The sequence below is a fragment of the Dipodomys spectabilis genome, unplaced genomic scaffold, assembly GCF_019054845.1.
Source record: "Dipodomys spectabilis isolate Male_0828 unplaced genomic scaffold, ASM1905484v1 ptg000002l, whole genome shotgun sequence".
Taxonomy (NCBI): domain Eukaryota; kingdom Metazoa; phylum Chordata; class Mammalia; order Rodentia; family Heteromyidae; genus Dipodomys; species Dipodomys spectabilis.
Genome location: NW_024870679.1, coordinates 52,903,700 through 52,973,985, shown reverse-complemented (window position 1 = coordinate 52,973,985; position 70,286 = coordinate 52,903,700). Strand labels below are relative to the sequence as shown.

Below are 70,286 nucleotides of genomic sequence, written 5' to 3'. Positions count from 1 at the left end.
AGAACTAGGAGAGCCACACTCATGGTCCTGGGGAGAAGGGGGCATGGTGAGGGACACAGTGGCATTTAGGCCCAAGCTGAAGTCACTTCTAGAGCCCTGCCTAGGCTCCAGTCCTACATGCTGGGATATATATGGGGCGAGGCAGAGACATTCCACATTCCCAGCTTCAACCTGTGACCCCCAGGGAGTCCCTGCATCGCTCCTCAGTTCCACTTAAAAGCCTGGAATTTGCTCCGGCTTTGGACTTGCGCTTTCAAGGCTTTACACCCAAGTCTCCTCATGGAGGGGTTCTGTGTCCCTGTTACATGCTCTGGATTGAGACTCTAGAGTTCCTCTGAACGCCAGAGTCTATCCTGGGTCTTTGATTCCTCCAGAGGAAGGCGCAGCACTGCTACCATAAGGGAGGGGATGGAGAAATGGGAGACTTAGAAGACGCTCATCCTCTTCCTGATGAGTACCCAATGTCTTTGGGGCACAGACCCCAAGCAAGAGAACAGGTTTTTCAGAGCTTCAGGACTTTGAGTTCCTGGGCTATCAGGACTTCTGGCAGTCTGGGACCCTATGAAAGGTACTGAGGCTAGAGCTAGCAGAGGGAGGGTGTGGACCTGGAGGGGCTCTGGGAGAAGCTCTGCTTCATCATGTTGTTCCTCAGAGAGGAAAATGGGGTAAAGTATTTATTTAGAGCCTGGCTTAGGGTAGGTGCTGAGCTCCTCCTGCCTGTTAGGAAACTATGAGGGGAGAGTAAACACCCTTTCCACCTAAGTCTGAAGTTTGTGTCATTTTCATGACCATGCTCCTAGCACCAGCATATTGCTAATAGTCCTCAGGAAGTCATTTCAAAGGGTGGAAGTAGTGGGTGTAAGTGACAGCAATAGTAGTTGCCACTTGTTGGATACCTATGATATGCTGTGGACACAATAGTGTCCACAGTATGTATGGGCTCGTTTTATTTAATCCTCACCCACCACCCATGAGGTCGGCATTGTTTCTATTTAACAAAGGAGGAAAGTGAAGCTCTGAGAGGTTAAGCAGCTCACTTAAAAACCACACAGCTGAGTCCTAACCAGCCTCACAGCAGTGGAATAGCTTTGGAATAGGTCCTGAATCATCACTGTGTCCTCAAATGACACATAACCCAGACAAGGAACCAAGCACAGAAGCAGTCAGAATGGAGAATCATAGAGAGGATGAGGGGGGACTGCCTAAGGGGTTGTCAGGAAGGTCTCAGAGATGAGGTACACAGATTGGGTTGAGAGGAAGAAGAAGTGGGTGTTTCCCAGTAGGTGGAATCTTTGAGAGATCTCCACCTGTTCTCCTAACATCTGTCCTCTTGATTCAGGTCCCCATACCAAAGTCACTCGTCGGATCTTCACCAACAGCCGGGAGCGATGGCGGCAGCAGAATGTCAATGGGGCATTTGCAGAGCTTAGAAAACTGATTCCTACACACCCCCCAGACAAGAAGCTCAGCAAGAATGAGATCCTCCGCCTGGCCATGAAGTATATCAACTTCCTGGCCAAGCTGCTCAATGACCAGGAGGAGGAGGGCATCCAGCGGGCCAAGCCTGGCAAGGACCCCGTGGTAGGGGCTGCTGGTGGTGGGGCAGGGGGTGGTGCACCTCCAGATGACCTTCTGCAGGACGTGCTTTCTCCCAATTCCAGCTGTGGCAGTTCCCTGGATGGGGCAGCTAGTCCGGACAGCTACACAGAGGAGCCAGCACCCAAACACACTGCCCGCAGCCTCCACCCCTCACTGCTGCCTGCCACTGATGGGGCCGGTCCACGGTGATGGGTCTAGGACTGCCCAGGACCAGCCAACAGGAGCCTTTAGGCCACAGGAATGGTGGACCATTGAGTACCATGGGCTGACAAGCAGGGCAGTAGACTTGATGAACTTCCCTCCAGTCTGAACTTTGGGAAGCCCTAACTGACTCTGGGCTGGCTTTTCTATTTCCTGCTTCAGAGGAAGAACAGGAAAATGGAGTGGAGTGGTAGGTACTTTTTCTGAAGATGGCACGGTCTTCTCCCTTCCCCAAAGTCACTAAGACTTCCCAAATAAGGGGCTTAAGTGTCACTGCTTTTGGCCTGGAGTTTTGGAGCTCTGCCTTTGCTAAAAGCTGGAGTTGTCAGCCATCACCTAAGGTATCCAGAAACCTTTGCCTTGTCTTTAGCCCCTCCCGAGCTGACTGAAGTAGCTTCTGTGGCTGCTTCTGTCCCATTGTATAGGTACCCAAGAGCTGTCCATTATTTTGAGCCCAGTCATTATCCAGTCTAGTGTTGCTCTATCCGGCTTGCCAGCGGCTGTGGATTCACAAGCCTCTAGGTGCCTTCTTCAGGGCCTGGTTGACAGCCTACTCTGGACTAGCTGGACCAGAGAGTCAGGAAATTCAGGAGCCCTGACTTCTTATCCTGGGGAAGCAGAAACCTGCTTTTTTCTCACTGACACTTGCCTTCCTATCCTGTGGCTGTGGAGATGAATATGCCCTGTTGGGCTTTGTGCGAAGGCAAGGAAAGGGAAAGGGAAATTGAACAACTTCAACTCCTGCACATCACTGTTGATGTTGGTGGGCAGATGCCAGTGTGCCGATGGCACGTGCATGCTGGGAGACTTGCAGCCCATGTGTGTTCTCGAGGCTCAGAGGGCATTCCTCCTGCAAGATGTCTGTCTGTTGGTTGGTGGTTTGTTCTTCCTTCTGAATTGAGTGCTAACTCTGTCCAATTCTTTGTATTTGGAAGTTTTGCTTGACTTTAGTTATCAGTAGACTCTTTAGGCCTTGATATGACCCAGGATTTACAGCCCTACTGTAGGGCCTGGGGAATCCAGTCAGAGACCAGGCCCTGATGAAGACCCAAATATATACATATTCATTAGCAGGACCTTAAATATCCCTTAATTGTGTAGTTTTCATTCATCAAAGGTGCAGATGGGAGGTTGATGTATTACAATAGGAATGTCCTTCCAAAAGTTGTACAGGAAGTTTTTTTTTTTAAATCATCCATTTAAAAAGAAATAACTACTACAAGCTCTTTTGTAAGATGGAGAATCCTTTTGTAGTGTGGACCACTGCCTCCTTGTTTATCTCCTGTGTTGATCTAGATGCTGGGTCATGGTTTACTGAAGTCCAGGCCTAGTTTATTCCAAGCCCATGGAATAAACTGCACTGAAGTCCTGTGGATCTCCCATTGTGCTCTTAAGTCATGTAACCCTCCTCCACTAGGCTCTGGCTAGTGAAAATATCCAATGGCCAATTTTTGTCATGCAGGGACCATCACTGAGGCTGTGGGAAACCGTTCCTGCTCTGAGCCTTAACCCAGTAGCTTATTCCCACCATGCTGGGGCCTTGAAAACAACCTTACGCAAACAAGGAATGATCCCTGCCCTCTCCCCTTTTAGTTAGGTTGTGAGGTCCAGTTCTCTGGCAGTATGACTGACTGTTGAAGCATTCTGGGAGATGCTATGCAGTATCTCACCCCTGTGAAGATGGAACCACTGTCCTAGGCTCCAAGGCTGTGTTTACCTCTAGTAGATTATCTTGGCTTGGGAATGAATGAAATCTGCTTTAATGCAATAGGACAGGTAGTTGGGTCTTATGAGATGGACTATGCATTCTGTCAAGATGTCAAGCTTTAGTTACCTCTACAGATTTGCAGTGTGACTAGGATAAGGCACCTAACTGTCAGTTTCTCATAAATACCTTGACTTAGACTGTCTCCTGGGGCAGTGGTATGGACTAAATAAATATGGTAATGAAAGTACAAGTGTTTTGAGACCATAAAGACCTTTGTTGTGGGCTAGGGTATATATAGCTCAGTGGTAGAGCCCTTGCCTAGCATGCATGAGATTCTAGGTTCATGAGATTCTAGATTCTTTTTGACCTAGCATCCAAAAAAAGAGAGGCTTTGTTGCCCTCTCCATACCAAACCTGCAGTGAGGTTAAAATCCAAACCGTGGGCAGTGGACATTGGGTAAATGAGATTATAAATTGCTTTTGCCTGAGTTTTCTAGATCCTCTTAATTTATCAAGATTGTTTTCATTTATTTGTGTCTCAGTCCAAAGCAAGAAACAAGTGAGAATGAAAAGAGAACATGGACAGACTGGAAAATGGAACACAGCTGCCCCATATGTGTCTGGCTAGTGGGAGGGGTGAGGTTTTATTTAGGTCTTTGTAAGAACTAAAGAAAAATGGTCACTTCTTTGATCTTCTACAACCCATACCCTTCCTTCTCTTCCTTTGCCTTCTCTTACCCATGAATAAACTGCAGCATTCCAGGAATAATAGATTCATAATATCTGTGCATAAAATGTTTTGAGGAAAACAAAACTGTAATGAGAAGAGGAATCACATCCTTTAGGAATTTGTGTTGTTTTTCATGCAGTGGCAAATAATAAGATGGTACAGCTTTTATTCTTTCTCCAGAAATACAATGAAATGGCACAGCATCCATAATGAGCCGACAGCTATTTCGGCCTTTTGGGCAGGTCTAGCCATACTTGTGATTTCAGTGGTACATGACCTTCTGCCGATGGCTCACCTGCCTGTGTACATAGCGCACTGTTCCTGTGGACGGGCCCAGCACTTTCCGTCATTGTTGTACTGTATGTGATGAATTGTGTTGGTCTCTGCATTTTTCTGCAGAAGAGGAGTAACTGCTCCGGGTACCTTGACCTTTGTACAGCTCAGAGGCCAACACGATGGGCTTGTGACTCTTTAGCAAAAAGGCCCATGTGATGATGATGATGATGATGATGATGATGATGTGTACATACATAAGGTTATATGGGGGAAGATTTCTAAATAAAAGTTTTACAAAAGGTCCAGGCATTGTGTTTGTTCTTTGTTCCCCTAGTCCTAAGAACCTGTCTCCTTTGAAATAGGGATACCTCCAAGACCTGGCTGTCTTCTTTAGGAAGTGGGAAGTCCCTACCCTGGCAGGCAGGCCTGATGCAAAGGAAGAAGGCTCCCTCTCATGGTTTGCATTTTTTTTCCTCCTTCCTGGCCTCCCAAAGGGGCCTTAGTTTAGTATTCTATGCCCATGTTTTCAGCCCAGGGCAACTCCAAAGCTTCCCTCTCTTTGTGTAGGATCAGCTTTCATGGCTGAGGGGTTGCTTCCAGCACAGGCTCAGAAAAGGTTACGCTGTCTTCATAGATGGCTCTGATTCTCTGATGAGACCATGGAAGGTGAAGCTCTTAGACCTGAGGCTCAGGCACAGAGGTCAGAGGCTTTGGAAGCCAACTGTGATGGCCTCTGTAATACCTGAGGATTTCTCTGGAGGCTCAGGAAGGTGATTTGATGCAGAACTGTGGGTCTGGGGAGACCACCGTATGGACTGTAATCCTCAGGAACTTCAGTAGGGTGGACTCCTCCAACTGAGTGTACATACTGCCCTCAGTTACTTTACAATCATTTATTTTACTTTACTTTGTCAGTTGTGGGGCTTGAACTCTGGGCCTGCGCACTGTCCCTGTGCTCTTCAGCTCAAGATGACCCCTCTACCACTTGAGCCATAGTGATAAGAGTCTCCGGTTTTCTAGTGATAAGAGTTTCACAGACTTTCCTGCCTGAGCTATCTTTGAACTGTGATCCTCAGATCTCAGCCTTCTGAGTAGCTAGGATTACAGGTGTGAGCCATTGGGATCTGGCTACAATCATCTATTAAGCACTTGCTATTGGCTAGACATCGATTTAGATCTAGAGGCTGGGGAATCTGGCATTGAACAAAGATCTCTGATTTTGCAGAGCTTAAACTCCATCACAGAAGATAGTAAACACACAAACACAACTACAATAACAATATAAATAGGGCTGTTTTAAAAAGTTAGAAAATGAAAGATATTAATGCAGAGAGCTGTGCTGAGAGGAACTTAAGGATCTTGAAGATAACTCACTCCTTCATAATGAGCAGGACCTGTTGGTATCTTCTATCAGAGAACTTCCATTAACAGGAGGACAAAGGCAGGATCCAGCTTGGAGATCAAGCTCAGGCTGGTAGGAAGCTCTTCAGTTTTTGGAAACCTCAAGCATGACTTTCCCTGACCCAGAACAAGGGGAGGAGGGACTGAGAGATTTTCCCCAGGATGAGCCAGTGAGAGCTGGTGACCGGGGAGGTGGAGGGAAGAAGAAGAAAAAAGGAAGGAAGGAAGAAGAAAGAGCAAGGAGGGAAGAAAGGAAGCAAGCAAGAGAAAGGAAAGAAAGGCAAAAGAAAAGGAAAAAAGGAAGAAAAGAGAGAACAGAGAGAAGGTAGTGTTAGAGACTAGAGCAGAAGGATATTTGGGAGGAGGAAGTGGTTAGCCAAGTCCAGTGCAGTTGAGCGGTCAAGAAAGAAAAGGCCTGAACATGTTGATTGGGTTTAGAGACATGGACACCACTGATGGCCAGATAAGAGCAGCACCAGGGAGGGGTGGTGGCAACAACCTAACTATTCTAGGGAAAGGCAGGACCCAGGTTTGGAGAAGAGAAGAGCACATAATCTTGCAAGGAATTGTTTTCCACGAGGAGAGGCAGTAAGAACTCATAAATCCTCTGGTCATTGAGAAAGATGATAGTAGGTTACAGAGTATCTAGGCTGCCTTAGGCCTTGGAGGTCATGTGAGCTAATGTCCTTGTCTCCAAATGGGGATACTGAGGCCAAGAAATGAAAAGGTTTTCCACAGTGACAGGTAGGCCAGGCCCAACACTATCCCTGAGGTGCTAGGGGCTTCTGAGCACAGGGAAAGGATTTCACCCTAGGCCCTGGCCTAAAGAGGCCCCTCGTGATCTTCCTAACATCACTTCACTTCTCACCACTCCTTCATTCTCTCAGCTCCCGTTGTACTTTCTGTCTGTTGTTCTATACCATATTGTTTTATGATTGATTGGCTTTTGTATCTTATGTACCCCCGAACGGTCTACCCATCTTCCCATCTTTCCTTCATTTGGTGGACTTGTCCTCAATACCCGGGAAGTTGTTCCATATTCCATAGAGCCAGTCACCTCCTTGTGTCCCCACAGGGCTTCCTTTAGGGTGGCTTTGTGCCACCTGTGTGTCTAATATTTGTCTGTACTGAAAGCAATCTCCTTGAGAGTGGGATCATTTGCTTGAGCCCCATGCCTCAACGTCTTGGGAGTTCCACTTGTACAAATGCCCTTTCCTATTTACAGTGAAGAGCTCCACTGGTGTGTGACCGCCTAGCTCAGTTCTGAGGCTAGCAAGGAGATAGGAGCTGGAGAGGTCTTCCTACACAGATGCTTGCTCCAGTGCCTCCTGCCAGGAAGCCATGCTCCTAAGGTGAGGAGAACATTACTACCATGGTGGAATTGGTGGAGGAGAGAAAGATAGAGAGGGCTGCTGGGGGCAGGTAGACATCTACCCTGGGCTAGTGAGAGACAGGAAGGAAGGGAAGAAGGGAAAGGAGGAGAGAAGGCAGGGAAGGAGGGAGAGAAACTCTTTTTATAAAGCCACAGTTGTATGCAATTAGGGACCCACTCTTAGGACCTGGGCTGCTTCTCTGGGCTAGTGAGGGGTAGGTGAACAGCTCTGACTTGGGCTAGTGAAGGGCAGATAGAAGCTCTTTTCTGGGCTGGCAGGAGTGCTTCTCCTTGGAGGGGTGAGAGGGAGGAGGAGGACATGAGCTTTCTGGGCCTGGGCTATGACTGCCTGGTTATCACTTTGGCCTGGTGGGGGAGGTGTGGAGTGATGGAAATCAGGAGTTATTTATCTCACAGTAGCTCAGCCTCTTCATGCCACTGACCTTCTTCCCTGTCTGAACAACAACTTCACCATTGCTCAGCAGCAGTCTCTGCCCCTTTCGGCCACTGCCCTTGTGAACAAGCAATCCTGGGGACCAGGACACAGGCCCTGGAGCAATAGATCTTGGCAATCACAAGTCTGAGTAAGGGAAGACACATGCCAGGGTCAACCAGGAGAGGACTTGAGGCCCAGAGAAGATAAAGGCTTTTCCAAGGTCTTTCACACGTATGATGTGAATTGGGGTCTACAACCAGAACTAGTACACCAGATCCTGCAGGAAGGAAGAAGAGACCTAATAAGTAGCAGGTGTTTTGGAGTAGGTGGGTCCTGGCTATGCTATTGGATAAGATAGCAGCTCAGCTTATCCCAGCCATCTGCTCTGTGGGCAGTGGAGAGCTTGCAAGCAGCAGTAGGTGGCAATGAGGGTAGTAGGTACATTTCATAAACAGAGGTACTAGAACCTAGGGGGAACAAGGCCTTTGAGGTCAGAATGACCTAGGTTGGAGCTTCAGCCTTGCTACTTAATGCACTGGCTGTGTGACTCTGGGTGAGTCAGTGTATCTCTCTGAGCTTTAATTGCTGCATGCAGGGTTGTCACAGAACTTCAAAGTAATATACAGAAAGAGCTTGTGTTTTTATAGAAAAGAGACATTGTTAATGAGATTGGGATGGGGCTGAAGAATCACCAGGGACCACCTCGTCCTGTCTGCAAGGGCTCAAAGACTGGATGGAGGCAGCCAGCATCACCTCCCTATAGCTGAGGCGGGCCTCTTCAGGCTGCTTCAGACCCCTCTCCTGGCTCCCCTATTCCTGCTGGGCTGCCTGGCATCAAGCATGGTGGGCCACTGTGACATTCCTTCCTCTCTCCATCTCTCCCCACTGAGTTGGTTTGAACCCTGCCTCCCTCCCTAGCTCCTGGCCTTCTCTGTCCGCAGCACACAATAACAGGATGTGATCCGTTCGAAGAGAGGAAGTGGGGAGAGCGGGCAGTGCTGATAGCCAGGTCTGACTCTCCACTCCTGCCCTCCCCTGTGGACCGGGCCCTGCAGCTTCTCCTCCCCCAGGCACTGTCTGGGCTTCTCTGTGTTTAGGAGGGATGGATGTGTGGTCTTTAGATCCACCCAGGCCTGGTGAAGCCTGTGGAGACACATATTTTTCTAGGAAGTCTGCTGGACAAACTGTGGACTCTGGGTTATTTCCTGGAGCTGTTGGAGCCTGACGAGAAGGCAGGTGAAAAGCTCAGCATCCATGTCAGAAGGGTCCTGGCTGTCCATTTACTTCTCCAGGTTCTCGTGGACCTGATCCATAGTAACAGGTGATAGAACCAATCAAAAAGTCCTTGTGGGCTGGGAATGTGGCTGCGTGGTAGAGTGATTGCCTAGCATGCATGAAGCTGTGGGTTCGATTCCTCAGTACCACATAAATAGAAAAAGCCAGAAGTGGTGCTGTGGCTCAAGTGGTAGACTGCTAGCTTTGAGCAAAAATGAAGCTCAGGGACAGTGCTCAGGCCCTGAGTTCAAGCCCCAGGACTGGCAAAACAAAAACAAAAAGTCCTTGTAGAGGGCTAGTCTTCCAAGGATAGGCTACACAGATAGGGAAACCAATGCTCAGAGAGGCAAAAGATATGAACTTGGAGCTAGGCTACAGCTAGAACATGAGGCTTCATATGACTGTGGGCTCCTGGATTGAACAACATAGATTTAAACTCACATCCCTTAAGTTGCTGTTCACTTATATTGTCTGCTTTGCTAGACTGAGCAATGCTGGAGACACAAATCAGTCAGATAGTTGCAGCTGTGTGTTAAGTCTAAGAGAGGAGTCTGATTCAGCTAGGGGTCATGGAAGCGCCATGAAGCTGGCTCTTGAAGGATGAATAGGAATTTGTTAGGTGTGTAGAGAGGGAAGGTGTTTGGGTGGCAAGAGAGGCACGGACAGAGATGTAGCCTTGGGAAGGGCAGGATGGGCTGTGTGGCTGATGTGTCTGTGGTGGAAGTATAGGGCTGTAGTGGCCTGGGAGCCAGGTCACTAGAGGCTTTGAATACCATGAGGGCAGCAGAGAGCCATTGAAGATTGTGAACATGTTAGAGGATGGCCGGATCCTACATTTTAGGAACTCTGTGGATAGTTACAGTGAGAAGTGAGAGAATTGAAGTCTCTGGAGCAGAGCACAATGCCTGGCCGGAGGCCGGGAAGAGCTTGTTATTACTGCTGTAGAGACCTGTGTATCTTTGTGAGAAGTAAAAGCTAACTGCAGGACTCCAGGACTGGAAGGTAGGGGACTCAGCAGAGCCCAGAATCATATGCCAACTGGCTCTTCCTTTTTTTTCCTCAACACACTTTCCCATGCTAGCTAGCTATTGCACCATTTAACTCCATTCCTATGAAAATGCCAGTCTTCAAAGGACAGTGAATCTGGAGCATTGATTTGTCAGAGCAAAGAGATTGTGTGTAGATCCTCTCTGAAGAACAGGTTTGAATAGAGCAGGCTCCAGATCCCAGACCTAGGAAGCTCAGAAAGAGGACACGAGACCCCAAGAATGAGCTTGTTCTGTACTCTGTTCTGCAGCTGATGTCTGCCAAAGGCTGACTCCTCCCCAAAATCCAGTGCAGAGGACACTCCCATTTTACAGACAGGACCCCTGGGCTTAAAGTCCAGTGGCTCAGAAAGAAATCTGGCTAGAGGGCGCTGGTGGCTCACACTTGTAAGCATAGCTACTTAGGAAGCTGAGATCTGAGGAGTGCAGTTTGAAGCCAGCCCAGGGCAGAAAAGTCTGTGAGACTCTTATTGCCAATGGAACCAGCAGAAAGGTAGAAATGACGATGTAGTTCAAATGGTAGAGTGCCAGCTTTGAGTGAAAAACAGCTCGAGGCCCTGAGTTCAAACTCCAGCATCAGCACAAAACAAACAAACAGAAACCTGGCTAGAATCCTACTCCTGGCTGCTTGGGAGCCAGTCCCTCATCCCACCGCAAATGAACTGCAGATGGGCACCTCACATCCTGAACCATTAGGTTGGACTCCTTCAAGGGGGGAAATCAGAGGATGGTCCCCATCTACTGGGGGAAAGTTTATGTTATTCCCTTGGTTTCTGTGTTATTCTCTTGATTTAATCTCAGTCGTGCAGATGGTGATCTGACAGAAGATATCCCCTCCTCCTGCTCAGTCCCTACCCTCTTGCTATCCCAGGATGAAATCCCCCAAGACCCCTGCCTTTCTGAGATTCAGTAGAGCTACAGGACCGGGATGAAAACTCTTTCCCACCCCATGCCTGCTGACAGCCTGGCCAGCTGAGCCAGGTGGGGGAGGTGGGGGGTCCCAGGGTTCTCAGCTCTTCCCAGCTCACCCACTACAGCCTGGGATCTTCAGTGTCCCTGGGTCCCAGGCTTTGCAGGATCTCAGGGGGGCTGGGCCTTCTGCCCTCTGGCCCTTCCCACGCAGGCTGGCGAAGGCTTGTCTCTTAGCGCTCCGCCCCTTTCTCCAGCAATCCCCTGGGCGCTGCTGTTCAATGGGCTATCAAGCTTGCCCATCACTCTCACGCCCCCTTCCATTACCCCTGAATAGGTGGGATCCACACAGAAACAGGCACTCCCAGCCCCAAGCCCCTAGACAATCTCTCTCAGGACAGTGGGCCTGGGACCTTAGTGCTCTCATACCTACCTGTTTTTCCATGCTCAAGACTTCCAGGCCTGGGAGGCTGGCTGCCACACTAGAAGCCTGGCTCTTCCATTGTCTGCTAAAGGTTCCTTCTAAAGGAGTACGCTAAGGCAGGCACCTGCAGGCAGCTCAAGAAGGCAACCTAGCCTCTGCAGCTAAGATTCTGCTGTGCCATTCTAGTCACAGTAACAGTGAGAGCTCTGAGATCCTCCGTGTCTTGCTCCCAGAGAGGAAAGAAAAGCCTCGTTCTCTCAATGCGTCTCCCCACTCCCTTTGGCGTTGATGGCTGCTGCAGCTTCCCTGTGACAATACAACGGACAGACAGGGGCAGACAGGCAGGATAAGGCAGTGGTTGGCTGGCTTGCTTTTTTGGAGGGGAGTGCTGGCCCCAGGCTCCTTCAAGGTCCACATCTGCTGGGTTGGGGCTGCGCCAAAGGCTGCTGGTGGGTCCAGTTGCCTGGCTGCGCTGCTGTGGGAGGCTGAGAGCCGGCTGGCAGGCTCAGCGCCATGCTAATGAGAGCAGACACCAGCAAAGAGGGGCAGGGGGGAGGGGGGGGAGAGGGGGAATGCTTTTGTGCTGCACTTGTCCTTGCTGGAGAGTCCTCAGAGAGAGAAAATGGGCCCTCCTCAGACCCAAGTGGACATGATTACTCTGCCATCACTCACTTTGATGGCTCCCAGTGCTCTGGGCGTGAGGACAGAGATGGTCCTGCACTGTCCCTGTGCTTCCCACAGTCTCCTCCTACAGATCCACCTCCTTCAAGAGGGTGCCAGTGGCTCACATTTAACCACTCAAGAGGCTGAGATCTGAGGATTGCAGTCCAGAGCCAGCCAGGGCAGGAAAGTCCTTGAGACTCTTATCTCCAATAAACTACTCAGAAAAAGCTGGAAGTGGTGCTGTGGCTCAAGTGGTAGAGTGCTAGCCTTGAGCAAAAGAAGCTCAGTGAGAGCGTCCAGGCCCTGAGTTCAAGCCCCAGGACCAGAAAGGAAGAAAGAAAGAAAAGAAAGAAGGAAGGAAGGAAGGAAGGAAGGAAGGAAGGAAGGAAGGAAGGAAGGAAGGAAGGAAGGAAGGAAGGGAAAGAAGGAAGGAAGGAAGGAAGGAAGGAAGGAAGGGAAAGAAGGAAGGAAGGAAGGAAGGAAGGAAGGAAGGAAGGAAGGAAGGAAGGAAAGAGAATAGCTTCCTGAATGCTGGACCATCCTCTCCCCTCCATTTTCTGACTTATCCACTCTAAGGTTTTGTTGTACCTGATATATCCTTCATCATCAGGAACAGGTCTCTGTGTTAGGCTGTCTCTGAAACTATGTCTGCTAGTGTCGTTATGGATAGCCTCCTCCACTTTCTGAATGCAGAGCCTCTTGAGCCATGACTAGGGGCTGCTTGCCATGCACGGGTATGTGCATTCTGGCCTCCCCTGGTTAGTGTGTGAGCTGATTAGTGCTGTGTGTCTTAGGCAGTGTGTCTTAGTGCTGAGGCAGTGTGTCATTGGTTATTAGTGTGATGGGGTGCCCAGGAGGTGCTCAGGAAATATCAAACCATTTCCTCAGCCCTCAGGATGATTATATATCATAATATCATGCACAGACAGGGAAGAATGACTTGTGCAAAGTCATATTGAGTGAGTGATGGGGACAGGGCCTTCCAGCCTCACCCCCTGTAGCTCCTCCTTCAGAGAAGGGCCCATCCAGTTGTTATTTTTTATTTTTGTGTTGGTACCAAGACTTGAACTTAAGGGCCTAGGCTTAGCCTTTTTTTTCTTTTAACCAAAGCTGGCACTCTACCACTTGAAACACAGCTTCATGTCCAGCTTTTTGGTGGTTAATTGGAGATAGGAGCCATGAGCCACTGGTGTCCCATGTGGCTTCTCCAGTTTGGATTCAGGGACCCTCAAGAAGTCTGAAGAAAGAATTTGTGCAGAGTTCACATGGGACTAGGGAACAAAATTACATCTTTATTTATTATTACTATTATTATTATTTGTGTTTTGGAGAGGACATCATTCTGTGTAGCCAAGGGTGGATTTAAACTCACGGTCCTCCTGCATTAATCTCCTGAGTACTAGGATGACAGGGTTATACCATCACATATAGCTTATATCTTTTACTTTCACCAAGCTCTGGCTGAAGTGAAGATTTCCACCTTTATTGATCTAGGGAACAAATCTCCACAGTATCAGTAAGTAGCATCTGTGAATTTTGTCACCAGCAGAAATTACATTCTATTGTGGTAGATTACCTTGAAATATCATTTATGATTATTTCTATCTTGCAATTATGGTAGATGTTAGACTGATTGCTAGATATTGTTACTTAATGAATAAAGAGGAGCACATATATCATAAAATTTTAAGATACCTTGGCAATTATATTTCAATACTATTTGTTTTCATTATCTTTTTTTTTTTTGTCAGTCATGGGGCTTGAACTCTGGGCCTGGGCACTGTCCCTCAGCTCTTATCAAGGCAAGTGCTCTACTGCTTGAGCTACAGAGCCACTTCTGTTTTTCAGAGTGGTTTATTGGAGATAAGAGTCTCACGTCCTTGGAAGTGGCTCTGTGGCTCAAGTGGTAGAGCACTCGCCTTGAGCTGAAGAACTGAGGGACAGTGCCCAGGCCCAGAGTTCAAGCCCCACGACTGGCAAAAAAAAAAAAAAAAAGAGTCTCAAGGCCTTTCCTGCCCGAGCTGGCTTTGAACTGTGATCCTCAGATTTTAGCTTCTTGAGTAGTTAGGATTACAGGCATGAGCCACCACACCTGGCGCTTCATTGTCATTCTATATATTTTATTTTATGCATTTAAGCTATACATGTAAAAGCAGTTCTGCTGGGTATGGGTGGCTCATGACTATAATCCTAGCTACTGTGGAGGTTGAGATCTGTTTGAAATCATCCTGGGAAGGAAAGTCTGTGAGATTCTTACCTCCAATTAGCCATCAAAAAAGCTGGAAGTAGAGGTGTGGCTCCAGAGATAGTGTACTAGCCTTGAGCAAAAAAGGTCAGAGACAGTGCCCAGGCCCTGAGTCCCAGAATCTACCACATGTCCTAAGAGGCCCATGGTGCACAGAAGGTTGAAACCCCTGCAGAAAGGAGCTCCACTGATTGGTCCCTCAGCCTGGAGCTTCTGTGGCCCCATCTCTGGGATAGAAGGGTCTGATGTCTGTGTTCGCTCCCTGTATCTTCCCTCTTCCATCCCTCATATTCAGGGAAGGCAGAGGGAAAGGTAGGTACCTGCTGGTGTGATTAGAGGAGTTTTAGCATTGATCACTTCTCCATCAATCCTTGACCTGCACATTTTAAATGCAGCCAAGTATTTACTGAGCACCTCACAGTTGCCAGGAACTGTTTTGAGCACTGGGAACTGAGCAGCGAACAAGACTTTTTTTTTTTTTTTTTACATTATAGGGTTTATATTCTGGGTGGAGAGACAGAGAATAAACAAGGTAACTATTTTGATGGGGATAAATGCCAAGGAGAAAACTGACAATAAGCAAGGGAATAATAGAATGTATGTGGGGAGTTTGCAATTTTGGAAGGGATGAACATTGAAGGCCTCAGGAATGAGGTGGCATTAGAGTCAAGACCCAAAGGAGATGAGGCAGGAAACCATGAACATATCTGGAAAAGAGTATAATGGAGGAAAGAACAGCTAGTGCAAAGGTCCTGAGGCCCAAGTGTACCTGGCATGGACAGGGAACAGCAAGGAGACAGGTATGGCTGGAGTGAGAAAGAGAAGTGGAAGAGGGGGCAGGGACATACCCATTGTGACTCCAGGGCATTGTAAGGACTTGGGCTTTCGCTCTTAAGAAGTCAAGAATGCAGTCATACTTAAATTTCTAATATTTACTTATATTATTATTATTTTGTTGTTTATGTGGCACTGAGGAATAGAACCCAGGGCCTCATGCATGCTAGGCAAGCACTCTACCACTAAGCCATATTCCCAGTGCCAGACTTAAATTTCTAGCTGCCATGTGGAGAGCAGACTGAATGGGGACATAAGCAAATGTGGGAGACCAGCTGGAGGTAATTACAATAAACCTGGTGACAGGGGAGGGGGCTTGATTGGGACACAACCATGGAGGTGGCATGTAGTATTAGAAGACTGGCTAAATTTTAAAAGATCCAAGATGATCAATGAAGGGAGGGGGGGTCTAATACGAGGTGTATTGGAGAAAATCAAAGGCTACCAAGGGGAACGGTTTGAGGACAGTGTTTGAGGACATGAGTTCAGGAGCTCACTCTGATCGTTTTAGGATGTGATCTAATCTACAAGGAGGTAGATTTCAGGCAAAGGCATGATGAAGAGGCAGGAGTGGCCTTAGCAGCTATTCAGTGAGTACGTACTAGTGCCAGGCACAGAGCCAAAGGCTTTCCAGACGCTGTCTCTCCTGAAGCCCTGTCTGGACAGGATTGGTTCTCTGGCAAAGAGATGCTCTGGGTTTTACTTTCGTTTGTTTGTTCCTTTGAGAGACAGGGCCTTACTATGTCATCAAAGCTAGCCTGGTACTTATTATATGTAGCCCACTCTGGCCTTTGGACTTCTATTTTTTGTCAGTTGTGGGACTTGAATTCAGGGCCTGAGAGTTGTCTGTAAGCAATTTTGCCCAAGGCTAGCACTCTGTCACTTTGAGCCACAGCTCCACTTCCAGTTTTCTGGTGGTTAATTGGATATGAGTCTTACAGACTTTCCTCCTGGGCTGGCTTTGCATGATGATCCTCAGATCTCAGCCTCCTGAGTAGCTAGAACAGGTGTAAGCCACCAGTGCCTGGCTGGCCTTTGAACTTGTAATTCTCTTGCTTCAACCTCCCAAATGCTGGTATTACAAGTATGCCCCACCACACCTGGCTAGGTTTACTTGTTTATTTTTTAAATGACATTTTAAAATGGAAACCCCCCTCTCCCCATCCACACGAACATTCTTCATGGTAGAAACTCTTGGAAAAAATACAAGGGGGAAGAGAAAAAAAAAAGATAAAATCAGCCTAGGCCATTCATTAATGTTTTAGTGTATTTCCTTTTTTTAAAAACAAGCAAACAAACAAAAACTAAGCCCCCCCTCCCCAGGCAGTAAAATTGTGATTGTAGTTTGTTTAACTTTTGCATCTGGCTCTAGCTTTTAAAGTCATTTTTTATTCTAAAGATTGAAGTTTGACCTTTTAGACAAAGCTCCACGCATAAAGGGATCAGATGGTCTGAGTGTGGTATCCAGACAGAGCAAAGTGTATGAGGCTGGCACTGTGCCCCTCTGATCCCTCCCACTGCCCTGCAGGGGCTTCTATCCTGGAAAAAAAGGAGGGCTTAGGATAGGAAAGTAAGGCTTAACAACAACAACAAAACCCAATCTGGATGCTTCTAGCCTTTACCAAGTAACCCCTGCACGACACATTCAGCTGTGTCATCCTCAGGCCAACCTAGGGAAGTATTGCTGAGAAACAGGGCAGAGCTTTGCTCAGCTCACAGTGGTGGGTGAGGAGCTTGATACCCCCAGTGCCCTTCATGGGCCCGCAGAGACTCCAGCCTGGACTCCCTTTTGTGTCCTACTCTCCTTTATGAACGGAAAGCTCCTACTTGCATTCTGCTAGTGATCAGCAGTATTACCACTTGTCAGTCACTTAAAAGAAAATCTTTCACTGAACAAAATCCAGCTTCCTGCAACACTCGTACAGTTTCTAAGCACATTTTTCCCCCCCAAGCAAGGAAAGCTCTGCAGATATATCTGGAGACAGAGACCTGTAAAGGCTTCTCAACTCTCTCTCTCTCTCTCTCTCTCTCTCTCTGTTTCTCTCTCTCTCTGTTCTCTCTCTCTGTTTCTCTCTCTCTCTCTCTCTCTCTCTCTCTCTCTCTCTCTCTCTGTTTCCTCACTCTGTTCTTAGTTTTCTCCAGTTTTAAAACTGGCACAACATCCATGTCTGAGTCAGATCACTAGGTGGCACCTTGACTCTTCTCTGAAGTTCTTCTGCCTGTACCCAAGCATTTGGCCTGCCACTGTATCCTGTATGCCACTCTTCCATCCATCAGTTCTCTTGCAGATAGTTTTAAGTGTCACCCTTCCTTTCCTGATCCTTTCTGAGGCTGCTTCACTGCTCCCTGCCTCCCAAATTCTGTGGTTGGGGAGATCTGGCTGAAATTCAAGAGAGCCTGTTTCAAGTTCTTGCCTAAAGCCTAATGATGGTCCTGAATTAAGCACAAGGACCACATCACCCATCACTTGGATCCCTTCCACAGCCTTCTCACTGCAAGGCCCCTAAGAACTCCCTCCCAACTCACTCTGCTCTCAGCCACTCCATCCATAGTGTCCACAGACCTTCTCACTTCTCAACCCTGGCGCTCAGATCATAGCCTAGGTTCCTGGGGAGTGTCTCCCTGGCTGCACCAACATCTCCACGTACATAGCTCCAGACTGGGCCTCAACTCTGACTTCACACTCAATGTTGTCCAAGCCAACCTGGGAACCCTGTTCCTCCTACTCAAAAAGGCCTCCTGCAGTCATACGCAGCCTACTCAAGCTGAGCACCCACAGTTGGCCACTTTCCTCTCCTATTCCAGGTCATGGTAGCTTTATCCTCGAGGTACACCTAGCCTCAGTCCACATACCTGCAGTTCCCATTGCTTCTGTGAATGGAGCTGCTTCCCACTCTGGTCTCCAGCCAGGAATGAGCCTCTCAACCAACCTTCCTGGCCTTCTCCTGGTGTCTAGATTGTGTCTCTTCTGCTCAAAACTCTACAGTGTCTCTTCTTTTTCTCTTTGAAGTAAAAGAGTGGATATTCTGAAGCCTTCCCAACTCATGCCTCTCCCTGAAGTTACTCTCAGCCACCCTCACAGCCCTTCTGCACTCTTTTCTCAAGGCCTTTGACTTGACTTCCTTGCCTGGAATCCTTTCTCTTCTGACACTGAACATCTGTCTTCCTCACCTTCAGCTTGGCTCATTGTCATTGCTGACAGGAGCCTTCCTGGATGAGTGTCCACACCATAGCACATCCCTCTGTGAGGTGCCCCCAGCCCCAATCCTGTCTGGACTTTCCTACAGTCTCATCTGGGATTGTCAGTTTTTTTTTTAAATCACTGTGACAAATACCTGAAAGGAACAATTTAAAGGTAGGAAAGATTCATTTTGGTGCACGGTTCAATTTGTGAGTGAGTCAGAGTCACAGCATCATGGCCTAGAGCGGAGCAGAGCTGCTCACCTGATGGAAGCCAGGAAGCAGAGAGGGTAGGAAGGGGCCAGGACCAAGATACTTTTCAAGCACCTGTTCAGTGGCCTAATCCCTCCAATTAGGTTCCATCTCTTACTTCCCAATAATGTTGTCATATTATAAATCTGTCAAGAGAGTAATCCATTGATTAGAACAGAGCCCTCAGATTCTGATCACTTCTACAAACTGACTTCCAAGTTTTTTGGGAGATAGTCTGCATTCAAGCCTTAATATCATCTGACCTATTTTATCCACTGTTTATTTATTTGTTTCCTGGTTGATCTCTCTGGAACAGTAGCTCTATAAGGGCAAGGACTTTAGATACTCATTTCTGTGTCCCTAGCATACTGACCAGTGCTTGGCCCACAGAAGATTCTTGGTAAATATCTGTTGAATGAATAAATGGATTACTCTTAGACTTAATACTATCTTTTTTCTGATCTCCCACACTAAATGATATCCACATTCCATATTCTTAGGGTCCATGCACCTGCTTTGAAACATTCAATACAGCTGCAACTTCAAGGCTCTATCTTATTAACTTCTGTATTTCTAGTTCTCTAGGTGACCTTAAACATGTGCTTAATGAGTGGATAAAAGCAAGCTAAGGTGTTATTGGTTGTGCTCAGTAAGTGGGTAATGGACTGAGCCCTGTGGACATAGGTATGTCAGGCCTTAGCCTTCCCCCTCACCTCTCTCTCTGTGGTGTGTGCGTGCATGTGTATATGTGTGCTAGTACAGGGGACTAAACTCAGGGCTTGGTTGCTGTTCCTTGACTGTTTTGCTCAAGGTTGAAACACTCGAGCCATACCTCTACTTCTAGTTGTTTGCTAGCTAGTTGGATATAAGAGTGTTAGGGACTTTGCCTGCTCTGGCTTTGAACCATGATCCTCAGATCTCAGCCTCCTGAATACCTAGGATTACAGGACTGAGCCACCAGCACCCAACCTATCTGTTTTATTAATTGACCATGTGGTCATCACTTGGTCCTTTTTTGGGGACACAATTTTCCCAGCTGAAAAATGAAAAGCAAAATGGTATTATTCAAGTTAAGCCTGTAAGACAGGAGCTACTGTGATTCTAGAAGCCATCTCCCCAGTTGATTCCACTGCTGGCCTGGAGCCCTTGGTGGGGCATCAGGGCTGTGTTGGAACACAGGGAAGGATTTGGCCCTGGACCATCTGCTGGCGTGGGGCTCCTGGCCTTGGCTGGGTGAGGAGGCAGTAAAGGAATTGATGGATCTTCCCTACTGGGGGGTCCTAGCTATAAATCTCCCTGGCCCAGTGGAGTCACCTAGGACCCAGGAGCCACAGCCAGTGCATTCTTTAGTTCAGCTGGCACCAGTCTGGTGCTTCTGCCCCTTCTAGCTCCTGGCACTGGGGCCCTGAGGGGGGGCAAGTACCTATCTGATCTGATCATAGCCAAAGCTTTGAGGACTAGAAAGTCTTTGTCTAGAGAGCTGCCAGTCTTTCTTAGATCTGTCCTAGGCTCCAGAGTCAAGATTTCTTAACCCCTTTTGTGCCATTGAATCCTCTATACTCTTTCTCAGAGAAGTTTTTACTTATTTATTTAGTGCTAGGACTGAGGCTTAGGGGCTTAAATTCAGGGATTTGTGCTTATTTGATTTTCTTGCTCATGGTAGATGCTTTACCAGTTGAGCCACACCTCCAGAGAAATATTTCTTACAGATGTGAGATAAAATGCAGAGCATTACAAGCCATGTGCCAGTGGCTTATGCCTACAATCCTAGATGATACTTAGGAGGCTGAGATTTGAGGATCAAGCTTTGAAGCCAGCCCAAAGCCCATGAAACTCTTATCTCCAATTAACCACCTAAAAGCTGGAAATGGCACTGTGGCTCAAGCAGTAGAGCACCAGCCTTGAGCAAGAAATGATACCTAGGCTCTGAGTTCAATCCGAAGGACAAGTATTGAAAAGAAAAAAAAAGGAAAAGATGAAAATGCATAGCATGATAAGGGAAGACAATTGTATTGAAATGTAGTTATCGAAATCTTAAAAATACACGTGAGATAATAATTTAAGCATATCTCAATAATTATTCAATAGCATGACCTTATGGAAGGTCATGGCTAGTAGTAATGCTTTGCGTTACCCTAATGGTAAGCATAAGGACACATCCAGATATCTGCCAGGATTGTGTGCTGATAGGAAACCGTCCAAGGGCTGTGGGCTGTGGCCTTCATTCCTGATGAAAGCAAATGGCAGACTTAGAAGTTAAAGAAATACAAAAGTCAGATATTTCCTGACCAAGTTCAGGTATGATAAGCTCTGTCCACAGGCCTCTAGGAAGGGAATGCTAATTGTAGGGGAGTGGGTGAATGAAATCCCAAGTGGGAGAGGACAGGGACTCCCCAGAGCTTTAAACAGCTTCCTTCCTTAGAACCATATCAAAATACAAAATTTGATCAGAGCCTTTTGGTGGACTCACAAGCGTCCAGACTTGGAAGTGCTACATCCCCTCTGCAGATGCCCCTGTGTTTGTCTTGGTCCTTGGGCTACTCTGGCCCACCTCGAGGGATGGCTAAGCTTAAGTCCCAGCGTTACAGCTCTGAGGAGGAGCAGTGACAGTGTTCTTCCTTACACAGAGGCATGAATCAGACCCAGTGCCTGCCCCAGCCCCACAGCTACAAGGTAGAGAGGAACAAGGGCTATGGGGAGCTGAAATATTCACTCAACAATCATTCTCTAAGTTTCCACTATCCTCTGAAGCCAGAGGTAGGCAAGGGCTATACTGAAATTTAATTTCACAGAACATTTGTTCAGTGTGTGCCTTGGCACTGGGCCCAGTGCTAGGTGCCAGAGGGTTTCAAAAAAAAAGAAGACACATACCTTCCCTCCCAGGAGACGTATTAAATGAGCAAACACACAAATCAATAGGGAATTGCAATTTGTAACAACAGCTGAGAAGAGACAGCCAGAGGAGACTCAGATGGGTGTGAGTATGGGGGTGGGGGGGGAATGGAAGGCAAGTCTTCTGGAAGAAAGTGACCTTTAAAGGAAGACATGGAGGATCAGTTTGCCAGGTAAACATCAGGAAGCAGGAAGGAGAATTCTAGACACAAGGCAAGCATGTGGGGGAGGGGACTAGCCCTGCTGCAAGAGGCCTTGGGCCAGGTAAGGCTGGACAGGGTTAAAGGTCTGATTGTCCCATTCCTCAGACCTTTGAGAAGTGTGGACCTTATTTGAAGAGCCATGAAAACTCAGGAAAGGGGTTAAGCAGGATCATTTGGATCTCTAGAAATACTCAGGTTTGCAGCAGGTACGAGAACTTATAAGAATGAGTGAAGGAGCCAAGACACTGGTGGCTCATGCGTTTAATCCTAACTACTCAGGAGGCTGAGATCTAAGGATCATAGTTCAAAGCCAACCTGGGTAGGAAAGTCAGTGAGACTCTTATCTCCAGTAAACTACTCAGAAAAAACTGGAAATGGTAGAGGGCTTACATTGAGCACAAAGAGGCTCATGGGCAGCAGTGCCCAGGTCCTGAGTTCAAGCCCAGGACTGGCCAAAAAAAAAAAAAAGTGTAGGAAGCTTTCATGTCTGTGTTCTAAACATGTGTCTATGCTTTTCCCAAGTTGAATTCTTTGCCTACAAGGCCTTCCCCACCCTGTTTTTCTACCCAGTCAACAATACCCAGCATCATTAACAACAGAGGACACTTTTTTTTAAACTTATTTCTTCCTGTCTTACATCATAGCCCAGGACATACCCTGTGCTTTGTTCTCAACATCAGTGATTATTTACAAGCTAAAGTCAGCCTTCCTTCCCACACTCGGAAGGGATAGAAAGTGCCCAGGCCCCTGCACTCCCTACTAGACTAGGGTTGGAGCTATATAGTACCACCTGCTGGCAGAAAGCAGAATAGCAGGAAACAAGGGGCCCCTGGAAATGGTCCTCAAGGCCCACTGGAGCTTTTCTGGAAGTTAAGTATACAGCTCTAGCTAGATGGAGGGCTTGATGCTTCCTTGTAGGAGCTGAGCTGGGAACAGGAGGAAGGAGCTTAATGTTGCTGGAACAGATAGCTGTGTGAGGACCTCCTGGGACCAGGGATCATTCTCAAAGCCAGCTGTCCATTTACATCCTGTGTCCAGGATAACTTGTTTTGCTCCAATATCTGAGACTTTGGCCTGGAAGCTGTGTTTTCCTCTTGTTGATCGCCTGATGTCCTTCCAAATCATCCTCTTCCTACTCTGATCCCAAAGCAAAGTCCAGCGAGTCTTTGCCTTTCCCTGGATTATAGGGATGGAAGGGTTAAGGGCTGAGGACAGGAGAGACCAGGTTGTTCTCTAAGTTGGGGGTAGGGGAGATGTTTCTGGCTGGTGGGGTCCTTGTCACAGCAGGGACTTCCCTATGTGCCTCATCTTGGATTGTTCTTCCCTTGGTGCCTGGGACATCCACTTTGCTGGGGCTTTGTCTTTCTCTTCTATCCTGTCCCTTCTTCCATTCTGTTTCCTCTTCCTTTGAGACACTTATTTGTTGGGGCTGCATTCTGGTCCCTTGTTCTCTTTCTTTCTCTTATTTTGACACTCACATACACATGTCCTAGGGTGGCCATGAGGCAACACCATCTGAGTAGCTGCCCACGCCAGAAACAGCCTGGGAGTTATCTCCTTCATACCCTCCCCAGCTAGTTACCATTCTAGAAACCACACCCTGGCTTTTCTACCTCTTAAACAGGACTCAGATCCATCCCCCACCCCACCCCCAGGTCTCCTCACAGGCTGTGGCCCTGTGGCAGCCTCAGATCTCCTTTCTCCTTCCTGACACCCCTTCCATTTCCCCAAATGCAGACTTGACCATGTAGCTGCCCTGCTTAAAACTCCCTCACCCCTCAAAAAGGCACCATGGGTGTTTGTGAAACCCAGTTCCATTCCTTACATTCCAACAAGCAGTTCCTGGGCTGTTCATTAACACACAGTAAACCTTCTTCAGAGCATGCCCAGAGATTCTGACCTTTAGTTGGGGTGGGCAGGGGGGGGGGTGGGGGAACAGGATTCACATTTGTACAAGGCACCCCGGATCCCTTCAGAACAGCCTAGTTTTGGATGGTTCATGGGTCTACTGCTCATGCATACATGCAGGTGTGTGCATGTACACACGCACGTGCACACACACACACACACACACACACACACACACACACAATGCTGGTGCAGGGCTCCCATCGGCACACTAGCCCTAGTCCTACAATAAAGGGCTTCCAGCAGGCCCTACAAGCAATAGTTTGGTGACTGCAGGCTGGGACCAGGAGAAGCACCCTACTCAGGCTCTAGCTTCTCAGGACTGTTCATCTCTGAAATTGTTCCTAGTCTGCTAGCATTTCCTTCCTTCCTTCCTGCCTGCCTGCCTGCTTGGCTTCCTTCCTTCCTTCCTCTTGGTCTTCCTTTCCTTAATTATATTTTCCTCCCTCCCTCCCCACATTTCCTGCCTATCTTCCTTTTCTTTTTATCTCAACAGGAAGCAGTGTTTGTTGCTGAGGATGGTGAAGGTGGGACACACAGAGGGGCCCCTCAAAATCTAGGCCCTGCCACTTGGCTAAGGAACAATGGGATGTATTTGACCCCACACATGTCTTCAGATTCATTAGCATTAGCTAGCAGCTCACACCTGTAATCCTAGCTACTTGAGAGCTTGGGAATGGATAAGTTCTAAGCTAGCTCCGGTGGAAAAGTCCATGAGATTCCATCTCAGTGCAAGAAGCTGGGAATAGTGGTTGTGTGCTTGCCATCCCAGCTATGGTGAGAAGTGAAAAATAGGGAAGTTGTGGTCCAGGTGTATGCTTGGGTAGAAAGCAAGACCCTATCTCAAAAATAACCTATGTAAAACAGTATTAGAGGTGGCATGTAAAGTGTCCACCCAGAAAGCACAAAGTCCTGAGGTCCTGAGTTCATACTGTAGTGCTGGGGAAAAAAATCATCTTCATTTGGTGAAACCCAATGTCTTTGGGATGTGGATCTACTGGTAGTCAGCAAGGGAACTTGAACTTGGCCCTACAGAAGGCCTGAACCACATGCTCCCTGTGCTGCATCTTGATGGAGATCGCTATGATAAATTGTATCCATTTGTCAATGTTAAGGGCACCTATGGAGCCTTCCATAGGTGCCCTGGATTCATGTCCGGAGCCCAGACTGACAACAGCAGATCCACAGCATAAAAATCTGTTCGAAGAGCTGTCTCCAAAGTCCTTTAGAGACCTCTCCCTGTGCAAGAGGCTGCAGAGAAGGCTGTGTTTGCCATCCTTGTGCATCAAGCTCCCATAGGACAAGAGCCTAGCCTGGATCTCATATCTCTAAGCTTCCTGTACTCTGGGGTGGTTGAGGTGAGTAGGCCCAGTGTGTGATCCTTGGCCTTAAGCCTCAATAGATACTTGGGTCATCTTAAGATCCCAAGCTGCTGGGCTGCTGGGTGCCATCTGACCCAGATGGGAAATTTTTGCCTCTTCTGAAGTGTCTAGCTCCATGACCCCTGTGGGTAGGTGAGCTTTCTCAGTGCTGTGCTTGGTACAGATCGGGCCTTGACACCTGGGAGCAGTCTTCCTCTGCCCTCCACAGCAGGGCTCCCCACCGCCTCTTATGACAGACGATCTTAGGGCAGATGTGGAGGCCTTTGATCTGGTGCAAGGGAGGCCTCCTGCTTGTCTCTAGGAACCACAGGGGGCCAAGAGTCAGTTCAACGTGGCTGTGAGAGGGCATGGATTTCGGGAGCCACTGGGATACTCAGGAGTTGGGAGGGGGTCACTGAAGGCAAGCTGTGTCACCCGGGTCTGGTTTGGATGGAGGTATCAGGACAGGAGAGGGGGAGAACACGAAACAGAACTGGTTCTAGGGGAAGTGGGGGAGCTTCAAGACTTCCCTGGGCCTTGGGGATTTTCTCCAGGCTTCCTGAGACAGCCAGCAAAAATGCAGTTCCACTGCCAGCTTTCCCCCAAGCCCCACCCACTGGGCTTCCCCAAGGTAGGAGTGACAATGTATCACTCTTTTCCCCAGAGACTGGCCCCACGACAAGGAAAGGTGAGCTCAGATACAGACTCTGGGGCTTGCAGAAGGCTAGGACTCTCCCCATATCTACTTCCTTACCTGGCCTCTGAAGGGTAACCCTCGAATGCTGGCTCAGTGGGCTGGGCCCTGGCCAGAAAGGCCAGGCTCATTCTCAAGGGAGGGAGGGAAGGAGGGCAGTTTCTCTTTACTGCCCGCCCTCGCCTCTTCCCTCCCTTCCTCCCTCCCTCACCTTCTTCCTAACCAGGTCATCTCCAGAGCCAGATTACCAGGCTGAACTCAGGCAAACACTCCAGACTCTTCCAGGCAGCTCCAGAAGTGCAGACACCAGCGGACAGACGGAAGATCCCCGAGCTGCCTGCAGCCATGTTGGCTCTTAGTCTCGTGGTTCTGGGCCTGCTCACTGCAGTGCCACCTGTGAGCTGTCAGCAAGGTAGCCCTGGACAGGGAAATGCCCTGGTGGCTGCAGGGAGGAGTGGGGGGGGGGGTGGCTGGTCTGAGCCCTGTCGACCCAGAAAATGGTGTGGTGCCCTGATTTTCCTCACCCCCTGGACACCTGACTTTGGAGGAAGAAGAGCAGGGTCTGCATGAAGCAGAGAAGCCAAGCCCAGACCTCGGCACCAGGCTCGCCTCTCTGTGGTTTGTTTCCCATGGGGGGAGGGCAGCAGAAGCTGTGTTGGGTCAAGGATTTGAGGGAGGGAGAGGTGTTAGATGCAAGCCTCAAATGGCCCTAGAGATTCTGGGGTCCACGGGCTCCCCTTAGGGCAGGGGGGCCAGAGCTGCCAGAAGGGTGGAGATGAGGCTCAGGCTCACTCAGGGGCAAGCCCAGTGCTGTCAGGACTTTGTCCATGGCTTTGACTTAAATGCTTATTGTCTCCATTCCCCCCACCCCCACCCCACCAATCTGAGTTCTTGACCCAGCTCTATCTTGGTCTTGCTGTATGACCTGGAGGAAATCACGGTTCCTCTCAGAGTCTTACAAAATGAGGACCATAACCTCCCAGAGCTCCTGCCAGGTCAGGATGTGGAAGAGCTTGGTGCCCAGGGAAGCACCACATCACAAGCTCTGGCATCCACCCCACCCTGTCAGGCTGCATCTGTGGCTACAGCCTGGTGAGTGCGATGAGACATGGGTCCAGAGCCCGCTGGCAAACATGCTTTCCCCTTCCAAGCTCTCGTGTCAGTGTGCTTTAGTTCTCTCTTCTTTATCTTGGAGGCCTCTGGCAACCAGAGAGGCCAAGTAACTTACACAGGACACACAGCAAGACAAGAAGGGACAGGATTCAGATATTTTCTCTTGTCTCTGCCTCTTTCTCTTTGGGCCCTAGAACCACAGGGCAGGAGGAGCAGGGGATTGTGGTCTCTGGTATATAGAGGAAATTTGCTGCAAGGCCTGGAGGGATGAGGAAAGGGCTTTACAGGATTGCCTACAAGCCTTGAGTTGGAGCTAAGTGAACGAATGTGACCACAGACCAAAGAACGCCACAGCCCTCCTTTCCCTCCCAACATCCACCAGGCTCAGGGAGCTCCAAGAAGAGGCAGGACCTTTACTGCTACAGGGCAGACTCAAGGGAGGACTTTCAGATGAGGATGAGGCAGAATGGAGACTTTTGATGCCCAACCTAGACCTCTCATCACTTAAGATGTTTCCAGGGATCGAGGTATTTTGTCTGGAAGTAGGACCCCCCCCCCCCCAAAAGCTCCTTGGTGGCTTCGTGCCCTCCTGGGACACCTACCTACTGACTATCTTTTCCCTGTCTGGTGAGGACTTACAGACTCATGAGGCACAGTGGTGCCAGAGGAAGGGGAAAGAGCCTAGAAGCTACCCGTGGTTTGAAGGCAGAGACTTCTGGGAAATCTGGAAGACTGCATTTTGTATCCAGGGTACATGGTTGGGGCCTGGATCAGTTCTCTGGCTCTAGTGCTCTGGGCACCCAGCTGGAAGAGTACAAGTGGCTTGGATCTTATCTCTGCCCCCCTCTTCTCTTATATCACTGGGTACAACTAGCTGAGCAGCTGCCTGCTATGACTTCATGTTGCCAGCTCCTCCCAGAGAAACCTTTTGTTACAGAACAGGATCTTCCAGATGCCAGCCAGGAAGGAGGAGAGGGCCCACTCCCAGCTGGCAAGGTCTAGACCAGGCACCCAGGACACTACCTTTCACTCCCTGGGCCCCAGGCACTCCCTGGGGGTCCTGAACATGACACCAGTGGAGGGAATGTGGCTCTTGACAGTCTGGATCTCAGACACAGCACTGAGTCCTGTTTCCTCCTTGGCTGCTCATGTTTTTCTCAGACAACTGTCTTCCTCTAGACCTCTGTCCCCAAGTCCACCCATTCTTCATGCTCAGTGGGATCAGATGGGTCCCAGACACCCAGAATGTCTCCTGTAGTCCTGCAGTGGCTGACTGCCTCCAGCACAGGCCCATTGGAAGCAGAGGCCCCTCCCCCCATGTTCTATACTTTTAGCTCCCCTTTTCTTTCCAGGTCTGGGGAACCTCCAGCCCTGGATGCAGGGCGTCATTGCTGTGGCTGTATTCCTGGTCCTCGTTGCAATTGTCTTTGCTGTTAACCACTTCTGGTGCCAGGATGAGCCGTAAGTGCTGCCCAAGGGCCTTGGGCATGGGCAGGTTTGAGTGGGTGCCAGGAACACCACTCTCCTTCTCTAGAAGGATAGAAGAAACCCTGGCAGGTCTTCTCACTGTGAGGAAGGGAAACTGGGTCTCAAGCTCATAGGGTGACTTCAAGACAGTCAGAGTTAGATCTCAGGCTCGCTGGTTTAAGACCTGTGTTCTTTAGCCCCACATCTCCAGTGCTCTTCCCAGTGAGATTTGGAGAAATGTCTTCTCTTCTTGGAGTCTCAAGGCTTCTTTCATTTGCAGAGTTGGGATAGCATCCTTGCCTTCCTTCTAGAATGGAAATTCTCATCCTTCTGGAGAGTCAGCTGCCAATCAAAGAGGCCTCACAGACTGGATGAACAATCCCAAGTTCAAGGGCAGCTGAAGGAACGTGCAGTGTTCACCTCAGGGCCCAAGCTGGTCCAGGGAGTTCAGAGGTCTCCTTGACTGCACATTTGTCCCAAAGCCTAAAGCACAGGGAGGAATCGGGGAACATAGTGGCATGGGAAAGAGCACACCTGGGTCCTGAGTTAAAGATTTAGCACCATGGCCACGGAGCACAAAGGTCAAGATCCTGCTGGGCAAGGCTGCATCTGGACTGGGACATTTTTCTCAGCTCTTACAAAGGTGACCCGATGGGCCAGGGTGCCAAGAGCAGCTCTGCATGGCTTGAAATGGAAACATAAGCAACTCAGTGAGTAGAGAGAAGAACAGAGATGCCCGGGATGAGGCTGGTGAGGTAGGCAAGACCTAGGCTAATTGGCACCAATGGGCTTTAATTTAGTGCAGCAGGAATCCAGTGGGATGCTTTCAAAGCATGTGGCATGGCCTCAGCAGTCACTCTGGTTGTCGGGTGGCAGATGTATGGTAGTGAGCATGAAGAGTCATAAGGAGGTTGAGCATCTCTAGACAGTCTGGCTCTAAAGGGAGAGAGGCAATGCAGAGAGGGGAGAGGTCTAAGAGCTGGTTAGAAGGAGGACCCATGATAGCTGGACTGAGGTAGGACTCAGACTAGGAACCAGGGAGTGATTTAGGAACCTCGAGGCAACAAACACAGAGGTGAGAGCAGGTTTGGGGGTGACTACTGAGTTTAACTTTGAATCTGTGTGGGACATCTAGGGACAGAGGAACAGAGGGCAGGGTCCCTGTGGCCCAGAGTAGTCTCTGGGGTGGGGCAAGAGTCCACACTGTAGGGAGTTCACACTTGAGTAGGTGATAAGGAGCTTCCTGTAGGAAATGCTTTGTTCTCCACTGAGCCCAGCTCTGCCTTAGGTGTCCATTGATCACATCTGTTCCTAATTTGGAGCAGACCCTGAGACCTGCTGGGGTCTGCTTTGAGGTTGCTGAGCTAGAGGAGTTGAAGAGGCAGTGGAAGGAGGCCTTGGACGTAGGACAAGTCTTTCTCAAATCTCTGCTCCCTCATTATGAAGATCATGTAGGCCAGAAGCATGCCATGGGGGAAACCCTGCTGGGTAGAGGTGCTTCTGCCTCAGGGCTTTGAGAACCAGAATGTAGGGTAGGATTTGCTTGAATGGGGTTTGCAGGTGGTACTGATGAGCCCTAAGCATGATCTTCATTCCCAGGGAGCTCGCGAATGTGGTCATGACTGTTGGAAACAAGGCAGATGGAGTCCTGGTGGGAATGGATGGAAAGTACTCCTCAATGGCATCCAACTTCAGGTGAGGTGCTGGTACAGGGCTCCCTTCCTGTGCTCTAGGGGCCATGGGGGAGGGCAGAGGGCGGGAGTTCCCACAGGGACGGGGTGATGAGGAGAAGCATTAGCGAGGTCCACTATGTGAGGACCACAGAGTCCTAGGGAGCAGATGAAGCCTACATGAGGAGAGGGATCTGTAATAGAGGAGGGGGCCCCAGAGAAGTGGGAGATGGGGCTTAGGGAACTGGTGCTGAAGGTCTTCCAATCTAGGTTCACAAGCCCAGAGTTGGTGCAAGTGCAAGAAGGGGCAGGGAGAAGGTGGGCTGGGAGGCCCGGGGACCCACCAGGACCTGCCTTCTCCTCTCTCAGGTCCAGTGAGCATGAGAATGCCTACGAGAATGTCCTGGAGGAGGAGGGCAAAGTCCGCAGCACACCCATGTGACTTGGTTGGCCTGTGACCCTCAGCTGGGGCCTCTCACGTGCCTGTGGTGACATCCACCACCCTTCAGCCCCTTCTCTGTAGGAATCTGCAACAATAGATCAACTCCTTCACCTGACAACGTCATTTGAGGCTACAGCCAGGCTGGGGCCCTGGGGCCCTCCTGGGGATCTCTTATCCAATACAGAAAAGGACAGCCAGCTCAATACTTCCCACCCTACTTCCCATCTTCCTCACCATTGTGGACATGGCCCTTATTTCTGTGAAATAAAGACCTTTTGTACTTCCAGGCTGAGCTTCTGAAACAGCCCTCAGACTTGCAGGTTGGCCCTGTCTCCCCATCTCAATCAGGACAATCACCTTCGAAAGCCATTGTCATGGTGGCTTTGGAGATTACCCAGGAAGCTCTGGGATCTCTGGACAGCTGGAGCCAAAGGGTCCAGGCTAAAGAGGCTGAGAGCTCTACATCCAGGTAGAGATCAGAGCTGGGGTCTCTACCATGCATGGAGGAGTTGGGGAAGCAGGAAAGCCAGAGACCGGTGAGCCTACCCCGGCCTGTGGGTCATCCTTGTCTCTTGGAGACTCATCTTCCTTTGGCTAGAGCAGTTAGAAAAGCTTCCAGGCAGGGGACAGATCTGAGTGCCCCCAGGATGATTCTAACAATGGTCAGTTTCAAGATGTGTCTTAGGTTCTTTCATGTACCTAAGGCTGGAAGACGGTCTCAGGGGCTGGAAGACGGTCTCAGGGGCTGGAAGACGGTCTCAGGGGCTGGAAGACGGTCTCAGGGGCTGGAAGACGGTCTCAGGGGCTGGAAGACGGTCTCAGGGGCTGGAAGACGGTCTCAGGGGCTGGAAGACGGTCTCAGGGGCTGGAAGACGGTCTCAGGGGCTGGAAGACGGTCTCAGGGGCTCGTGGGCTGGGGACTGTCACTCTGCTCCTGTTTCAGGCATAGCCCTTCCTGTCAGTCGCGTCCCCCTTTCCACCTTCACCCAGATTCTGGGGTCCTTCCTTGTGCATGGTCACCACCCCACCTCTGTGCTGCCTGCACTACACTGGGTTCATCTTTCATCCTCCCAAGTGCAAGGCTGTGGCCGGGAAAGTCTGGGACTGTGATCACAGAGCCCAGATTTGTCTCCTTGGTCTCTTGCCAACTTGCTATGCGATCTTGAGAGAACTTCTATCCACTCTGAACTCTGCTTTCTCTGAGGGGGATCTGGCCAGTCTCTTCCCAGAGCTGGAGCCCTCACCAAAGACTCTGACTTGACTTCCTATCCTGGGATGGGGTGGAGGTCAGAAAATGGGGTCCTACAGGGAATAACATGGAGGAAGCGGGCAGATGAGAGAGGAGGGATGCCTGAGCGCCTGGCTGTCCAGGGACCACCTCTGTGACTAGCTGGATATTTTTGTTGTTACTGTTGACATGGGGGTTAAACTCAGAGCCTGGACATTCTCCCTGAGCTTTTTTTGTTGTTGTTGTTGGTGGTCATGGGGCTGAACTCTGGGCCTGAACGCTGTTCCTCAGCTCTTCAGCTCAAGGCTAGCACTCTACCACTTGAGCCACTGTGTCACTTCTGGTTTTCTGAGTGGTTTATTGGAGATAAGAGTCTCACGGACTTTCCTTCCCCGGCTGGCTTTGAACCAGGATCCTCAGATCTCAGCCTCCTGAGTAGCTAGGATTTCAGGCATGAGCCACCGGCACCTGGCTGAGCTTTTGTTTTTAAGGCTAGCTCTACCTCTTAAGCCACAGCTCCACTTTTAGCTTCTGGTTGGTCAGTTGAGTTTTCCTGCCTGGGCTGGCTTCAAACTGAAATCCTCAGATCTCAGCTTCCTGAGTATCTAGGATGGCTAGAGCCACCCATGCCCAACTGTGACTATCTGTCTTAAGGGAACAGCTTCTGTCCCACTCCCTCCATATAGAGTTGCAACTGGAGCCAGTGTCACAGGGAAGCATTCCTAAATCCACAGATGAGTGGGGCTAGAAGCAGGAGGCAGTGCCCCTTGTCCCAAGATGGCCCTTGGGTGAGTCACCTGACTCACTCTGTCACAGCTACCTGGCTTCACTGACACAGTCATTCCTTTACTGTCCAAGGCTCACCTGAATGCCCAGGAAGGCACACTTTATGAAATCAGAACCGCCCTCCTCATCTTGGTGGGCTTTGGGATGCATCCTGAGGCACACAGGACCAGTGTCTGGTCTAGATCACCTTGGCCTTGCTGTATAATCAGTCAAGTCACCTCCCCTCTCCGGGCTTGTGCTTTATGAATTGTGGCTGTTGCTCCTGTGATTCATAATCTAGGTTTTTAGGCCTCTCATGACTCATATACCTTCTTCCGGTTTAAATCCGCCTAGCTTTTCCCTTGGCCTAGCCAGGGTTCTTCCTCCTTTAAGAAATCTTCCTTGATTAAAACAGAAGACAAAAGCAGGTGACCGGCAGCCCAGATTCTCACCCACTGAAGGAGAGACAGAGATTCCTAGAAGCCAGGCCTCTGCTAAGTCACAAAGGTCCCTTTTACCTTCCCAGCCCCTGGGTTGGGACCTTTTGGATGTGTGGCTGTCCTGGCTCCCTGCATGAGGCCACATCCCCACCACCTCTGTCCTTACTTGTTCACAGAAGGGGCAGCTGGGTTCAATTCTGCCCCCCACCCCTCCTCCTGGCCTGTCAGGGCTGTAGTAGTACCTGTGAGGTGTGGCCAGGAGGGGCCTCTGGCTTCTGCCAGGTCTCTGCTTTAAGGGCCTCCTTAACTCCTCCACCCTCCATTTCCCTCAGTTTGGACAGGAGGAGGCTGGTGGGAGCCCTGAGCGCCCCTGATGGCATTGACCTTACCCTCGACCCCCACCCCTTGCTCCTGCCCTGCCCAGGGCCTGGGATCATAGAGCTGCCCGCCCCAGAACAGCCAAGACCCCCAAGCCTTATCGCTGTCTCCCACCTGCCAGGCTGGCCAGATCAAGGAAGGGATGGGGGACTGGGCCGGGGCCAGGGCGGCTGCTTAATGACCCTCCCGGGGCCTAATCTCAGGCTGGCAGCCGCTCAGTGGCTCAGGCTCGCTCCTGGAGGAGGCTGATAACACACCAGCTGGGCCCCCATCATCTACTGGGCGGCACTACCGGTCCTGGGGCGGTCTCCCAGGGACTGGGGCAGGGCTGGAGTAGGCTGGGCTGGGAGGGGCTCTGGGTTCCCGGAGTGACTGCGTAGCCCCCCTCCCCTTTCTAACAGCAGTGGCTGATCCTTGCGCATCTCCTCTTTCCCGCTCCCTCCCCATCCTTTCTCTCCCTGAGCCAGCCTGGTCTCCTCTCCGTCTCTTAGCCTCTGCTTTCACCTCTGGTCTCTCCGCTCTTCCTCCCCCTTCATCTCCCTCACAGAACTCACAGTCGACTAACCTCTGTCCCTTAGCATCTCTTCTGGTTCCAGAGCTTTCTCCCTGATCGCCTGCCAGTTCCTCAGCTCTCCGCAGCCCGTTTTCCTGATGTTACCCCCTTGGCTCCCAAGGCCCCGGGGTTCTTCCCAAAGCTCACTTTGTGCAAGTCTTCCTTCCACTGATTCCTTCCACTAGCTCTGCCCAGCTGAGAACTGCAGGTCTTCCTGAAGCCCCAGAGGGCTCTGGAGACCAGGATCTTCTTGACTAATTGGGAAGGTCTTGGCCTTCTGGAACAGGGCTGGCAGCTTTCTTTCCCCTGTCCCACTTCAAATAGGTGAATTTCACAGGCAGGCATTATAGGTTATAGACAGGAAAGGGAAACCTCCACCTCTGCCCACCCCTGCACAAGTAGAATCTTGTTGGAAGCAGGAGGACTTTGGTAGATTTGAAGAGGAATTATCTGTCTGGGGTTGATATTGAAAAGGCTGTAGAGTTCCATCTCCAGAGTCTCTCTGGTTGTGGGACAGAGTAAATGTGGTCAAGAAAAGTTTCACGGTCTCCTGTACTCAGTGTAACATGCAGAAAGACCACCTGCTTTGGGCAGGGTGTTCTTTCCCAGCTTCACTGAGGATAGAGGGAGGGTAATAGGGGTAGGATGGGCAGAGTCACAGCTGTCCATTCTCCTGGGCCAGCCTCTGGTGTCTGGAGCCATCAGAACTTGTTCTGGGAGGCATCTGCTACTTGCGCAGACCTGGCTGAGGGTCTGGACTCTGCAGCTCAATTCTCCTCCCAGTTTTTAGCTGCTGTCAATGTGCCAGCTTGAGACTCCTGGATTCTGGTTCAAATCCCAGCTCCACTTCTCTCAGGTATGAGCTCCCTTAGACTTTCAGATCCTTGCCAATAAAATTGATTTTGAAAGAACTTTCTTTCAGGGCTCAGAGTCGCTTCTCCAGTGCCCCTCCCCCGTCCCATCTCTGGGTGGCTTCAGGCCCTGCACCTCCCTCCCTCTTTGCACCTGCCCCACTCACCCACTGCACTGGCTGTTTGCTTGTCTGCATCCAGGTCTCGCTCCATTCAAGGGCAGGAATGGGGCTGCATCCCTCTTTATGTCCCCAACACCCAAGATAGGACTTGTACAAGGACAAAGGAAGTTCAGGATGGGAAGAAGAGACACAAAGGAAGAGGACTAAACTCTAACAGTCTGTTTGGCTATATGTGTTCTCTAATCTCTCTACCCACCCCAGGGTGTATGCACACGAGACGTATATACTCGGGCACACTTATGTCTTCTCTTCCCCCTACCCCTCTGTGGTGGAAGGTTCTAGTGGATGACTGTCTCTGAAATATGACAGCAGCACTGGTCCACTGAGCCTTCAGTTTCCTGAGCTGTTTGCCCTGTCTGCTGGTGGCCTTGGCTGCCACCTGGTGGCTACCTACTATTCAAGAAGACAGGGCTCTGCAGAACTCTTCCTTCCCTTTAGGTGTGAGGACCAGAGGCCTTTCTTGAGACTCCTCCCTTGTGGTGAGAGTCGCTAGGCCTTCCTCCCACTGCGAGGGCTTCTGGGCCTCTCTGTGTTTGCAGTGGCCACGTCTGGGAATGTCTCAGGCTCGGCAATGTACAGGCAGAGTCAGGCTTTTGGGAATTTAACAGTCCTGTTCCTCATGCCACACGTGCTTCTCTCAGAAATAGCCCAGAATCCCAATGGTTTCTTCTGTGGGTATTTTTGCTCAGGGAGTAAGAGGTAACAACACTTGTGGGTCTTTGTCCCTTGAAGGCCCTGGCTTCCCAGAAAAGCAAAATAGAAACAAATTAGAGCTGGTGTCTGTGGCTCACTTTTGTGGTCCTAGCTGCCTAGAAGGCTGGGATCTTAGGGTTCTGATTCAAAGCTAGCTTGGGCAGACAAATCTGAGACACTCTTTTCTGCAATTAAGCAGCAAAAAGCTAGAAGTAGAGCTGTGGCTCAAGTGCTAGTGCTGAGGAGGAAACGCCTGGTGAAAGCATGAGCCCCAGTATTGGCAAAAGAAAGAAAAGAAAAGAAAGAAAGAGAGAGAAAGGAAGAGATGGAAGGAGGAAGGAAAGGAGAGGGATGGAAGGAAGGACAGAGGAGGGGGGAGAGAATCCCAGTACCACTCCTGAGAGCAAGCTGGAAGATGTAGAGCTTTGGACTAACCCACACTGGGGCATGGTTCCTCAACCACACAGGCCATGCTTCCTGTTCTTGTCACCTGGAGAGAGGAGCACCCTTTGCAGATTCTCACAAAGGTACTATAGAGACCAGTGGATGACACTGAGAATGGCAGGTGCCACAGACAAACAACAATGTGTGTGGGACAAGGCACATTTTGGGCCACTTGGAATTAGGGGCTCACGGGACATCAACGTGGCAGGACTGGAAGAGTGGTTGGGAACACAGTTGAGCCAGAGGTTTTGTGTTAAAGTTGGACATTTCCTGAATGGTAAAGAACCCAGGTCTGGGTCAGGTAGCCCAGATGGCACACAACATGATGGTGGACAAACCAACTTCTGGTGTATTGTAAATTGGGGCACCTACCTAGTAAAAGATGTTGTGAATACTGAAGGAAACAATTCACATAAGAGTGATAGTGCCTATAATTGTAGCTACTCAGGAGGTTGAGATCTGAGAATTATGGTTGGAAACCAGCCTGGGCAGGAAAGTCCATGAGACTCTTATCTCCAATTAACTTCCAAAAAGCTGTAAATAGTACTGTGGCTCAAAGTGGTAGAGCACTAAAAGCTCAGGGATAGTGCTCAGGCCCCGAGTTCAAGCCTTAAGACCGGTGTGTGTGTGTGTGTGTGTGTGTGTGTGTGTGTGTGTGTGTGCATACATACACAACAAAAACAAAAAATACAGAATATTACCTAGCTCACAGTCAGTGCACAATAAGTATTAACTATTTTTAATATTGTGTTTGCTATTATTGAAGGAAGTAGTTGCACTAGCTTCCAGAACGAGCTAGATTCTTACAATCACTAGCTACTATTACACAATCTACTATTGCACAAAGAAAGTCAAAACCAAAGGAAGAGACAGAACCTGCCTGGGGCCACCAACTGAGGAGGATGAGAAGCAGGCTGTTGCTGCATGGCTGGTGGGGACAGAACATGCAGACCATCTGCTCTGGAGGTATCAAGACAAAACTGGTTACACCCATTTCTTCTGTATTATTAAGGCTGGTACAATCTGTGTAAGTAAATACTGGGTACTTGGCCAGCTCTAGTTGTGAGTGTGGGATACACTGGAGATGTTTTGGCATGAGGGCAAAGGGTCAGGGGAGTGGGGATAAGAGGAAGGGAGAGAATTGGGGAGGGGCTGGTAGAAGAGAGTGTGCCAGACCTGAAGGATACTAAGCTGGAACAGGAGGCTCAGAAGGGACTGTCCCCAGATACAAACACAGTAGTGTGATCTTTTTTTAAAAAAAATGACAGTTACTAGGGCTTGAATTCATGGTCTGGGCTCTGGCCCTTAGCTACTTTGCTCAAGGCTAGCTTTCTTCCACTTGAACCACAGCTCCACTTCCATTTTCTGGTTAACTGTAGATAAATGAGTGTCATAGACTTTCCTGCCAGGCTGGCTTTTAACATGGATCCTCAGATCTCAGCCTCATGAATAGCTAGAAGCTTCATCTGCCAATTTTATATTAACATGATGTTGGGCAAATTATTAAAAATATACCTCAGTGCCCATATACTGCCAATTAGGGGTAAAATGATGATGAGTTGTGGTAAAGAGTTGATGAATTACTAAGAAAGCTTATGGTAAGCCAAGTGCCAGTGGTTCACACCTGTAATTCTAGCTACTCAGGAGGTTGAGATCTGAGGATCACAGCTCATAGCCAGCCCAGGCAGGAAAAGTCCATGAGACTTATCTCCAATTAACCACCAGAAAAAGAAAACAGAAATGGCACTGTGGCTCAAAGTGGTAGAACATTAGCCTTGAGCACAAAAGCTTAGGGATGCTCCCAAGCTCTGAGTTCAAGTCCCATGAGTGACCTCCCCCCTCTCCCCCAAAAAAGCTTATGGTAAATGCTAGCAACAGCTCTCTTTCCTGCGATATCTCTGAAGCCATTAGATGGCGACACTGTGACTCAGCTTCTTCCTCCACAGCAGAGCAGCAGTTCTCTCTCTCTCTCTCTGTCTGTCTTTTGTCAGACATTTGACATTGAGGAATTATCTCGCTCCTCCCTCTGTTCCCCATCATGTTTCATTCAGGGCCTTCTCTTTTAAGATGGCTCTTACACCTCTTTGTACCTCACCGTCAGGTGGGCTATGCTCTGGATCTTCCAGCTCTTGGAGGACTGGGCATTCCCCAAGACACATTTCTTGCCTAGAGCAAAAGCTCGGTGCATGTGTGTTAGCCATTCCTCGCACAACCATTTCTATCGGCTGCATAACCTTGGGCAAATCATTTAGCCTTTCTGAGTCTCAGTTTTTCTATCCCTAAGTGGACCCTAAGTGAGGTTGCACTTCCTATTTGTGGTAACAGTCCAGTGTAAAACTCTAGCATAAGACCTGGCATGCTATGAGCTTAGAGCCACCATATACAGTCTGCCTGTCAGCCATTACTTGTGTACACTGTCCGTCAGCCTTGCCTAGCCTATACTCAGCAATGTTACATGGCTAAAGCTAAATTTAGCTACATAGCTAAAGCCATTCAAATTTGTTCCTTCTCAAGAGTCTTTTTTTTTAAAGGGAAGGTTCTAAACTTAATATGGAGTCCAGCTGGATCAGCTGAGGCAGGGTGTTCCTATGTCTGGGAAGCAGACAGACTTTGCTTTCCTGAAGCCACTTGGCTTACTGTGCTGCAGGTTCTATTTTCTCTACCTGGCATCCTAGCTGGATCTCTGCATTCTGCTGCTGCCTCTGGATGGCATTGTCTTCGTGTCTCTAAAGAAAAGCCTCAGTTTTGTAGAGCCAACTCCCAAGCATGGAGTGCCTCCACTGAAGAATAAATGATCTGGAAGGTCCAAAGTGTATGTTCTCTCTTGCTTTTCTTAAGGGTTGAACCAATTTACGTTTAATCAGTAGTTAGGCATACAGTGAATGTGGAGGAATCTAGTTGGCTTTGAGGCCTCTTTCTAAAAGCTGCTCATAGCATATGTGTTTTCTTTCTTTTTTTCGTTTTTTGGGTCTGGTCATGGGGCCTGAACTCTAGGCCTGGGCACTGTCCCTAAGCTCTTCAGCTCAAGGCTAGCGCTCTACCACTTGAGCCACAGCGCCACTTCCGGCTTTTTTTCTGCTTATGTGGTGCTGAGGAATCGAACCAGGGCCTCATGCATGCAAGGCAAGCACTCTACCACTGAGCCATCTTCTCAGCCCTAGCATATGTGCTTTCTCTTTGTCATATGTTTTGGTGCCCCCACCCACTTCTCTTCTCTCTATAGTGCTTGCAGTACCTATAACAACAGCAAGAGGGAGGAATGTACACAGTTGGTGGGCAGATTAGTGCACCAGCAAGGACCACTTTACCTGTGCATAATAGTTGAGCCTGCCCAGACGAGGGTCTGGGTTGAGTGGCCATTGATGGGATAACTGATGGGGTAGGGTGGTGAACTAGTAGAGAAAGCCTGGTTAGAAGTTAGATGTTTGTGATTTCAAAACTGGCCTTGTCCTGCCTCGAGTTTAAGTTCCACCTTTTTTTTTTTTTTAAGGTAAGATATAATGAAAATATCTTGTGACTGATGGCATACTTCATAATGGTGTCCAGGATTGATAGGAAATGTATTAACAGGATTTCAGGCATGGGTAAGGGGTCCTCTGGAAAGAGAGGTGAAAATCATATTATGTAAACTGCTCATCTGTGCCTAGTTGCCTCTTTCCTTTCACATCCCTGAACTTCCAATCTTCATTGGTCCCTTAAAAACTTCTTTGGGTTCTGAAGGAGCGAGAAATGACAGAAAAATGACTCTTCATTAGCTGGGCGTTGGTGGCTCTCACCTGTAATCCTAGCTACTCAGGAGGCTGAGATCTGAGGATCATGGTTCAAAGCCAGCCTGGGCAGGAAAGACCTTGAGACTCTTATCTCAAATTAACCACCAGAAAACTGAAAGTGGCTCTGTGGCTCAAGTGGTAGAGCGCTAGCCTTGAGCTGAAGAGCTGAGGGACAGCGCCCAAGCCCAGAGTTCAAGCCCCATGACTGACAAAAAAAATAAAAAACTCTTCATTATAATTACAACTACATAACGCAAAACAGTCTGCAAGTGAGAAGGGAAAGGCAGCACCAAAATACCTCTTCCATCGACTGCTTGACAAGGCTCTGCAATGTCCTGTATAACTGCCGGAAGGCATTTTAATCCTCTTGAGTAAAAGCAGAGCCTCTGCAATTCATCATATCCTGCACTCATCACTTTATAAAACTCAGTGTATGGAGATTCCTCTAAGCCTAAAAATAGTACTCACTGGACTCTATGATTCAGTGATGCAACTCTTAGACATTTATCTAAAATATTTTAAGCCAAGATACAACTGTCACCTGAACACTCAGGCTTACCACAGCACAATTCACTATAGCCTACGTATGGAAACAGCCCATATGCCCTTCAACCAATGAATGGGTCAAGCAAATGTGATATGTATACACACACACATATGTATTTTATGTATCTGAATTTTATTCATTCATCAGGAAGAATAATGTTATGGTCATTTGCAAAGAGATAATGGAGTTGGAAAAAATAGTATTTTTTGAAGTAATTCAGACTCAGAGAGATGAAAGAAACATGTTTTCTCTCATTTGTGGTAGTTAGATTTAATTATAAACATATGACAACCCATAAGGGGCCATATGCATACATATATATATTATATATATGTACATAATATATATATATATATATATATATATATATATATATATACGATCAAACTGACTGAGGTATAGTATACATAGCTGTGGGTTTCTATGGTGTAACCCTTTTAACAATTAACAGCCAGTTTAACAAAATGAATGTTAGGAGGATGAAATCTGTCTGAGAAGGGTGGGACTTAAGGCGAGGGGGACAGACAAATGGAGAAAGGAGTGGTGGGCAAATACAGTTATAATACCCAGTGTAAATATGTGAAAATGGAACCAAGAAAATTGAACAAATGAGTGGGGTTGGGTAGATTGGAGGGGATGAGGGAAGGGATGACACTGATCAAGATATATTGTATACATTACTGGACATGTGAAATTGAGGCCAGCCCAGGGAAAAAGTTCACACAATTCCATTTCAGCTAAAGCTCCATTTTAATTGAGCAACATAGTATGTGCAAATAGGTAGATCATGTTCCAGGATGACTCAAGCATAAAGGGAAACACTCTCTTGAAAACAGTCAATGCAAAAAGGGCTGGTGAAGTGGCTTGAAGCTACTTGCCCAGCAAGTGCAAGGCTCTGCGTACAATATCCAGTGCCACACACACACAAATAAATTTCAGATTAGTTTCCCTTGAGTGATGAATCTAGAAATTGTTAGATAAGTACCACTCAGAGTCTAGGGATATAGTTCAGAGGCAGAATGCTTGCTTAGCATGTGAGGCCCTGAGTTTGAAACTCAGCCCCACCAAACACATAAGTCTCATTTAGATTTCACAATAGTGACTACCATCAGAAAAGTATATAGAATATTTTTTGTAATATTCCAAATGAATACTTTTTTTTTGTCTGTCAGTCATGGGGCTTGAACTCTAGGCCTGGGTGCTGTCCCTTAGCTCTTCAGCTCAAGGCTAGTACTCTACCACTTGAGCCATAGTGCCACTTCCAGTTTTCTGGTGGTTAAATGGAGATAAGAGTCTCATGGACTTTTCTGCCCCGGCTAACTTTGAACCACAATCCTCAGATCTCAGCCTCCTGCGCAGTTAGGATTACAGGCGTGAGCCACCAGTGTCTAGCAAGACTTCCTTTTTTATATTTTAAAGAAAATAAAACACATAAATTTTACTTTACAAAATTTAGAAAGTTCCATACTGTAAAAAGTATCAGAAATACAGTTTTAAAAATTAAAAGAATCTGAGGAATTAAAAAAAGTAATCGAGATTTACTATCACAACATATCAAGAACATATGAATCAGGTATGGTGTTTCATGTCTGTTATCCTAGCTCTGTGGGAGGCATGGAAAGCAGGGTCAATCTGAGATTGGCCCTGGACAAAAACATGAAAACTTATCCAGAAAAAAGTCTAGCAAAAAAAAAATAGAGCCAGGCACCAGTGGCTCATGCCTGTAATCCTCAGGAGGCTGAGATCTGAGGATCATGGTTCAAAGCTAGCCCGGGCAGGAAAGTCTGTGAGACTCTTATCTCCAATAAAAAGCACTAGAAAATCAGAAGTGGCACTGTGGCTCAAGCAGTAGAACGCTTGCCTTGTGCTGAAGAGCTGAGGGATAGTGCCCAAGCCCAGAGTTCAAGCCCCATGACCGACAAAAAGGCTGAGCACATGATTTAAGCGGAACAGAATCTGCCTAGAAAGTATGAGGTGCTAAGTTCAAACCTCAGTACTGTAAAAAAACCAAACATGAGTAAATAAAAAGACAACACCATAGAAAAACAGAACAAGGCATATATCTGCACATATGGACATGTCAAAATGAAACCTTGTACTACTAATTGAAGCTAATAGATGTGAAAAAAAAACAAATATAGATGACTTACAGACAAATTACAGAAAACAAGTTGATGATAAATGGCCAATAAGCACATTAAAAACGAAATAAATATCCAGTAAGAAAAAGGATTAAATAAATTATAGTACATCCGTATATGATAGTATGCTATGAATCCGTGGAAAGACGTAGGTTTTTATGAAGTAAAAACAGTGAATTAAGGGGCTGGGAAGGTGGCTCAGTGGTAGAGTGTTTGCATTGCATGCATGAGGCCCTGGGTTCGATTCCTCAGCACCACATAAGCAAAAAGAAAAAAGCCGGAAGTGGTGTTGTGGCTCAAGTGGTAGAGCGCTAGCCTTGAGCTGAAGAGCTGAGGGATAGCGCCCAGGCCCAGAGTTCAGGCCCCACAACTGGACCCCCCTCCCAAAAAGTGAATTAATAAAGATATGATTCCATCTATAAGAACACACATATATACATGTATGAAGTTTACAAGAAAAAGAATACACACATGTGCATGTATGCAATATTCTGTTTTGGGGAGATTGGTCACGGCATAGGGATGGCCTAGGTAAAGTGGGATGTGTGTGTGTGTATGTGTGTGTGTGTGTGTGTGTGTGTGTGTGTGTGTGTGACAGTCCTGGGGCTTGAACTTAGAGCCTAGGGGCCCTGTTTGGGCACTGTCCTTGAGCTTTTGTGCTTAAGCCTAGTGCTTTATCACTTGGAGCCACAGTGGCATTTCTGGCTTTTTGGTAGTTAATTGGAGATAAGCGTCTTGTGTTTATATGGACATGTCAAAAGGATATGCTAAGACTGGCTTCAATCTGTGATCCTCAGATCTCAGCCTTCTAAGTAGCTAGGAGTACAGGTGTGAACCACCAGCACCTGGCTGAAGTGGGGTTTTAAATTGTATTCTACATGCCTTTGAGTGTTGGAAACTTTTTACACCGAGAAGCATGTGTGCATTTACCTTTTACTTGTGTAACTCTGAACTACTTAAAAAAGAAGATAACTAGGTATTCACATGTGATCCTAGCGATTCAGGAAGTTGAGATCCTGAGGATTCAGCCTCCAAGTCAGCTCAAATAGAAAAGTCCAGGAGATTCCATCTCCAAAACAAACAAAACAAAACAACAAACAAACAAACAAACAAAACCCTGGGCTTGCCAGGTGCCAGTGGCTCACACCTGTAATCCTAGCTACTCAGGAGGTTGAGCTCTGAGGATCTCAGTTCAAAGCCAGCCTGGGCAGGAAAGTCAGTGAGACTCTTATCAGAAAACCAGAAGTGGCACTGTAGCTCCAGTGGTAGACTACTTGCCTTGAGCTGAAAAGCTGAGGGACAGTACCCAGTTCCAGAGTTCAAGCCCCAAGATACACAAAGAAACAACAAAAAACTGGGCTTGAGGCATGGCTCAAGTGGTAGAGCACCAGCAAGACAGCCAAGTAAGTACAAGGCCCTGAGTTTAAGGCCTAGTACTCAAAAGAGAAAGAAAAATAAATTGAAGTCTCTCAAAGTCACAGGGAAACAGATCTAGATGTCACCTGTGTTGCCTGGAAATGGGTTTGTGTAGCTCTTTCTTTAGTTATGTCCAACTCTCCCACCTCTGACTTTCCCCCCACAGCATGGCTCCTCTATATTTGCTTGGACCATTAGCTGTCATCTCTACTTTCAAACCAAATACAGACATGATCCCCTTGGGCTACCATTCAGAGTTTCTTCAGGTGCATATGGATTCCATGCTTGGGTTGGAGGACAATGTGGTGAGCAAAGGCGAGAGGCCTGGTGAAGTCTGGAGTGACTTTGAAGCGGAGCAGAGTCAAGGCGATGGCCACCTTTAACTCAGCCATGGCAAACTGCTGCCCAATGCAGCTCCTGCAGACAGTGAGGGAGAGACAGTGTCGCTTGAAGAAGTGATATTTCTTCTGACTCCTTAATAAATTTCTACAATAACAAGCCTGAGGTTCATTGTCTAGCAGTGAGTGTGTGTGTGTGTGTGTGTGTGTGTGTATGTACGCGCACGCACATGCGTGCGTATATGGGAGGGGGGCTGTCCTGGGGCTTGAACTCAGGGCTTGGGTCCTGTCCCTGAGCTTTTTGATTAAGGCTGGCACTCTACCACTTGACTCACAGCACCACTTCCAACTTTTTGGTGGTAAATTGGAGATAAGAGTCTCACAGGACTTTCCTGCCTGGGCTGACTTTGAACCATGGTGCCCAGATCTCAGTTTCCTAAGTAGCTAGGATTACAGGCATGAGTCCCCAGTACCTAGCTAGTGTAACAGCACTTTTGTACTAAATGTCTTAGAGACCTTTGGACTTTAGCCTTATTATTATTTCTACAAGAATACGGATTGGGAGGCTCCTAGGTGCTGCCCTCTCTAGGCAGCTGGAGTTATTGAGAGAACTGTTTCTCTTGCATTGTACGTACATGTACATGTGTGTGCGTGTGTGTGTGTGCTGCACTGAGCCTGTAAGCAATAAGCAATACTTACACTATGGGCTTGTTTTTTGAGGCATGTTACATAGGCTATGAAAGATGATAGAGTTGATCTTTGTGAGACTAGTTGACTTTTAGGAGCACTATGAGGGCCATACCTTATAAGAAGATGAGGTTCCAGGGAGGAATTTATGGAGCTGAGGGGATAGAGAGAATGAGCAATTTCTAACTAAACATCTTTATACATTTTTCAAACATCTTCAAATTATACTCACCTTGGTCCGGCTGAGAATGGTAAGAAGGCATAAGGATGTCTCTGGTCAGAATTCTCCTTGGTAAATCTCAGGGGGTCAAAGACCTGAAATGAGAAAGCAACCATACCTCATCCCCCAAAATGAACTCATTTCTTAATATACTATTTTGTGTTGATCAATAGAAACATGAACTACATATGTATTTACAAATATTATGATAGCCACATTCCAAAAAGATATTACTTTTAATAATAGTTATATAACAAAAAAGCCCTCTATTGTTCCAACATGGAGTCAACATAAATAATTACTAAGAATATATTTCACAGCCAGGCGCTGGTGGCTCAAACCTGTAATCCTAGCTACTCAGGAGGCTGAGTTCTAAGGATCACAGTTCAAAGCCAGCCTGGGCAGGAAAGTCTGTGAGACTTTTCTTTTTTTTTTTGGGTCCAGTCGTGGGCCTGAACTCTGGGCCTGGGCGCTGTCCCTCAGCTCTTCAGCTCAAGGCTAGTGCTCTACCACTTGAGCCACAGCGCCACTTCTGGCTTTTTTCTTTTTGCTTATGTGGTGCTGGAATCGAACCCAGGGCCTCATGCATGCAAGGCAAGCGCTCTACCACTGAGCCACCTTCCCAGCCCCTGTGAGATTCTCCAATAAACTACTACTCAGAAAAAGCCAGAAGAGGTGCTGTGGCCAACTGGTAGAGTGCTAACCTTGAGAAAAAAGACGTTCAGGGACAGTGCATAGGCAGAGTTTAAGCCCAGGACTAGCAACAACAAAAAAGAAAAAGAATATATTTCACGTTTTTTAATACTATGACTTCAAAATCAACACCTATTCTCAACTAGCCAAAATTTAAACGATCAGGAGCCACATATAGCTGGCAGCTGCTTTGTTGAACAATGTACCACTAGACCTGCAGACTTTATTGGAGTCCCTAGTTGACTTGTGTGCTAGCCAGATTAAAATATGGTGGCAAGAGCGATATTATTTTCATGTTGGAAGTAAGAATGCTCACCCACTTAGAACCAAGTCAAACAAAATGACATACAGTAGTCTAGCTTCCTATTTCATGTCACGATCATAAATTCCAGTGGCTATGTTAAGGAAAGCACTGGTACTTATGTTTTGAGTTGCGAGACCGTTGAATGAAGGAACTCAGGGTGACTACTTAGCTTCTCTTTACATGCCCAGAACTTCTTTCCTCTCTTTCTCAGACTATTCTAGGCTCCAGGAAACCACCTGTATGGTTTTCCATTGGGTTTGGAAAGGGCATTGGCCGAAGGGAAAGAGAGAGAATTTGGGGTCCTGATTCCTTGGCTTCTCTCTACCAGCTTGCTGTCTGAATCTCAACCACAGATCCTGGCTGATGGTCTTTTCTCTTGAAGCACTCCCTCCAGGTTCTGTCACCCTCCATCTTCTGTGAGTTACAGAAGGCCTAAAAGAAGCAAGCATTTCTGGAAGATATCTATTTGCTTCCCTTAAATCCTGTCCATAAACAATTCCTTTGCAAAGCACTATAATCAGTCAATTTAAGTGTGTCATCTTGTTCTATACAGCAAAGGAAAGGCTGAGTTGCCTGAATGACTCCATCAACTGTCACAGTTGTGTGGATATTTGGGTGAGTGGTTGGTACAGTTTGATAGATAAGTAGCTAAAATAGAGACTGGCTATTTAGAGCAGATGGTGGAACATTATGGCAATCTGGAGTACTTTATTTATCCAGGTAAAGTAGAATAGGGAAAGAAGACAGTTCCCATTATAAAGTTTGATACACTTTTGGTTATTATGTTGATTTTGGTTTGCTTTTTGTCATTTGCTTTAACTGTGGAGCTATCAAATCTTGAATTCTATATAGCCTTCCCTATATAGAAGGTCCAAGGAAGAGTCCTACCTTGGGGCTTTTCCAGACAGCAGGATTGTGGTGAAGACCCCAAATACTAAGAACCACGGTCATTCCTGAGGAAGGAGGGAAAGAAAAGAGAATGTGGGAGAGAGAGAAAATAGTGGGCTACTGCGATATAACTCTTCTGGTAAGGCTTTTCTTCTAAAAGGAAAGAGCTAGATCTTATCAGAGCTATGTGGAAAAGCACGTGCCACCAGGAAGGATGAAACTTGGGTCTGTAACCTTCATTTTTAATCTGTTTCCAATCTATTCAAGTCAGGGTCCTATTCTCTGGAACATTTGGTGTCTTTTCAACTGCTAGACTGTGTTGATGTCATGGCCACATTGAGAAATTACTGACGTATCTGTTAATAGACTAGAACACCCAGTAGACAGTATGGTTACCTAATATAGAACAGATCTGCAATTCCATTACAAAGACCCAGTGACTAATTTCTCTTGCTGTTGTTCATTCATGAAAGGTGGAGAATTCTGGGAAATATTTATGTGGGTTGGGATAAGAAGAGTTGGGTATAGTGGCTCAAGCTTGTAGTTCAAGCTACTTGGGAGGTAGAGATGAAGAGAATCATGGTTTAAGGTCAGTCTATGCAAAGGTTCATGAGATGTTATCTTAACCAATAAAAAGTTAGGTAGCATGGCAAGTGCTTGTCACCCCAGTTACTCAGGAAATGTGAATAAGAGGATCCTGGTCCATGGCCTGAGTACAAATGTGAAATACTATTAGAAAAATGAAAGCAAAAATGATCCAAGTAGCAGGGCACCTGCTTGGTAAGTACAAGGTCTTGATCTCAAACCCCAACACTGCAAAAGAGAAAGAAAGAAAGAAAGAAAGACAGACAGACAGACAGAGAGGGGGAGGGAGAAACGGAAGGAGAGAGGGAAGAATGAGGGAGGGAGGGGAAAAAGGAAGGAAAGAAGGAAAAAAGAAGGAAGGAAGGAAAGAAAGAAGGAAGAGGAGAGAGAATGTGAGCATCATTTTGGCACAGAAATAAGTCTGGTACATTAATTCAGGCTCTGTTAACACAGATACAGTAACAGTGACATGTTTGTCACAAGCAGATCTGTTATCTTATTCCCTAAGGCAAGTATTACTAGGACACAAAAAAAAGCAAGGGAAAGGCTGTCTCATGTAACCCTGCCTTCCCCTAGGTACACTGATCAGAAACCTGTATGTTCATGTCAATTAACCTCATCAGCACAATGGGATTCCTCCCATGGTTTTTTTTTTTTTTTTGCCACATTAGAAGGTTTGCTTTTTTGTGTGTCAGTCCTGGGGCTTACATTCAGGGCCTAGGTGGTGTCCCTGAGCTTTTTTGCTCAGGACTAGTACTCCACTACTTGAGCCATAGCTCCACTTCTGGCTTTTTGGTGCTTTAATTGGAGATAAGAATCTCATGGACTTTCTGTCCTGGTCTGGCTTTGAAGTATGATCCTCAGATTTCAGCCTCTTGAGTAGGATTATAAACATGAAACCAGCTCACATCAGAAAAATTTTTAAAAAGTGTTTATAAACATGTAAAGCATTATACAGGTATCTGTTAGGATTAAGATAATAACACTCATTTCCCATGAGTCTCATACTCAGCCTAACAAAGATGATCATAGAGACCATAGCTCACAATGAGAGAAATGCTGAGTGGGATTCTGTAATTGTGGATTCTGGGCCTAGCTTTACTACAACAGTCTATGTGGCCTGGGAATCACCAAAACTCACATCTGAAAAAGGAATTATCCTCTGAGTTCTTAGTACAAAGGCTAAGAAGCACACTTAGGAGCTAAACCCACCAATCATTGTCACTGTGGTCCCAAGAGTGGATCTCATGCTCTCTAGGAATTGGTTAGGAAAAAAAAATGGAAAAGACAGCCGGGCGCTGGTGGCTCACGCCTGTAATCCTAGCTACTCAGGAGGCTGAGATCTGAGAATCGCGGTTCAAAGCCAGCCCGGGCAGGAGAGACCGTGAGACTCCTATCTCCAATAAACCACCAGAAAACCGGAAGTGGTGCTGTAGCTCAAGTGGTAGAGCGCTCGCCTTGAGCTGAAGAGCTGAGGGACAGCGCCCAGGCCCAGAGTTCAAGCCCCACGACCGACAAAAAAAAAAAAATGGAAAAGACCTGCAGGCAAGGAACGTCCATCTGGGAAGACAAGAGGCTTGCTGAGTTCTCTGGAAATGGATGGGACTGGGGGAAGCAATCGAAACATCTCCTTGATGCACATTGTGGTGTACGACAGCTCATCCAGCTTGTCCCTATGAGGACAAGGAAAAGAAGAAGAGAGAAAGGGAGGGAGGGAGGGAAGAAAGGAAAAAGGGAGGGAAGGAAGGAGAGATTCAGACTCATCCACTTTGTAAATATTGGCATTTGTCTTTTTCCTAGAAAATGTCACCCTCAGGGGACAACTATTTTGCTATGCATTTCTGCAGTACATTATTGTTTATATGAATTATATTAGCTGAGGTCCCAGAGGTGAAGTCACCTGACACTGGCTAAGCTACTGGCAGAAGGGTTTGCTAAGGAGATTTCTTAAAACCAATGCTGTGAACTTAGCTCATCATATATAGGAAAAATATTTAAGAAATATTAAGGAATGGGGCTGGGAAGGTAGCTTAGTGGTAGAGTGCTTGCCTTGCATGCATGAGGCCCTGAGTTCGATTCCTCAGCACCACATAAGCAGAAAAAGCTATAAGTGGCGCTGTGGCTCAAGTGGCAGAGCACTAGCCTTGAGCTGAAGAGCTGAGGGACAGTGCTCAGGCCCAGAGTTCAGGCCCCACAACCGGCAAAAAAAAAATTAAGGAACGAAGATAGGAGACGAAAGAAGTTTGAGAGAGAGAGAGAGAGAGAGAGAGGAGAGAACCCATGATGTGAAGAGAATTGTCAATGCTGGAGTGCTGTGGACAGGCAGTAGGGTGTACTCCATGTTTAATGAAAAAAGAAAGGCTTTGTGACAGTCACTAAGGTGATCACACACATTCTCTTGGAGTTTGGGAAGCACAGGACAGACAAAGGCTGCAACTCAGAAGGGACAGAGGCAGCTGAGGGAAGACAAGAATATGGGGGTGTGTCCTATGGACGAGTATACTGGACAGAAGAGGGAGAACTCTGGAAAAGCTGGATAAAGATTCTGCCCAAAGACCAGAATTCTCATGTCCTGTGAATCACCATGGGGATGTTTTAGTGATGGAGTGATACCCACTAATGAACCCTGTGAGAGAATAGCCCAGAAGCTCTGGGCATGATCAAGAGCCAGCTCCCTTTTCCTCACCTCTTTTCTCCTTGTAATCATTTCTGGAAGGTTCATAATTTCTGAGCAGAGAAGGAGCTGGTTTGTAAGAATAAGTCAATGACAAACTCCTCACTCTGGCAACTTCCAGGCACAAAGAAATGCCCAGCTGCTACTGGAAGGGTTTGTTATTACATTAGGCTTCTGATTTAAGTGGATAGCAAGGAACTTCTACAAGACTCTCTCAAGGTTTTTGCCTCTTAATTGAAAAGAACTTGCCCAAGAGCAAGTTTGAAGTATCAGCAGAATAATGAATTTTTTTTCATTTTCACTTATTTATTTTTTACTGGTCCTAGAGCATTTATGCTCAAGGTTAGTGCTCTACCACTTGAGCTACAGTTCTACCTCTGGATTTTTGGTGGTTATTTGGAGATAAGAGTCTCATGGACTTTTCTGCTTGGGCTGGCTTTGAAGCAAGATCCTCAGTAGCTAGGATTACAGGTGTTAGCCACTGGTGCCCAGCAGTTGTTTTTGTTTTTGTTTTAATTTGCATTCTAGCCAGTCAGATGCCTTTGATTAAAAATGCATGTATTTGGTCTATTTGCCTAATTGTATTTCTAACACTTTTTGATTATGTATTTTGAATGCAGGCTTTGGCCACTCCTCAAGCAGAGGCTAAAAACAGGTAAAGCTGCTTATGATGGCACTTTGAATAATTAAATAAAACAATTGTATCCAGCTCAATCATTGTGCAAAAAGAAGAAAAGAATTTTGAGCCAACTTAGAAATGGCCTGAACAGAGATTCAAAGAGAGAAAGCTGGACAGCTTTCTTAGTAATTGCTCTTTGCAAGTATTTTTATTACTTGTCTAGAAAAACCATAATTTCTCAGAATACCACATAGAAATTTTACTAACTGTAACAATATGTACATGTTACAGAATGAAAACATATTTTGTTCTGTGGTATGTTTGTCTTTCTTTAAAGTACATGCAATTAACAGATCATCTGGGTATTTACTTTCTCAACTGCTAGAGACTTAAGTTACTACTTTTACTTTTTAGCTAAACAAGAATGAGAAAAGCAATCTGGGCACTGGTGCCTCATGCCTATAATCCTAGCTACTCAGGAGGCTGAGGGATCTGAGGATTATGGTTCAAAGCCAGCCCAGACAGGAAAGTCCATGAGACTCATATCTCCAATTAACCACGAGAAAACCAAAAGTAGAGCTGCTGCTCAAAGTGGTAGAGAAACTAGCCTTGAGCAAAAAAGTTCAGGCCCTAAGTTCAAGCCCTGTGGCTGCCCAGAGAAAGAGAGAGAGGGGGTGGTGGCAATATTTGACACATGAAGGCATCTACCCTAGTCAATGTTAAAATATCTAATTTATGTTGGAAGGTGATATTCAGTGTTTCCAAATTCAATGAGTGAATAAAAATGATTGCTTAGCTAGATAGGAGGACAGGGGCTCCCACTTTGTTTTTCTTATAGCAGCAGTAATTTCACAGCCAAGCACAGACAAAAGTACTTTTGTGAGGCACTGCCTGATCTGACAATGTACTAGAAGCCTATGGCAATCAACTCAGCATTGCACTTTGTAAGAACAGACACATCAGCCTCCTCTTTTCCAATGTGCCAGAGCTTGGGTAAAAGGAAGAAATGTGGTATTTTACACAGGATTGACTAGAAAAAAAATGACAGGAAATTTCTGGATGAGCACACTTCTTTTGCAAAAGACACGGGGGCAAATATGAGATTCTCTTGAGGAAGAATAGAAAAGTAGCCTGCCTTTTCTGCTTTCCCAAGCACATATCTTGAGGAGCTGCCATCACTAAGATAACAGGAAAAAAATAGTTCAGGGATGCAGATCTTACCAAGTGATGGAAGACCCATCCCCCAAGATGCTCCTGACTTCCTCCCGGCATTTCTCCTGGTGCTCAGGGTTCAGAGCCAGGCAGTAGAGGAGCCAGGATAGGCTGGATGCTGAAGCCTCATGCCCGGCCAACATGAATGTGGCCACCTCAGAGCGCAGGTCAGCCTCTGAGAAGCTGTCTTCATTTTCAGCCTAGGATGTACAATGGAGACGTTTTAATGAAATGTCAGCATACTGATGTTTGGAGGCACAAGTGAAATAATGGCTGTTGGGAAAATTTTCAGGTTTTAAAGAAACTTGATTTTAATTCAGTGCAGCAAACCGCAATGAGCCACACTGTTGTCTAGAGCTCAAAAAGGGAATCAATGTTAGATAAGAAAAGCAGATTTTTGCGAAGCAGGGCTTTTAATATTTCCATCAAAATATTTAGATGAAAAAATTTTCAGATTTTGCTAAATACATGTTTATTAGCTATAAGAACATGAAGATTAACAGTTAATAATTACAGTTCCCCATGGAGGTTTAGCCAGTGGTATACAGCACTTGGCTACAAATGCATAGCCTTAGGTTTGATTTCCAGAACTGACAAATAAACCCCACATATGTATGTACCTGCATTTATGTAGGTATATGTAGTTTATACACATATTGTTTATATATAACCATATATTAAATATAGTTATACATGTTTTCATCTACACACAAATACACACCTTTACATATATATATATGAACACTGACATTGTAAGTCCTACTACATGTGAATGAGTATGTTTTATTCAAGATCAACTAGGTTAGAGATTCATTCAGAGATCAATTAGAGCTTTACTCTTTGATAGTGGATTGTCACTTAATGCATGAATAGCCCTCCTTTTTGCTTGATAAAAAAGCCAGCATTTAATAATAAAGCAGTATAGGTGGGATTTATCATCACTTTAATTAAGAACTGACTGGCATTCTTCCATCTAGCATATCCAGATTAAAAATACCAGCTCCTCATTTTCATGTTTGCATGTATGACCCATTTCCTGGGTTTCTCTGTATTCCATGTACTATATTATAATTCTCCAATCCTGTCAAATAAGTAATTTAGTCATCACCGAATCCCTCTAGTGGAAGAATTGCAGAATTCACTCTACCCCAAATTGCATGGAGCCAATCTCTCCACAGTGCTGTTGTGCCAATACTGAGGTTTGAACTGGGGGTCTCATGCTCTTGGTTGGCTTTTTTGCCAAAGTCTAACACTCTACAACTTGAGCCACACCTTTACTTTCAAACTACTGTTACATTTAGTTGGCCAGTTTTGCTTTTGTCTTGACACCCCATCTCTACACAACGGACTAGCTGTTTGAGCAGATTTAAATATTTAGAACATTTACCTGTGCAGAAAGAATAATATCCAGAATATCCTGATCCTTCTGAGTGTTATCCTGCTTCATTCCAGTTCTGTGGGAATTTGTTCTTTCCTGAATTATCTTTTCTGAGAAAAATATATCTCAATTACCAAAGTGACGGCAAAGCCAATCCAAGTCAAATAAATTATGAACCAATGCAGGGCCTATGAATAGCTTCAACTTTTGCCTGCTTTCCAGAGGCCAGAGTTAGTCCATTACATTTAAATAGATTAATTTTCACAGATAGTTTATTTAGCTCAAATGTATGACATTTGAGAAAGTTGCAAAGATAAACAGAACTCATAAGGTAAATAGTTTATATTCAACAGGTAAGCAATATGATTTCAGATTATTTTCTTTCTCAGTTTAAAAATCTTCTCTTCATGGAAACCATTAAATAAAAATTCAAAACAAACAATTATTTGAAACTACCTTTTTCTACAGAAAGTAGTCCAAGTTTTCTCTCTTGGGGTGAATTTTTGTCACTCCATTTTCTATTTTGTCTAGCTTTTAAAAATAGGAGTAAAAGAAAAGCAGTGTATTATGGTTTTCAAAAACATTTTCTGTGTATCAAGAATTTTTTTCCTCCTCGCCAAGCCTTATTTTGTAAATTTGTGATTCCCACCCCCCCCACCCTTTTTTCCTGTTTAAAACTAGCTAATATTTACTTTGTGTGTGTGTGTGTGTGTGTGTGTGTGTGTGCTGGTCCTGGGGCCTGAACTCAGAGCCTGGACCCTGTCCTGAGCTTTTGTGCTCAAGGTTAGTGCTCACCCACTTGAGCCATGGCTGGCTCCACTTCTGGCTTTTTGGTGTTTAATTGGAGGTTGAGTCTCACACACTTTCCTGCCAGGTTGCTGAGCAAAGATCCTTAGATCTCAGCCTCCTGGGTAGCTAGACTTACAGGCACGAGCCACGGTGCCAAGCTTGTTGTTGTACCTTGCTAATTTTTGTATAGTTATTTTCTTTTGTATTATTTTTTATTATATTCTTTTTTTTAAGATGATTTTTCCCCATTAATGGCTTCATTTTAATTTTTAATGCTTTATGGGAGTAAGGTTGGGGCAAAACCTGGAATAGCCAACATAACATTAAAGAACCAAGCTAGAGGATTGATACTGCTCAACTCCGAGATTTACTCTAAAATTACAATAATCAAGGCAGTGTGCTATTGGTAAGGGAATTGGTGAACATATAAAAGGGTCTGAATAAAAAACATAGAACTATTCAAATAGAGTCAACTGGTCTGTGATTTAAAAGGACAAAGATACTTTTTCAACAAATGGGGTTACTAACTGGACATGCACAGAAAAAATCCAGACAATCTTCTTTCATCCAAAATTAACTTTAAACAGATCACACATTAATTTTTAATACAAACTTATAAACTTCCTAGAATAAAACATCAGAAAAAATCTAGTTTGGCAATGACTTTTTAGACACCATACCAAAAGCATGATTCCTGAGAGAAACGAACTTGTAAGCTGGACTTTATGAAAACTTAAAAGCTTTCATTCCACAAAAGGTTCTGTTAAGAGACAAGAAAGACAAACCACAGACTTGTATTGGATCAAGGACTGGTATCCAAAATTTCAAAATATCGGGGCTGGGAAGGTGGCTCAGTGGTTGAGTGCTTGCCTTGCATGCATGAGGCCCTGGGTTCGATTCCTCAGTACCACATAAGCAAAAAGAAAAAAGCCAGAAGTGGCGCTGTGGCTCAAATGGTAGAGCGCTAGCCTTGAGCTGAAGAGCTGAGGGACAGCGCCCAGGCCCAGAGTTCAGGCCCCACGACTGGACCTTCCCCCACAAAAAAAATAAAAAAAATTATATATATATATAAGGATTATTTTGTGTGTGTTGGTCCTGGGGCTTGAATTTAGGGCCTGGGTGTTGTCCCTCAGTTTTTGTGCTCAAAGCTAGCATTCTACCACAGGTCAACTTCTGGTACGCTCTCTCTCTCTCTCTCTCTCTCTCTCTCTCCCCTTCTCTCTCTCTCTTTTAGGTGATTAATTGGAAGTGAGTATCACAGACTTTCCTGTTTGAGCTGGCTTTGAACATCTTCAGATCTCATCTTCCTGAGTAGCTAGGATTACAGGCATGAAGCACTGGCACCCAGTGAAACTTTTTTTTTTTTTTTAAGACTTACACAATTTGGTCCAAATAAAAAAATGAGCATAGGATCTGAACAGACATCCTACCCAAGAAAATATGAAGATGGCAAGCAGGTATATGAAAAGATGCTCAAAACCATATGACATCATATGGCTAAAATCCCACATAGCAGTAATGCCAAATGTTGCCAGGGACAGGAACTCATGGTAGGAATGAAAAAATGATTTAGGCATTTTGAAAGACAGTGTGGCAATATCTTACAAAGTGAAACAAAATCTTAGCATGTCATCTAATAAATGTGTCCTTTGCTACTTATCCAAAAGAGCTGAAAACTGATGTCGACACAAATCCTGCACATAGGTGTTGTGTTGCTGCTAGCTTTGCTAATTACCCAAATAATTATAATTATCTAAACTCAAGATGGTTCCCAGTAGGTTAATGGGTGGTAACTTGTGGTAAATGCAGACAATAAGTTATTATGTAGTTAAAAAAAGAAATCAAGCCATGGAAACCTACGGAAGGAACCTTGAATGCATATTGCCAGATGGAAGAGGCAGTCTGAGAAGACTACACTGTGTATGATTCCAATGACATACATTATGGAAACAGAGAAAACATCAAGATAGAAAACAAAACAACCAACCAAACCAGGTGGTTTCCACAGGTTCACAGGGAGGGAGGTGAAATTAGTAAGTAGAGTATAGGTCAATGAAATTATTTTGTATAAGATCATAATAATGGAAATACAGTCACTATATCTTTCTAAAAGCCCTAGTGTGTACAACACAAAGAGTAAACTCTGAACTATGGCCTGTTGTCCATCGCAATGTACCAGTAGTAACAAAATAATTCTAACAATGTACCACAGTGATGCCACAGAAAAACTGTAATGGGGCGGGCTGAGGAGGCCCATAAGAGCTCTGTACTTTCTGCTCAAGTTTCTGATTGCCTAAAACTAATATAAAATTAACGTTTATCAATGTTAAGTGAAAACCTACAACGTCTCTCTCTGTTTTAGTCAGTCATGGGGCTTGAACTCTGGGCCTGGGCACTGTCCCTCAGCTCTTCAGCTCAAGGTGAACACTCTACCACTTGAGCCACAGTGCCACTTCCCCTACAAGGTCTCTTTAATTGAAACACTTTAATAAATAATAGACTAATGGAACAGAAGAGCAAATCCAGAAACAGATCCAAGTATATACATCAGGTTAGAATATGAATAAAGGGGTATGTCTCAAATCATTGGAAAAGAACATTTAGATGAAAACATGAAGAGATGACTGCATAACCATTTGGAAAAAAATGGATCAGTGCTTCATACCATAGAACACATAGGAGAGTCTCTAAGTAGATCAGACAACTCAATGCAAAAACAATAAACTCATACAGGAATTATTAGAAAACACAGATGAATATCTCTGTGACCGAGTTGTGGGGAAGTAGTTTTCAACTGGGGGGCAATTTTGACCCCAGGAGACATTCAACAATGTCTGGATGCATTCCTGTTTGCCACAACTGAAGAAATTCTACTGGCACCAAGCATGTAGATGTCAGAGGAGCAGCTAAGCATTTCACAAAGCTTCCCACAATAATTCAAGGTTATTAGGGTCAAGGGTTGGGAACCACCAGAATAGAGGACACTCTCCTCCTAATCCTTTGCATTAAAAAAAATCAGAATTGTATAGTACAAAGAAAATACAAAGAATTGTCTTATCAAGTCTTCTGTATCTGCTCTCAAATCCATTCCTGTTTGCTCCAACCAACTATCTAATATTGATATTTTTATGTGTGAGGATGGGGTCATAAAGCCTTACAATGCCTATCTTTATCTTAAATTTTTCTAAACTGCTTCTCTGAATGTCCTTCTTATAATATGTGTGTGTGTGTGTGTGTGTGTGTGTGTGAGAGAGAGAGAGAGAGAGAGAGAGAGAGAGAGAGAGAGAGAGAGAGAGAGAGAAAATTTTTGTCAGTGTATCTCTCCAACTTCCTGGGGGCAAAGGTAGTTGACAATAGTAACCCTACTTTATATTTAATGCATATTCAGTGTGGAGAATTGTTCCAGGTGCTCTACATTCAATAGCACACTCAATATCACCACAAAACCTAGGAGCAAGGTTCTATTTTATCCCCACTGAACTGATGGCAATGAAGCAAAGCAGTAAGTAAGCCAGTCCAATCATGTTGCCAATAAATGGTGAAGCTGATGAAGGATTGGCAGCTTCATATACTTTCTCTATTATGGCGTTCATGAAAAGAAATGTCAGATTGTGTTAGATATAATGTCACAAAAGTAATTTAAGATTTGTGGTTTACATCTCACTATTGTAAACATATTTTTGAATCAATCTACTTTTGATTACATATCCATGTCTACTCTTTCTCTGGATTCATTCCAATATCTCATGGGTATTTTAGCTTGTAATTACTACTGTAATCATTTTTACAAAAGCAACTTGCCATATGTACTTTGAAATTCTCAGTGGCTTCTTGTTAATTTATATTTATGTTTACTGCATATGATAAGTTTGTATATTGTATAGAAAAGTTCTGATATGATTAATGACTATTATGGATGCAGCAAGTGATAGGAATCTGCTTTGTTCTCATAACTCCATGCTGCTCCCATGGCCCACTGACCCATGGGACTTTCCTGATTCTCAGGAAAACTTCACCTCTGACTATTTTACTACCGCAGATCCTAACAGGACAGCTCAGACAATAAATCCTCAACAGGATTGGACAAAGACTTTGCAAAGAAGAGTCTGACCTCTTTCCTGGTCTCCTCTTCCAGCCCAATCGTTTTTACATATCCAAAGATGTTCTATGAAGTACTTGCCTCTCCCTTCTTGGCCTAATCATTTTATGTATCCAAAGATGGAATATTAAGGATTGACTCCCACCCTATTATCCCAGGTGCATACAGATGCCAGGCAAAACCTCAGGTATGTGCAGACATGCTTGATGTGCAGGCAGGGCAATCCACCTAAGTCTGGCTGTAAACATTCCATTGTGGGCCTAACTGAAAATCCTTTCGCTTCCCTAGGCTTTTTCCATTAACTTCTGCCTCCTTGCTCAAAGCTCATATAAGCCCGACCCCAAATCTACCCTGTGACACAACCTCCTAGACCATGGGAAAGTTGCTGCCCCTACCTGTTATGTCTCAATAAATAGGCCTAGCCTATTGAGAATAGAGTCCAGCCTATTCCGTTTTCCTTTCAACTCCATTTTTCTAACAGCAAACTTTTTTAAAGGTCTCAAGTTGCCATTTATTTGAGCACTGTCCTTGTCAAAGCTCTATGAAGAACAAAAATTTGGTCAGGTGCCAGTGGATCATGTCTAAAACTCCTAACTACTCAGCAGGCTGAGATCTGAGGATTGTGGTTCAAAGGCAGCCCAGGCAGAAAAGTCTGTAAGACTCTTATCTCCAATAAACTACTCAGAAAAAGCTGGATGTGGAGGTGTGGCTTAAGTGGTAGAGTGCTAGCCTTGAGTACAAAGAAGCTCAGGGACAGCGCCCAGGCAACTGAGTTCAAGCTCCAGGTCTGGCAAAAAAAAAAAGAAAGAAAGAAAAGAAAAAGAAAAATTCTTTCTTGTTCACATTAACTTCAATTAGTAACTTTCAGAGAGGTATAATGCATTCATAACAGTGCAAGTTTGGTCAAGCTCAAGCCCAAGAAATACCTGTTTATTTACCTGTGTATTGATGTAGCACTTTGGTTAACTCCTGGAAGTGATAGCCCTTAGGACTGAATTTGAAAATTATGTCATAATGATGCCAGAAATTGTATGAGCGATAAAATATAATTTTCCCAAGTTCCAATGTCACTTTTACATAAGAATCATGGGTGCTAGAAGATAAGAGTTGAATCAATGTGTTAATAACTAACTTAGATCATGATGAACAAATATCCTTTTTTGCTCTCCTGTCACTGACCTGTTTATCTGGCAGTTGGTCTCCTGGCTGAAAGCACATTTCATGATTATGTCCAGGGCCATCAGGTTGATATGTTCAAAAACCTCCACGGTTGTGTCATGAATGCTGCAAATCTTTTCCCACTTATCCTGGTACAGGAGATCAAGATCAGCATCAATGCCATCACCAATCTGCTTTTGTTTGCAGGCTCTTGTTTAACTTTGCCCTAATGGTCTAAAGGACACAGCCCTGACACACAGGAACCAAAGGTCAGAGAGTAAACAAGCCACTGTGCTTACTCTGGGCATGAAGGAGGGAAATATACACTCAGCTGAAAGAGAAAACCATGCAACAAACTGCACATCTGGAAAATGATCAATGATGACACAATTCTGCTTCCAAACAGACCAGAGGTCCATAGGACAATGGATCACCACTCCACCCCATAGGCTTTGTTTTCTTTCAGTCCTTAACATGCTAGGTACTCCCTCCCTACTCTCAGCCACCATAAGCACACTTTAAAAAAGATCTAAACATTTTCAAAAGACATCTTAGACTCAGAAATTGGGGACAGAGAGAAGGTAGGAGTGGTTGCATGGAGCTGGTTCACGGCCAAGCACAAACTGTCCAACCAGATTCCACAAAGACTTCCATGGTGCCGGAGCTGCTTTGCTTGACTTTTCTTTTCTTTTCTTTCTTTCTTTCTTTCTTTTTTTTTTTTTTTTGGGTCTGGTCGTGAGGCCTGAACTCTGGGCCTGGGCACTGTCCCTCAGCTCTTCAGCTCAAGGCTAGCGCTCTACTACTTGAGCCACAGCGCCACTTCCGGCTTTTTTCTTTTTGCTTATGTGGTGCTGAGGAATCGGACCCAGGGCCTCATGCATGCAAGGCAAGCACTCTGCCACTGAGCCACCTTCCCAGCCCTTGACTTTTCTTAATTCCACCAAACCCCCGTTATAAATGACAGTATCTCTTATGTAAAAATCTTTTGAGTAAAACACTGAAATTCTTAAATTCAGTTCAAACTCATAGACTGATAAAAACTTGAGAGACTGAATAAAAGGTGAAGGGTATTTTTAAAATGTTGCTTAGCCAAGTGCCAATGGCTCATGGCAGGAAAGTCCATAGACTCTGATCTCCATTTAACCACCAAAAAGCTGGAAGTGAGTTGTGGCTCAAGTGGTAGAGTATCAATCTTGAGTGACAAAAACAAGGGATTGTGCCCTGGTTCATAGTTCAAGTCCCAGTACAGCATACACACAACAAAACAAAACAAAATAAAAAGTTTACCTAAATGTTGACTTCTTAGTCAGAAGGATTCCATTCGAAAAGCTTAATATATATGCAGTACTGAACTAAAGGTTTGAATTCTAAGTAGAATTCACTTGCTAAGCAAGTGCTCTACTGCTTAGCCACCCCTTTTTATTTTAGTTTATTTTTCAGAGAGGGTTTCCAGCTCTTACCCAGGCCAGCCTCAGACCACAAGAGCCTCCTACCTCTACTTTCCAAGTAGCTGGGGTTATAGATAGGTACCACCACACTTGGATCTAACATATTTTTGATTAACATGTGATAGTTATACACATTAATGAGGTTCAGTGTGATATTTCTGTTCATAAACACAGCATGCTCTGATGGGTACAAGTAGAGAGTTTGGGAAAAATGAAAGGGAAGACATATGGGAGGAACTCAGGGAATTATGAGACAAGGAAGGCAGAAATGGCTCCTATAAATTGGAGGCAAAACTCAAACACAACCACTGGCACATAGGAAATTGCGCCAAACACTTAGCAATACCAGAATCAGAAGATGATACCGACACACCCCTTTCCCTCTGGCCTGTACCTGGAGCTCTCTAGTTTCTGCTTGAAGCATTTACATCCATGTTTTCACCACAAAACCAATAGGGATGAGATCTGCTCTTGTGAGCTTGGTTTTTAGGACCTAGCTGATGAACTGGTAACAGTAGTTCTTTGGGGGAACAGAGATTAGATTTGCCGATGAGAGTGGAGGAAATTTGACTTTGTGGAATTTGAAGTTTATGAAGAAACTATACTGTCTGGTATTATTATTATTATTGGCTAAGGGGCTTGAACTCAGAACCTGGGTTCTTTCTCTGAGCTCTTTTTGCTTGAGGCTAGTACTGTACCACTTTGAGCCACAATTCCACCTCTGGTTTTTGTGGTTAATTGGAGATAATAAGAGTCTCAAGGGGACTTTTCTGCCTGAGCTGGCTTCCAACTGTGATCCTCATATCTCAGTCTCCTGTTACATAAAATTTTTTTACGTAAAAAACTGACATTCTTAAATTGAGTTCAAACTAATAGTTATTGAATGTTAGGATTACAGGTGTGAGCCACCAGTACCCAACAACCATTTGGTTTTAAAAGAAATACAATTTAAAGATAAAAAAAACCAACAGCAAAATAAAGCTTTAGAATAAAACTCATTTCTAAATCAGAAGCCAGCCACCAGAATGCTCCTATGCACTGTCCTCTTGATCCTTTAGAAGGTACAGGACACTTCCTCAAGATCCTGCACCTGATACAAGAGGAAACTCAAATCTGTGAATCTACTAGAAACACTTATCCTTTGCTCAGTCCTTCCTGGCCATCAGAAAAGGCCATTTACTCTGCTTAGAATTCTCTCATCCATATTAGCTATGTAGGTAATTTCAGCTTATAGTTCAAGATAAATTTGAGTCTTAGACAGGTGCCCGTGGCTTATGCCTGAAATCTTAGCTACTCAGGAGGCTGAAATATGAGGATCACAGTTCAAAGCCAGCCTGGGCTGAAAAGTTCCCATGAGGCTCTTACTTCCAATTAACTACTAGAAAACTGGAAGTAGAATTGTGGCTCAAAGTAGTAGTGCACTAGCCTTGAGAAAAAGAGCTCAGGGATAGCTCCTAGGCCTGGAGTTCAAGCCCTATGACCACCACCAACAAAAATGTTGTCTTGTCTGAAGACTGAAGTTCCAACAGATGCTTTTGGCTTTTTATCAATCACATCATTTACTCTCTGAAACTTGCCACTTTGTACTTGGCTTACTGCCAGAGACTCTCAGAAATATCTTAGACATAGGGTCAGATTTATTTTCTTTCCCTCCCTCCTTCCTACCCTTCCTTCCTTCCTTCCTTCCTCCCTCCCTTCCTTCCTTCCCTCCTTTCCTGCCTCTCGGCCTAGATGCTACACCTAGTTATTTTTTGCTCAAGGCTAGCACTTTACTATTTGAGTCACAGCTCTACTTCTGGCTTTTTGGTGGTTAGATGCAGATAAGAGTCTCATGCACGTTCTTTCCTGGAATGGTTTCAAACTGACATCCTCAGATCTCAGCCTCCTGAGTAGCTAGGATTAGAGGTATAAGCCACTGATTCTTAGCCTTTTGTGTTTTCTTTTTTTTTTTTTTTAATCACCCAAACAGCACAGCAAATGCTTACGAAGATACTTACTACTCAATGCATATTTGTACGTGATTAATTTTTAGAAATTCTGATTTTCACTATTCACGAAATGAATGCCTATACAGGGCTGGTTGGAAGCATTTGCAGTGGCCCAGCACTCCATGTGCTCACTGCACTTACCAGCATTGTGTTCACAGAATGGGCTATTGCATCCACATATGTTTTTAGGGTATCACAATGGAATCCAGAAGTCAGTAAGCGACGGTGCTGGAACCACTTGGGCCCATCTAGATTCAGGAGTCCCTTTCCTTGAGAAATAAAAGGCACACAATCTCAAGGCATTTGATTATGTGAGAAGAAGAGGTTGAGATGAGGCACACAGACAGCATAGAGTGACTTGATGCACAGTCATCGTGAAATAGTGGAATGTTAAAGTGGTGCTTGCTGATTAAGATGGTGAAAGTCTTGACTGATGCCTGCATCTGGAATGGATATATTTAACACTGTGAGAAAGTTTCAAAGTCTGATGCGTTTGGAAGTCTGATGAGATGAAAATGCCAACCCTAAAAATCACAAATTATAACCTACGAGTCATTGAGGAAGTAACAACCTTCCTGACACTTAGTTTTCTCTGCAATCGAGTGTGACACTACCATGTAATGAGGATAAATGAAAGTGCATAGTCCCTCCTTAGTTCATGAAAGAAACTATACTCATTTCCTGTTCACTGAAAGCCAATACATAAGCCAAACTGTGAAAATGAATTTATCGAGAACTAGACAAGGATGTCCATTTGGTTCCCCGATTTCATCTTCGTGAGCTCTAGTTTGTTAATGGCACAGTTTGGAAATGCTAGGCAAGGTTAGTATCTTAATTGCCTATTGCCAGAATGATTATTAAGGATTTGGCTTTCAAAGAACTTTATGATCGACACACTCATTGAATGTTTACAATATACCAGGCTCATGGTGCATGGCTTTGTGCTATTACAAGACCAGCCATAACAGCATGTGCTAGAAATATGTGTTTCACTTATATCAAGCAGCCAAAACATTGACACTTATCCTCATTTTCAAAGCTGAGGAAATTGAGGCATGGAGAGATTAAATTGCTTCCCTTAAAATCACATTTGATCAGTCTATTGGGATAAGGGGAGGATTCAAATCTGTTGGAAATGGAGCCAGGAGCTTATATTCTTTCATTAAATTCTCTCCTGGTCAAACATAAATACCAATTACTTGACAAAAACCTTGCTTCATCTATTCACAAAATGTATTTTAGAGAAAGTTTCACTGATTGACATACAAAAATGGGAAGACTCCAAAAAGAAAGAACAAGAAAAAGAACTTCAGGAAACAAGAAAGACAAAAGAGTAAAATCAATTTGAAAAAAAGAGGAGAGGATCTCACATATGCTGCCTTGAAAATGGAACTGTGAAGAGACCAACAGATCAGGAGTCATTCCAGGATGCTTTGCTATTTTGACCTTTGAGCTCCCTTTGATCTTCTCCTAGATGATGTTCATTATAGATCTACCTTACTCTTCATGCTTTTGAGCTCAGATCTGAGTCTTTTCTGATTATTTTCAACAGAAAGGGGACTTGGGACAAGGGTAGATTACCTGTCTCATTGGCACATACCAAGACATGGTGTCATGAACTTGTGCAGGTACTGAGATTTAGGGTCTGCAGATTCAAACAGAAGAAACAGAAGGCAGTATTAGAGGAAACACTCTTTACCAGTTCAAGACAGGGAAGGTTTTTTCATTTGCTTGCATTTAGCCTGAACATTAAGCAAAAGGGAGCTAACATTTAGAGGCAGGGGAAAACTGTAAGTCTTGATTAAATTTCAGAGAATAGCAAGTCCTAGGAGGCAGAGAGGACCCATATTCAGATTCTCTTTTGGTTTCTACCTCTACCAAGAGGATCAGATTGCTGGAGGATTGCCAAGTTTCCAGAGCAGGAGTGCCTTGTGCAAGTGTCTTACAACTCTTGAGGTGAACTTGAGACATATCAGGAGGACTGAAAAACATAGAGATAAAGGCTGTTTCTTCTTACCAGGGTTTGTTTGTTTGTTTTTGTGCCGGTCCTGGAGCTTGAGCTCAGGACCTGGGTGCTATTCTTGAGCTTCTTTTGATCAAGGCTAGCACTCTACCATTTGAGCTCCAGATCTGGATTTTTGGAAGTTTATTGGAGATAAGAGTTTCACAGGCTTTCCTTCCTGAGCTGGCTTTAAGCCTCAAGCCTCAGATATCAGCCTCCTTAGTAGCTAAGATTACAGGCATGAGCTCCTGGTGCCTGGCTCTTACTAGGGTTTATAAAGGATACACAGAAGGGAAGATTAGAATATGAGATCTTAGCTAGGCATCGATGCCTCACACCTGTAATCCTAGCTTCTCAGGGGGCTGATATCTAGGGATCACCGTTCAAAGCCAGCCTGGGCAGGAAAGTCCGTGAGACTCTTATCTCCAATAAACCACTCAGAGAACCAGAAGTGACACTGTGGTTCAAGTGGTTGAGTGCTAGCGTTGAGCTGAAGAGTTGAGGGACAGTGACCAAGTTCAAGCCCCATGACCGACAAAAAAAAAAAAAGAATATGAAACTTTGATGAATAAAAGCTGGCCAGGGCTGGGAAGGTGGCTCAGTGGTAGAGCGCTTGCCTTGCATGCTCAAGGCCCTGGGTTCGATTCCTCAGCACCACATAAGCAAAAAGAAAAAAGCCGGAAGTGGTGCTGTGGCTCAAGTGGTAGAGTGCTAGCCTTGAGCTGAAGAGCTGAGGGACAGCGCCCAGGCCCAAAGTTCAGGCCCCACGACCGGATCCAAAAAAAACAAAAAACAAAAAAACAACAACAAAGTACAGCGTTGGCATTTAAAAAAAAAAAAAAGCTGGCCATTTTAGCTTTGTGCTATAAACTAGGCCATGATAGATGCTCTGAAATTGGATTGGATGACTCATGTCTCCCAAAAGAACAGAAAGGGAAACCAGCATGGATCATAATCAAGAGGTTGGACTGGTAAACGAACACTCTGGCAGCCAATGTTACATACTGAGCCAGCAGAGGGAGAGTCTTCTGATTTCCTCTGAACACAGAGTGGGGCTGGAAAACCCCTGGCCAGGCTGGGCTATGAAGAGCCCTAGGGCTAGGGAGAGACAAGAGTTTAGGGAGCATATGAAAATTTCCTTCACCTGGCTAGGATACCTGACCCATCTCTGTATTTACTCCAGGGTTTCTTAAAGACATAATACCAATTTTTGCTTCAGATCCTGCCTGTGGGTCATGAACATCTCTTCAAAGGAATAGGTTCCTGAGATTTGCTCCTTTTCTTACCTGTTCTGTTCAGAAGTGTCTTTGCATAGTCTGGGTCATAGATAAAGAAAAAGGCCTGGAAGGGCCCAATCCAGCAAGGGAAAGCACAAGGGTATTTTTCAACAATCTCATCAAGTTTCTCCATTGTATCTTCCTGAAGAAACTGCAATGTCAAAAAAATAAAAGAAATTAGAAAACTAGCAACACCATTCTTAGGTATCTATCTGAAGAGATGGAAGTCAGGAAACAATAGACACTTGCACACCCACATATACGGAAATGGTACTTGTAATATTGCTACAAGAGGGTAGGTATGTTTCCTATCACTATACTAGATATGAGTTCATAGTGCTGGGGATTTAACACTACTCACAGTGGTGGGTAACTGACAGGAATTGGTATAAAGTGATTCCAGGTTCCTTTCTTTTTCTGCAGGATAACTCCAAAGTGCACAGAGTTCTCCAGTGGGAGTAAGATTCAGTTACCTACAGCAGTAACCTGCTTGACAATGACTTGATGTGGTAGCCTTCCCATCCTCTCACCTGCCAAATCTGCCAAAATTACTCTTGCAAAAATAAACTGCTCGCTCTCAATCATTGTCTCATACCTAGTTCTGAAGAACTAAAACAAAGGTTAAATATAAAATGTTAAGAGAACTGCCAGGTGCTGGTGGTTCACACCTTTAATTCTAAGAGGCAGAGATCTGAGAGTCACAGTTCAAAGCCATCCCCTGAAGACAAATGGGAGAGAACATTATCTCCATCCAAATAACCAGCCCAAAGGTGGAAGTGGAGTGTGCCTCAAGTGATTGCCAGCCTTGAGCAAAAAGGCTAAGCAAGATCACAAGATTCTGCACAGGCACACAGGCGCTCTCTCTTACACACACACACCCCAAAATAAAACACTGTATGTGGAAGGCATTTTGCAATGTGGGATATGCAGAGATATGGGTGAGACACTGGAGACAGGCTGTCTCCAATTGCAGTTATACACCTGGCTTTCTTTTTCAAGGTCCAGGCTCTCTAGATCCATCCCAGCATCGCACTACTTCCTCTCCGTGCCCTTTTCCTGTAGGGCTGCGGGAGAGTCTCTAGAGAAAGAAGCTGAGCTGTCAGTGCCGGGCCCAGGTCCCCAGGAAGGGAAGGAAGCAGCCGCCTTGGCCCCTCCCTTCCATCTACCTTCTGGTGGCCATGGAACCAGTGGGTGGGCGGCGCGGGGAAGGGGCGCAGGTCCCAGAGCAGCCGCTGTCTCCTCAGGTAGAGCTTGATGGCCTGCAGCAGCGCCAGAGCCAGGCAGAACACCAGAGCCAGGTGCAAGGGCCGCGCCCAGCGCGTCTCCAGCCAGGAGGCCTCCATCGCTCTGCGGCGCGCTCTGAGCTCGGTGCACCAGAACGCCCGCCAGCAGCCCAAGGTGGGGGGTGGGGGGAAGGGGTGTACTGGGCGCGTGCGCTCTCTCTAGATCCTGGAGGAGAGGAGAGGAGAGGTTCTGGCTCTGCCCTCCCCTCCTCTGAGCCAGAGGAATCCCGGGAAGGAGGAAGGGCGAGGGGAGGGGCAGCTCAGTCCAGGAGAGGGGAAGCAGGCATGCTCTGGCTCCTGCATCTCTAATCCTTCATCCAAGGGACTGATTGATTCTCGCTTCAGGCCGATTTCTTAGAGCTGCTGGGTGTCAGACTCTCAATGGCAGAAGATTTGAATTTAGATTTTGAAATACTGTTCAAGCTGAGATAATTTTTTGTCTTCTTTGTAACAAATAAATGAGCTTCTTTTACCTACATCCTCCCTGGGATATTTCAAGCTCTTTGTATGAGGACAATGAACCCTAACTTGGGAAGACAGGCACAGCATCACACCAAATGTAGTTTTGTTATGCCCAGATAAGGATCCCCAAAGCTTGAGGCTGGACTCACCACGGTCACCAACGCAGCGGGTCAGAGTTGAGAGCCCCAACTTCCAGTTTAGCAAGGTTTTTATTGTGGTTACAGCAAGGGTAGGGGGTTACATTATTGGTTTACATTTAGTGAGTGAATCTTGTAACAATCTTATTGGCTAGCATGGCAGGCTTAAGCAGTAAACTATGTTAACTATGCTATCTTAAGAAACATCTGCAACTGTAGGTACCTTCCTGTCATCCGCTGATGGCTATTGCTAGGGGAGTTATGGGCAGAATGCTATTGGGACATTTCACAATTTTTCCAGGAACCTGAGTTCTTACTTTCTGTACAAGTTGTTACCATGGACACTTTCGGTACGGATACTTTCAGTAAAGGCCTTCAAAATGGATACTAAGTCCAGAATGGCTGTACTTTGGCTAAGGCCTCTCTTTCCCTCCTTCTCCCTCCCCTTCTCTAGTAACTAAGGGAGCCAATCATGGATCCCATATTTTCTATGGGTTGATACTGAGCCCTTAGTACCATCAACTGAACTGTATTGACTCGCTCTTTTATGAATGTGACCAATCTGTTGATTATGCAAGGTCCAATTGTGAGTAACAGAATTAACAGTATCAAAGGCCCTATTAGGGGAATAATCCATTGAGCCCGAGGGTTATATAGCCATCTGAAGTCCAGGTTGTTAACTGGGCATTTATGGAGTCCCTCACACAGTTTTTCTAAGGCCTTTACATTTTCTTCCACCAGTCCTGACTCTGATCACAGCTAACTTAATTTTATACCAGCTGTACTCATAAGCTCCAATTTTAAGACATACTCATACCATTTGCTACATAAACTTTCTGGGGTTTGTCTTCTTCCCTTTTTTACTCTGATACGAACATTTTAAGACAATCCTTACTTTTCAAATCCTTTCTTATCCCGGGGACCATTTTGCCCCCAATTCCTTTCCCAAGGCTTTCTTTACTACCCTCTTCTTTCCCTGAGTTTCTTTGCCACTTGAATTTAAAACTGCCCATTTTTTTTCCCCTTTGGCTTGTGGAACCAAGTTATCTCAGAACAGCCTCAAGGCACCACTGGGGTGGAGAAGCTTGCTAGATTTTAAGGCTAAGAGCAGGGCTGGGTCTCATTTCTCTACCTCCATTGATAAAAATCTCTGAACACAAGGTAGAAGGAGATGTAAGGGGTATGGTATTCTAGGCTCACACAGGGGCTAGTCTAGTGGGGTTACTACTTTAACACACACCCAGGAGGAAGCAGGTTATTACCATACCAGAGTCATACTAGGCTGTGACTACAGAGTGGATTTCCAGTCCCTATGCCCTGAAGTGCCTAAGGCCAGTGATGTCCTTGCCCCAATATCCACTGTGGGAGTAGAGAAGATTACTGGATATCATCAAAAGAATGTCCCACAAAGTCTTAGTTTTAGCAGACTCAAAGCAGTTTTCCACCGGGAAACAGTCTCTGGGGATGGAATCAGGCAAGAGTTCAGTCTACTTTTTCCATGGTGGAGGTGGTCCAGGTGACAATGTAGATTTCCTCCAGGTGACTGTCAGGCTGTCATTGAACTTTATCCATTAAGGTGTGCAGCAGTAGCAGTAGCAGCAGCAGGGTCTCTCAGTGGCTCCAAGGGACTGTCACACCTTGTGCTGGGCTGCAAATTCCTACACAGACTAGTTAAGGATACATTACATAGGCTTGGCAGGCTGTGCCCCCCCCCCCCCCCACCCTGTTTTTAAAGACTGTTTAGACAATAGCCCAGGACAATTTACCAAGACAACAACTTTTTACTAGCCAGATATTTTTGTAACCATCTCTGACAGATGCAGTCTACACTTGCACACCTGTTAACACTATTCTATTTTGCCTCATTTTTCCAAAACTGACTCTGGACTCTTGATCTTTAAAGGGGGTTGATGGGTGGAGGTCCATCTTCTGTAACTTCTTCAAGCTGACTTCAGGGGCGTTGATCCTACCTAGCCAGGAACCTATAACCTTAGCCTATTTTACAAAGAGGTTACCAGGGGTAGATGTCATTAAGAACAATATTTTAACTTTTGACAAATGCACAGGCCTTTTCTCTAGCTACAGCAGTGTAGCTTGTTTAGCACTCTGGTTTGCAAAAGCATCTTTCTGGATGGCTTAGGAATGTGATCTCTTGTGACCCTAACAATGCCTAAGTTAACTGTGCAGGCCTTCAGGCAGATATCAATAGGGACACACTCTCAGGTTTACAAACTTTTTTCCTGAACATATGAATTTTATGTAGCTGGTGTCAGCTCAAAAGTTACTGCCGGGCTGGGAAGGTGGCTCAGTGGTAGAGCGCTTGCCTTGCATGCATG

The 70,286-nt window shown here is 45.9% G+C and overlaps 3 protein-coding genes across 5 annotated transcripts in view; 2 read left to right on the top strand and 1 right to left on the bottom strand.

Moving 5' to 3' along the window:
* Nucleotides 1-3,883, top strand: part of Tal1 (TAL bHLH transcription factor 1, erythroid differentiation factor) — a 12,413-nt gene extending 8,530 nt beyond the window's left edge. For all 3 annotated transcript variants that reach the window (XM_042683245.1, XM_042683252.1, XM_042683238.1), the window contains one exon: nt 1,340-3,883. In XM_042683245.1, coding sequence (XP_042539179.1) covers nt 1,340-1,788 — 449 coding nt within the window. In that variant the 3' untranslated portion in view covers nt 1,789-3,883. The remainder of the gene's footprint in view (nt 1-1,339) is intronic.
* A 21,955-nt stretch (nt 3,884-25,838) lies between these two features.
* Nucleotides 25,839-30,587, top strand: Pdzk1ip1 (PDZK1 interacting protein 1). Its single transcript, XM_042681525.1, has 4 exons — nt 25,839-26,021; nt 28,075-28,183; nt 29,789-29,884; nt 30,229-30,587. Exons 1-4 carry the CDS (start codon nt 25,955-25,957, stop codon nt 30,299-30,301), a joined length of 345 nt encoding a protein of 114 aa, XP_042537459.1. The 5' UTR covers nt 25,839-25,954; the 3' UTR covers nt 30,302-30,587.
* A 13,180-nt stretch (nt 30,588-43,767) lies between these two features.
* LOC122108548 (cytochrome P450 4X1-like) lies at nt 43,768-67,422 on the bottom strand. The gene is made up of 12 exons (XM_042680524.1): nt 67,235-67,422; nt 66,078-66,219; nt 64,390-64,434; nt 62,931-63,058; nt 59,375-59,502; nt 59,134-59,288; nt 53,317-53,417; nt 51,939-52,129; nt 48,964-49,097; nt 46,840-46,904; nt 44,967-45,049; nt 43,768-44,126 (listed from the first exon to the last, which is right to left on the bottom strand). The coding sequence occupies exons 1-12, from the start codon at nt 67,409-67,411 to the stop codon at nt 43,961-43,963; spliced, it is 1,515 nt and encodes a 504-aa protein (XP_042536458.1). The 5' UTR covers nt 67,412-67,422; the 3' UTR covers nt 43,768-43,960.
* Nucleotides 67,423-70,286: the final 2,864 nt, after the last annotated feature.

Coding starts and splice junctions, on each gene's coding strand:
- Pdzk1ip1 (XM_042681525.1), top strand. CDS start 25,955: ATGTTGGCTCTTAGTCTCGTGGTTCTGGGCCTGCTCACTGCAGTGCCA. Junction 28,184..29,788: donor TTCTGGTGCCAGGATGAGCC/GTAAGTGCTGCC, acceptor CTTCATTCCCAG/GGAGCTCGCGAATGTGGTCA. Junction 29,885..30,228: donor TCAATGGCATCCAACTTCAG/GTGAGGTGCTGG, acceptor CTCCTCTCTCAG/GTCCAGTGAGCATGAGAATG.
- LOC122108548 (XM_042680524.1), bottom strand. CDS start 67,411: ATGGAGGCCTCCTGGCTGGAGACGCGCTGGGCGCGGCCCTTGCACCTG. Junction 52,130..53,316: donor ATATTATTCTTTCTGCACAG/GTAAATGTTCTA, acceptor TGTACATCCTAG/GCTGAAAATGAAGACAGCTT. Junction 49,098..51,938: donor GATGGGTCTTCCATCACTTG/GTAAGATCTGCA, acceptor TTGTCCTCATAG/GGACAAGCTGGATGAGCTGT.